Raw genomic sequence first — 66,315 nt, forward strand, 5'->3', positions numbered from 1 at the left:
ATAAGAGTACTGCCAACAACAATACATGCATGTAAGGACATCGCACGCGAATATACATCTATCTATGCATGTACTATGTACGTTTTTTTATGGGAAATGACCCAAGTCCTTGCCACCGCAACCACCACAACAACAAATCTGGCTTGAATAGTTGGTTTTAAAAATAGAATACAGTTGATTCTGCCTTATTAATTACAGTATTTTCATGTAAAACTCAAAGCATTGTCAGTTGCGGTTTAATTAAGAACCATCACTGCAGTCGTCTTATGGCTAATTTTACGCTCTATTTGTTTAGTTGGTATTCTGCTTTTTGACAGCAGATACCGTTTCCAGAAGCTGAATCAAACACAACCTAATCCGAATAATCCATATCTAATACAATTAATAATTGCCACATTAATCGAAAAAACAACCTTAATCGAAAAAATAAAAAAGCTACACCTGATTATCTAAAGACATAGATTAAACCATAGATCCATGTCTTATATAATTAATAAAAAAATAAATTCACAATAATAAATGGAATAAAAATAGCATTTTGATTTTCATGAGTTGTAATGAAAATACATGCATAAATAGTCCATGTAAAACATAATTACTAAAGGTAATAAATTTGAATAAATATGAAAAATTAATAGTGTTGTCTCCAAAAGAAATTGAAAAAGAAAATATATAAATAATTAGTCCATATAAATTATAATTAGTAAAAATATAAATTCATAGTTGTAAATTAGAAAAAGTAGTAGTTTGATTTCAAATGTTGAAAAAGAAGTAAATAAGAACATAGTGTAGCATAAGTTCAAAAAAGTTAGTGTTTCGTTCCCAATGGCTAGACCTATGGCACTAATCCTATCGACCAAAATTGTAACAGGCGAGTGATCTAAAGCTATCATATGATGTAGGAAAAAAAATAAAGAACCAATCACGTATAGATAAGTATAAGACGATTTATAGTGTAAAATTCAATCAACATTACAACAAGATTTTACCACAATTATAAAAATAGGAAACCAGAACGTGGTTTTAAATAGCAGGCTATAGTCGTGTTATAGCCGCTGGAGAAAGGTCGCCGCTATATCAGTGGGAGTTTCATTTGTATTTAATAGGTTACTATATAAGTATCTTTGATGATGTGGTAACGTTTTTAAGAAAAGAGAGAGAAGATGTGAGTTGCATGCTCTTGGCTTGGTTTCTAACTTTAGATGAGTCATATAATTAAATGTTTATGAAATAAAAGAATAAAACTATGGATTGAAATAGATTATTTCATACATGTTTTATTATATTCTACATTCTTAAAACCAACTATACAAAACTCTCCACCAAGAATCGCCTTAGAATTAATCTACAGTACATTGAACTTCTTTTTACAACTCACTTTTATTTCCCATAATACCCCACAGTCCCGCTTTTTTATTTCTCATAATACCTGACAGTCCTATCCATCTATTTTGTTTCTGCCCGTTCTGCCGTTCATCCGCTCATCCCTGCCGCTCTTTCCAATCTTTTTTGTTTTTTTTCGAGTACCTCCCTCCGTATCGTTAGTATCGTCCGTTTTCCCGCTTTCTCCACCCGTTTCTTTGCTCTGTTACCCTTTCACTGATATTTCCACCACCAAATTGTTGATGTAGTTTTAAAAACAAAACTTATTCTTATTAATTTAAACCTAGATCAGCGAATTAAACTATGAACTGAAACATTAAGCAATTTTTTGTCCAATTCAGTATAAATAAATGTATTTCTGTAATCCCGACGAAGGCTGCTATGTGAAAAATCAAGAGAGGTCTTCCGTCATAATCATTAGTGGATAGACCAGTCATTGACACATTGTCAACTAACTCTTTACCTAATCTAATCAAAGATTAGAATTATAGATTTTTATGGGTACTCAAAGGAAGTAATGGAACTTGATATTAACTGTAGCAACACATAAATAGTATGAAATGATATATTTACGTGTAAATGTTTTTGTGCTTTGCAATGGGAGAAAAAATATCAAGGTTGTATTTTAATTCACATGTCTAATACGGGATTGTTATATTATTACCAATATTAATGTACATTATGCATGTCATAGCCATCATAGCTCAATAATAATAGCTTTTTTGAATTTTATAAAGAGGATAAACCATAAATAGATATATACTGTTCCGTCGTCGTTTCATAAGTACGTGCACCCATACGGGCATGTTTGCAATATATAATATAATATTTATATCTATACATATAATATTAAGGAGTGATTTTTTTTATTCAGCTTTTTTACATCTTAAACTGCCCTCACGTTCTCTGTATTCCGTATGTGATCTAGATTCATGACCCGTACTCATACAAACTGGAATAACTCGTGCCGTGCGATAATATAAAGTACGGTTCCAAGATGTATTGAGTATATATATATATAATAATCTTGTAAATTAGTACAGATGTTATAGTAACTCAAAGTGGCCATAAAATAAATTATTTGGTAGCCAGCTACAGAGTAGTGTGTGCGTGTATATAGTGCTATTCTACACCTAATAGCCAAAACTGATAAAAAAATACTGAATACTACTGAACCGCGTTCAGTATCAGTCAGTACTACGCGCAAGTATCGTGAGATACTGAATACTACTAAAATACGATTACTGAATAGTACTGAATTTTGTTTATATCAATTTGGTGTAGAAGTATTATATATATATAACGCGCTATTATACACCCTAAGCTATATATATAACTACTACCCTGCAGCTGGCTACAAAATAACTTATTCTGTAATCACTTTGAGTTACGATAATTACTATGTTAATTTACGAGATTATAGTAACTTCTTACCATGTGGTTTACTATAACGTTATGGTAAATATCCCCATGTGTTATAGTAACCCAACTATCGTAAATATATATTGACATTATCGTAAATTAATATATAAAACTATTGTAAATAAAGGTGGCTACAGAATAACTTATTTTATAGCTGGCTACTCAATATATATATAAATTAAGACTGCAAAATAATGGCGTCAGAGGAGGATACGTACCATCACCTGTTGCTTGAGCAGGACCAAGCATCTTGGTGGCGCAGTGGTTGAACATGGTGCTGCAGGGTGGCGATGTCCCTAGTGGTGATGCCCCTGAGGAGGCCTTCGTCCCTAGTGGTGATGATAACTCGGGCGGCGGCGCCATTATTAATGATTGAGTTCAAGGCCTCCCACGGATGATTTTTAGACCACACATCATCCATCACCAGCAGGAGCTTGCCCGTCCGTGACGGGCTCTGCCCTGTGCGTCGGCGGAGCTCTTGAGCTTCTCCACGTCGTAGCTATCGGTGACGCTCAACCAGATCTTGACCTCGAACCCCGCTTGGATGTCGCCGTGGTTGAAGATGTTCTTAGCCAGGGTGGTCTTCCCCATGCCCCCAGCGCCCACGATCGACACCACCTTGATTTTTGCAGCTGCGGGCTCATCGTCGTCGGCCAGCAGCTCCTGCACCAGCGTTCTTGTGTCCCACTCGATCTGGTCCCCGACGACGACCGTTGATGACCTGCTGAGCGACGGCGTCGTCTTGCGGCTGGGAGGAGTGGAGGCCTCGCCGGGCTGACTACGCCGTACCAGCGGGTAGGAATCCAGCAGCTGTTTCTTCAGCCCCAACTCGACCATCTCCTTGCGGATCTCATCGAAGCTCTCATTGAGCTGCTTGAGGCGGATGCCCAGGCCGTGGGCGAAGCCGGGGTTTCGGAGGCAGAAGAGCAGCGGCTCAAGGAAACCCGGCGCCTTCTCCTCAATGATTGTCCAGCAGTCCGTGGCGCCTAGGTGTTGCTGCCGCCCCCGCTCCTCGTCCTCGGCATGCAGCTGGTACAGCTCCAGGATGTCGGTGGCCTCATACAGGGCGTCCTTGAGCTTGCGTACCCACCTCTTCATGGCCATGCTGGCATCATCGTCGATGCGCCGCCTCTCGGCGTCGGTTGCGTAGTCCTTAAAATACTCCGTGCTAGCCTCCAGCTTCTTGATCCCGCCAGTGACGCCCACCAGCACGCGCAACTCTTCCGCTGCCATGTCCTTCACCATCTGCTGCACGTAGGGCACCAAATGATCGAGCACCACCGCCATGGCTTAATTCCTCTCCTCCTACGTACGTACGTGTCGTCCTCCTCCTGCTCCTGCGAGTAGTGGTGGAAACAGTAAGCATCGATTACTATACTACTACATGCTCCAGTCTCCAACAAATAAGGCAAAGCACTACTATGACAGACGATGAGCATGCTCCAGTCTCGATCTATCCTACTGACACTATGGGAAACACGTGATTTGCCGAGTGCAAAAATCTTTATCGAGTGCCAAATTTCGGGCACTCGACAAAGACCTGCTTTGCCGAGCGTCGCACTTGGCAAAGTATGACACTCGGCAAAGAGGCCTTTGCCGAGTGCCTGGCACTCGGCAAAGGCAGACACTCGGCAAAGATTAGTAGGCTTAACGGCATCCAGCGGCTTCCTCTTTGCCGAGTGCCCCCCGTTTGGCACTTGGCAAAGAATTTATTTTGCCGAACTTGGCACTCGGCAAAATAATTTTTTTTTTTGGTTTTTTGCCACCAATTTTTTGAAGCTTTAGTACATTACCACAAACAACATGTTTAAATTTGGGACATTTTCATTGCCTTTTGGCATATTTCTATAGTTTATTTTGTTTTGTTGAATTTTTCCAGAAAATATAAGTTTGAACTGCAGGTGCATCGAATAATGGATTACATTCGTTCAAAAAATGTTATCCTTGTTTCTTAGTGTAAATTTAGGCTAAATCCAAGAACTATTTCGAAATTTCGATCAACTGTCTCGAAATTTAGCACGTTGATCGAAATTTTGAGACAGTTCCTGGATTTAGCCTAAATTTACACTAAGAAACAAGGATAATATTTTTTGAACGAACGTAATCCATTATTCGATGCACCTACAGTTCAAACTTACATTTTCTGGAAAAATTCAACAAAACAACATAAACTATAGAAATATGCCAAAATGCAATGAAAATGTCCCAAATTTAAACGTGTTGTTTGTGGTAGTGTACTAAAGCTTCAAAAAAAAAAAATTGGTGGCAAAAAACCAAAAAAAATTATTTTGCCGAGTGCCTAGGGTTGGCACTCGGCAAAGAGCTGCTGAATTTTTTTTAAAACTTCGCCGAGTGCCAGATCACGACACTCGGCGAAGAAAATTGACTTTGCCGAGTGCCGCCGATCTGGCACTCGGCAAAGCCGCCGTTTCCTTCAACCGCGCCCGGCCGACGCGCTCTCTGTCTCTCTCTCTCTCATTTCTCTCTCCCTCTCACCTCTCTCTCCCTCAGCCGCCGCCGCCGCACTGCGGCGCCCGTCCCGGCCACCGCGCCTCCCCGCGCGGGCCCCCACGGCCTCCGCCCCGGCCACCGCGCCTCCCCACCCCAGCCACCGCGCCTCCCCGCACGGGCCCCCGCGCCCTCCGCCCCGGCCACCGCGCCTCCCCGCCCCGGCCACCGCACCACTGCAGAAGAGAGGAGGAGGAGGCAGGGGAGAAGAGAGGAGAAGGGGAGAAGAGAGGAGGAGGGGAGAAGAGAGGAGGTGAAGGAAGGTGCCAGCCTAGGTCCGTCGACCCTCACACCGCTGCGGTCGTCCCCGCCATCGTCGCCGACCCTCGTCGCTACCATTCTCGTCGCGAAGGTATGCCCTACACCTGTAGTAGTTAGTAGTAGTACTTAGTAGTGTTAGTAGTAGTTAGTAGTGTTAGTAGTATTGTTAGTAGTAAGTAGTGATAGTAGTAGTGTTAGTAGTAGTAGTGTTAGTGTTGGTAGTAGTTGTAGTGGTAGTAGTACTTGTTGTACTACTTCGATACTTTCATCTGCATGGAAAGAGAACTAAAATACATGGCTCGTCTTGGTATATATATGTTTGTTGGCCTTCGTGCCTATATTTGGTATATATGTGGTTGTTGGCCATCGCGCCTATGTTTCTTGCAGGTTTTGGAAACCTCCCCGTGCAGGGGAGGTGCTGCCGAAATTTTCAATGGATTCTAACCTATTGCCCTTTTATGTAGGAGAAGGACCCGTGGGAGGGACTCGGCGACCCCGATCGTCTTCGTCGGCGCTGCTGGTCTGCCTGCACCACATCGCCTCGCCACTGCACTGACACACCACTGCCCCGCTAGCCTGACTCCACCACCACCCTAGGTATAACCCCCTCCTCCTTTGCATGCATGTTTTATATGGTCACGTAGCCCAGTTAGGCATCTCCCGTTCGAAAGAGATACGGTCGGAGGTATGCAGATCTTTGCATATCTGCGACCGTATCTCTTTCGGATTGTCCACGTATTTTGGACAGTCCACGGATGCGTAGATGAGGTTAGTTTCCATGGTTTGCTCCGGTCCGAGATAGACTTTCGCCATCACCTCCCTGTTGTTCTCTGGATACACACTCTCCCTTGCAGGACATGTATCAGGAGAACAGCGAGGAGGTGCTGCCGAAATTCTATCTCGGATAGGAGCGGAGCATTGAAATTGACCTCATCTACGCATCCGTGGGTGGGATTAGGACCTATCCTCACCTATTAGATGGTAGGAACGTCGTGCAGATGCAATTGCTGGTTATATTACTCGCTTACATATGTATATGCCAGAGGATGGAGAACCATGATTGGATGTACACGAGCCATGCAAGTATGACCCCAGAATGGATGACTAAGACTAATGCTTTCTTGGAGCATTCATTTGGCGAGGCTGCTAGAGGGTCGAGTCGGATGTCGTGTCCCTGCAGCAAATGTGACAACCGTGTAAGAAAGAATAGGAAGAATGTGGGGGAAGATCTTTGCAAGTATGGATTCACGCCAAACTATACCTGCTGGATCCACCATGGTGAAGCCGATTGTATTAGAGAGGAGGTGGTGAGACCACACCTCGAGGCTTTTGATGGAGATGCGGGGGTAGCAGACTGGATGGATGACTTTCAGGAGGCACGGTTCGGTGAAGGATTAGAGGACGAGCCAGAGGAATCCGCAAAGGCGTACTACGATATGCTGTCTTCGGCACAGAAGCCCCTTCAAGAAAAGACAATGGTTTCACAACTGGATGCTATTGGACGCCTAATGGCGTTCAAGTCGCAGTGTAGCATGAGTCGAGACAACTTTGATGGTATGTTGGCAGTTGTTGGATCCCTGCTTTCGAAGGGTCACATTCTGCCGAAGAACTTGTACGAGTCACAGAAACTTCTTCATGCCCTTAAGATGCCATATGAGCACATCCATGCTTGTCCGAATGGTTGCGTCCTATTTAGGAAAGATCATGAGAAAGCAACGCACTGTCCAAAGTGCAAATCCTCTAGGTATCTGGAGGTCGACACTAGTGATGGCAAGAAGGAACAGCTTGGTATCCCCGCGAAGGTCCTACGGTACCTTCCTGTCATACCGAGGATCCAACTGTTATACATGATAGAGGAGTCTGCGAAACAGATGACATGGCACAAACATGGCAAAAGATACAATGCTGACAAGATGGTACACCCATCGGATGCGATGCATGGACCCATTACGATGGCATACATCATGGTAAAGCAGAGGAGGCTCGGAATGTATGTGTAGCGCTGGCAACAGATGGGTTCAACCCCTATGGATTGCTGGCGGCCCCATACACTTGTTGGCCCATGTTCATGATCCCCCTCAATCTCCCCCCGGCGTCATGTTTCAACCCAAGAACGTATTCTTATCACTGATAATTCCTGGACACCCGGGGAACAAGATGGGTTTGTTCATGGAGCCTCTCATTGATGAATTGATCCTTGCTTGGGAAAAGGGGGTACTGACATACGACCGAGCTACAAAGAAGAACTTCACAATGCATGTATGGTACCACTACTCCCTGCATGACTTCCTGGCGTATGGCATATTCTGCGCATGGTGTGTTCACGGGAAGTTCCCATGCCCAATATGCAAGACAACTGTGAGGTTCACTTGGCTGAAGAGGGGTGGCAAGTTTTCTTCATTTGACCAACATCGTCAATTCCTCCCTCTTGACCATCCATTCAGACGAGACGTCAAGAACTTCAAGAAAGGGGTTCAAGTCACCGACCCTGCACCTCAGATGATGACTGGTGTCAAGGTCCGTGCTGAGATAGAGGCTCTGAAAGATGATAAAGAGAAGGGTTGTTTTATTGGATATGGTGAGGAACACCAGTGGACTCATAAATCAGGCTTGACTAGGCTCCCCTATTTCAATGACCTTCTTGTTCCACACAACATTGATGTAATGCACACAAAAAAGAATATCATCGAGGCACTTTTTGCAACACTCATGGACATTCCTAATAAGTCAAAGGACAATGTTAAGGCTAGACTGGACCTGGCAACGATGTGCGATAGGCCAAAGCAAGTGATGAAGCCTCCCGCGCCTGACAAGAAATGGAGAAGGACTTCGGTCGATTTCGTCTTGAAAAAGGACCAAAGGAAGGAAGTACTGTAGTGGATCCAGACGTTAATGTTCCCTGATGGGCATGCGGCGAATTTGAGTAGGGGAGTGAACTTATCCACTATGCGAGTCTTAGGGATGAAGAGTCATGACTACCACATATGGATTGAGCGGCTCCTTCCTACGATGACCCGGGGATACGTCCCTGAGCATGTGTGGCGCGTGCTGGCAGAGGCTGGCAGAGTTGAGCTATTTCTTTCACCAGCTTTATGCCAAGGAGTTATCTCGGGGCGTGATTGATGACTTGGAGAAAGTGGCACCTGTGTTGCTCTGCAAGTTGGAGAAGATCTTCCCACCTGGCTTCTTCCTGATGATGCAGCATCTGATTTTGCACCTACCATACGAGGCACGAATGGGGGGGCATGCAGGCCCGTTGGTGCTATACAATTGAGAGATGTCTAAAGATTCTTCGGAAAAGTGTAGAAATAAAGCCAAAATTGAGGCTTCTGTGGCAGAGGCATTCATTCTGGAGGAGGTGTCAAACTTCACAATAGCATACTATAAGGATGGCCTTCCCAGCGTGCACAATCGTCCCCCTCATTACAACGCGGACGAGAGTTCATCGAACCTCAGCCTTTTCAAAGGGCAACTCGGAAAGGCAAGCGCATCAGGCACCAAGACCTTGCGGCATGATGAGTGGCGCACTATCATGCTGTATGTGTTGTTGAACCTTGACAAAGTGAAGCCTTATGTGCAGTAAGTTCTCAATGAGCTTGTTACATACGCCCTTGTCACTATCCTCCATCTATCGAACCCCCTTATATCTTGTTTTTTCAGGGAATTTCTGAAAAAATACTGGAGAGGGAATAGGGCTCCTTCCCCTTAAGAAGAAGATAGTTTTCTCAAAGATGGTGTGCCCGATTTCATACCATCCAATTTACCTCGTTCAATCTTTGACATCCCACTTTGCTCCTACGAGCGAGTAATGTAACGATCTATCCGGCCTCACCTTGCAGGCCCACAAGGATGCGGAAATGGATGCTGAGTTGAAAGGGCTCGCCAAAGGCTTCGCCTACAAGGTCAAGTCATTCACTGTTTATGATGTGAATGGCTATCGCTTTCACACAAGAAACTACGAGCAGAGTCAGCCCAATCAGAAAACCACGAATACCGGAGTTCGTACGCCCGGCACCGATGAGCGCAACTACTACGGCATAGTAGAAGAAATATACGAGCTCAATTTTGAGTGTCGCAAAGCTCCTAATCAAGTCATATTCAAATGCCATTGGTTCGATCCTAATGTCACGAGAACAACCCTTGAGATTGGACAAGTCAAAATTTGATAGGATTCTGTCTATCAAAGAGAGGATGTCTATATTGTGGCTCAACATGCCATGCAAGTTTATTATCTCCCATGGGTGTGCCAAAAAGACCCCAATCTTATCGGTTGGTACCTTGTGCAGTTGGTATCGCCGCACGGTAAACTGCCTGTCCCAAACGATGAGGATTACAACTTTGACCCAAACACACGGGAGTTCTATCAACCAAAGGGGCTAGAAGGGAGGTTTGACATAGACATGTTTTCGCTGATGGGCATGGAAGTAGACAATGACATTGATCAGGACAATGGAGATGAGGACGACGGAGAAGAGGTGCAAAATGCTAAGGAGTTACAAATGCTTGAGCGATTACAGTTAGGCGATGACAATGATGACAACGATGGAGATGAGCCCGATTTACTTGACAATATTGATAGTGATGACGACTCCTATGATCCAGCCACTGCCAATCGTGAAGAATATTTCTAATTCATGTAATACTATATTATTATTATTATTGTAATTATGTTTCGTTCATTTTGCATCTCTTTATAAGTACTTGTAATTTAACTACGCTAATTGGTTTACTCTTTGAAATTGCAGGCACTCGACAAAATGCCGGGCAGAAGGCAGGCCCGTCGGGGGGTCAACTCCCTCTACATGAGGGAGCGCTCACCACCCCACGTTGAGGAGGACCCCTTGCCAGAGCCACCGATGAGGAGGACGAGGAGCGGCCACCCCCGCGGCCGTCCGAGGATGAGGGTGTAGCCGGCTGCCACCCTGTCGGTGGACGAGGACGACCAGGCAGTGGGCCTACACATAGGAGGGGGTGGCACTTCCTCTAACTCGTCGGACCACGTGGATGCGGCGATAGCGACACCAGGGGGTTCCACTAGCACTGCCTCTGGCTCTACCTCGTCGGGAGTCTACTTGCGCGGGCCCTCGCAGCTCCTGGTGCGACCGATCCCACTTCACCGACGCCTAGTGATTCGACCCAGCGGCGACAAGTAAGTATTAGTTCACTACTATTTCATATGACATGTTGAAAATCGAACTGGAGACTAACAATTCTTCTTAATGACTCTTGCAGCAACTAGGAAGTTGTGTCTAGAACGGGCCGGCACATCAATGGCACCCTGGGCCTTCTGATTCGGTAGCACTACCCTGGCATGGTCACCTACACCTCGGTGACTTCGCCGCCCTGGACGTGGGACCACTTCTATGCCGCTGAGGACAGCGAGTTTGGCACCGTTGCGGCGCGGATCAAGGCCGAGTTCTGGGTGAGTCTTCATCGCACTAAATTGGTCAATACTACGCATTCATTGGTCGTTCTTGAAATAATGAAATGATACATGATGTCTGTATGCAGGACTTCTTCAGGTGCGACGAAGGGTTTGAGGACCGAGCGGCGCGAGTGCAGGACAAGGTCTGTAGGTCTCGACTCTCGGACCTATACCATGAGACGCGGCTCCAGTGCATCATCAACTACAACGCCGACGTCCTTGGTCAGGTGGTGAGGAAGGCTGATGCCAGGACCAGGATGCTCACCAAGGAGCAGTACCTCTTGGTAAGTATGAAACATTAATACTGACTCCTTCCATGAAGAATAGGTAGGCTTTATTTCATCTTCTGACATATCAATAACTTGATGGCATGCAGCAATGTCCTGATTGGTGCGCCAGGCACCGCCTCTGCTGGGAGGCCATTGTGGACAGGTGGCTCTCGGAGGAGTGGGCTGAGAAGCACAACATCCGTTGGGACTGCCGCCTGCAGATGGGTGGGGCGCTACACCACCAAGGCAACCGGAGCCTCAGTACGTACGCCCAGACATGGGTAATCTTCTTTGTGTTTTTATCTTTATTTATTTATTCTAACGCTCAATTCTCATTACTTGTAATCATCTTTGTGTTTTCCTCGCAGTCCTAGGCGCACCAAGGCCAGGAATACAATGAGTTCATGGCGTACGCCCTGGCACACAAGGGCAAGGCGACGGCCCCGGAAGTCACCTACAACCCGGCGGACGGGCCCGAGGCGTACACCAGCGCGAGCGTCCACAACAAGCTTAGCGAGTACACCTCGGCGGCCCGCGAGCGCCATGGGGAGGACTATGATCTAGCCACCTAGCCCCTAGACACAGACCTCCTGATGAGGCTGGGAGGAGGGAAGCGGCACGGCCGGTACTGGATGGCGGACAGCACAGTCGACTCTGCCTCTGTTCCCAACCTCGCCGAGATTCGAGCAAGGAGCACGAGCTCCTCCCTCCCCATACGCTCTCGGCAGCAGAGCTCACAGCAGCAGATGGCGGAACTCCAGGTTAGTTCTGTTTTATTCGTCGTTCATTGCTTTTACACATCTAGCTTGCCTTTGCATTGTTTAAACATTGCGGGTGGAATGTTGTAGGCTGACTTGCGGAGGTTGGAGGCCCAGCAGGCGGCCTAGGCGGAGGCCCATCGGCTGGAGATGGAGGCTGTACAAGCCTAGAGGGTGGCCGAGACGCAGAGGCTGCAGGACATGTTCAGCTTCATGGCGAGCCTTCAGACCTTGCCAGGTGTGGTCGTGCCCCAGTCGCTGCTCGCTCCAGTTGTGGCTCCTCCTTCTCCTGTAGGGACTCCGGTGAGTATATATGGTTGTTTATTCCTTTAGCTTGTGCGGCCCTCCTATAGATACTCATGAATTCGCTTCTCCTTTGTGCAGCAACAGTCGGTGGGTTCGAACTCAACTCCTCAAGGTGGCCCTTCTCCACAGGTCGGGTGGACAACTAGCCCTCCTCAAGGTGGCAGTTTACACTCCGGGTGGGGAGACTGGCAGTAGGTACCGTTTATTTGTTTCTTTTCATATTGCATGGACTTGTGTTAGACTTAGCCTTATGTTGGACTACTGCTAGAGACATATATATATTGTGATGGATATTGTCATGGATGATGCGAATGTATGATGGATTATGGACAATGGATTTGTATGTGATGTATTATGGACGGTGGATGTGTATGTGATGGGTTATGGATGTGTATGTGATGGAATATGGATGTGTATGTGATATATCCTGTGCTGTGTGTTTATATATATGTGATTTCTTTATTTGCGTTGATGGAAAGCAAAAAACAAAAAAATAGCATTTTCCCCTCTTTGCCGAGTGCCACACTCGGCAAAGAAGGCTTTACCGAGTGCCGTGACCATGGCACTCGGCAAAGCTGAGAAGCAGAGATCCAATTTCCCAGCTTTGCCGAGTGCCAGAGCCATGACACTCGGCAAAGATTTTTTTTTTAAAAAAAAGAAAAAAATTCTTTGCCGAGTGCAAGAGTATGGCACTCGGCAAAGAATTTCCAAAAAAAAGAGAAAAAAATTCTTTGCCGAGTGCCGCTGAGGTGGCACTCGGTAAAGAGGCCGTCAGAGTTGATGTCGATTTTTTTTTCCGAGTGCTGACATGACACTCGGCAAAAGCTTTACTAAGTGCCCGATATGTGGCACTCGACAAAGAAACCTTTGCCGACTGCTCTTTGTCGAGTACGATACTCGACAAAGCCTTTACCGAATGTATTTCGGGCTTTACCGAGTGCCGCAGGCACTCGATAAATTGCCAGTTTCCAGTAGTGTGATTGAATTTTCAATGGAAGGAATAAGTGCTAACTAACCTCGGCTCAACCTGCCAGCCGGGCGCTCTTTCCTAGCTAGATCGAGAAGACAACTAGCACACTACCTACTGGTGGTGCGGTGCATGAGGAGATGAGATGGCCACAGGGCTGTGACGACCCAGGCCACCTTTATATACAACCAAGATGTGGAGGAGCTACTACTAATTACAACTTCTACTCAATCAGCCTGTTCGCTTGTTGGTTTGGAAAAATTGGTTCTATAGCATCGAAGGATCACAACATCCGGAAAATACCATCAAAAGTTTACCGTTACGTAAAATACCACTCAAAGTAATAATCCGTTATGGAATCTAGCATTCTGTTAACTCGTTGTTAACGGCATCTACCTCACGTCCACTCCACTTCACCTAGAGAGGACGATCCCACTCATCATCCTCTTCCCACCCTCTCGCCAATCCCTTAGCATGCTGGGGCCATCCTGGGACCATCTGTACGTCGATTTGTGGCAGAGACCCACCAGGAGCACACGCAACGCAAGTAGGACCGAGCACACGCAAGCAGGGAGAAGGAGCCGAGGGCGGCGTAGATAGAGGAAGGCGATGAGGAGCTCGGTCCGAGCTACTAGCTGCGGCAGCGACCATCGACTGGCTGCTGCTCGACCAACTGGCTGGCGAGGCCCTGCGGGAGCTGATGCACACGGTGCAAGGCACCATGTTCTGCCGCTCCACCGCCGAGCGCCTGAGCCGGAACTTCGAGCCGCTGCTGTCGCTCGTCCAGCGCCTCGGCCTGCACACCCAGCGCTTTGCGGGGGATCTCCGTGAGCTTGCGGCGCGGGTCAGGGAAGCGCTCGACCTGGCCCGCCATGCCGCCGCGTCCCCGCGCTTGAACGTCTACTGTGCCGCGCAGCTGTCGCGACGGATGGACGCAGCTGACTGCGGCATCGCGCGCTGGCCGAAGCGCCACGCCCCCGCGCATGTCGTCGATGGCGTGCGCAGGCTCTACGACAAGGACAACGCATGCATATGCCGCCTCGAGCACCGCATCGAGGAGATCACCGCCGCCATGCAGCCGGTGCCCCCGCCCTCTCCTCCCCGTCGCGCCGCCGCCGCCGCACAAGGGCGTGCCCATGCCGATGGAGGCACCGCTCGCCAAGGACGCCTTCACTGCTGTGCCAATGGTGGTGCCACCGCACAAGGGCATGGCTATGTCGGTGCCGATGCCGGTGTATGTGGACAGGAGTTCACAGCGTTATCTCCGAACGTGACGAAATGGTATTCTCTGGTAACGATTCATTCGTTCAGTGCTATTTCACGGACGGACAAACTTTTAATGATATTTTTCGGATATCGCAATCTTTTGGTGCTATAGAACTAATTTTCCCTATTGGTTTTAGCCAGGACTTATCAGCTATGGTACAATATTTTTCTCTCACACCAAACCAGCACCAGCCGGGCTTATCAGCCCAGAAACCAACCAGCGAACAAGCTGATTATCTAAAAAAACAATTATATCTTCTTCCTACACTTTTTATAAAAGCAAACATACTACTGACTTGCATTTATAAATAGTCTATATCACTTTATGCAAAGCTCATCTCATATTTGTTGCCATCGATTATTGCCATTTCGATTCATATCTGCCCATCTAGTGTCATCCTCTAGTACAGAAATGATTTTCCGTGGCGCCTGCCTTTTTTTTTACTGGCGTTTGGTATTAGAGTGTCTCCTGTGAAGGGCCCCATGTACAGGGATCCACCAGAGCGAGTTGAAGTTGGGAGAAGTATCTATATATTTTTAGCTTCATCCCACAGCAATCCCTTGTGAGAGTATATTCTAAGAAGCTTTACATATATATATGAAGCTGTTTGAAAATACTCCTTTGAATAAGCTGCTGCAGCGGTGCTGTTTCTGAACGTACTAGTTCTGAATTCATCCATACTAGCCATGGGTGTCCGTGCTTCGCTACGGGTGACTCTTTTTTTATATATTCTATTTAGATCTTTTTTTAATACGAACAGACCTGCCCCTCCGATTCTATCATTAAAGCCATTTGTATCTTTTATCAAAAAATTATTTATCATTTTTATGTACCTATGACAATTTGTAATGCATTTTGTTTTCTTAGTTTTAATGACCATATATAATTTTTATTTAGCTTAAATTTAGGAGAAATTTTTAGTTCATATTCATATTTAACAAAATATTTTTAAAACTTATTTTTCCTTGTTCCTCAAATTAATGGTCATGCATGACTATATGATAATTAGAGCCTTGCTTCAACTATATGAACAAAATTTATCAATAAGAGGACCCTAGAAGTTCTTATTTATAGTTCACTTATGATCAAGCAACAATGTTAGGATTTGCGGTATCCAACATCTCTAGATATTTAACACTACAACAAAGGCATGATGTCATGAGTATTAGATTAGGTTAATCAAGCATATCTAATTTGTTGTGTTGTTTTTTGCTTGTGGCATTTGTCCATGACCCGTAATTGTGCAATTAGCCATATTAATAATCACTAAAAAGTCGCAATTATGTTTATTCAAGGAGGCAACTGCATGCATGTCTTTTATTTGTTGTGATTGGCCACCTAATCTATTATATTTTTTGGTACCACGTGCACTGAGTATGGGACGTGAAAAATCAAGAGACTGAGCATGTCTACATATACCCATTTTGGTGGTAGTGTACCCAGTGGACATACATCTACTACGCCATACATACATGTACAACATGGCCCCACAATGGATAAGGCCATGCTGTCCTACCTCCCAAGGGTGCCCTGATGCACTTTCCCCTTTCTTGTATCCTAGTGATCGTTTCCAAACGTAGATTTGTTCTCTACATTCTGTCTAAAAGAGATTTTACTTTTTGCTTAACAACTTTGCCCAAACTTACCCCTTTCTAGAAAAATGAATTTTATTCCGGCCGTTGCAAAAATCATGCATTTAACGAATCTACAAAGGTAGCCTCTGTCTGGCACAAGCAACTTCTCAAAAGGCTCTAAAAACACAACTCAAGTAGCAACTAAGCACTAATTAAGCCCATTAGAAAATGGCCACCCATCTTTGGGGAAGACCTTCGTTATATTGCTGCACTCCTCTAGCATACGACATGCCCATTTCAAATCTCGGCCTGTGATTCTCCTTTTGGAGGGTGGACGAGTAGCTTGTCTCATAGGTAGCCCTGAAAATGACATATAAATAAAAAAGGGTGTCTTATTTAAAAAAAAATCCTCGGACACTACCAAATAGACCATATTACTCTATTCGCTCCCACACAAAATTGAGAGCACTTTAATTAAAATGAATGAATGGCGAATGAAGTAGATCAGTCTACATTGCCATATTGGTCCTTAGTTCAGTCCCAACCCATAAGCCATATACTGGCTTTCATAGCTACCACATAAGCAAGAAATTACCTAAAGAAACTATAGCTCACAGTGCATTGTTTGGTACGTGGGCACTTAATAAAATTCAACCAATCCATTCTTTTGTTTTCTCCTTTCCCAATATTCTCTCTCCTCCCTGTACCCATTTTCATCTCCCGATTTAGAAAGATCCAAGCTGCCTAGTCCTCTTCTCATCCGTAGCCTGACAGGGAGCAGCGGATGGCCACCAGCCAGTGGGCAGTGCATGTCAGCGGGTGGGTGGCGGGCCTGTCCAGGCGGCATGGCGGCGCAACATGAGTGGGCCAACACGTCGGCAGGGCTCGTGAGGACGGAAGGAGACAAGTGAGCGAAAGTGGGCAGTGTGGCTTGTGACGATGCTGCGCGAGCAGCGAGTGTTACAGTGGCAGTGTGAGGCGGGGCCTCACTGAGGCGAGCTCGGCCAAGCATGGCGGGCTAGCGGCGCGTGGCTCGCTCACCGAGACATGGCGGGGCTCGCCGGGAACACGGTGAGGCAGGATGTAGAGCCGGCCGGGCGGCGCTCATGAGGATGCCACAGGTGGCGCGGCCAAGCAGCACTAGCCATGGGGGGCAAGCGGCGATGCGAACCAAGTCGGGGTTGTAGAAACAAGTAGTTTCTCCCCAACGCGAAAGCTGCAGTTTCTTGGCTTCTTGGTTGCAGGGCAGAGGGCCGATGTGGTTCCTCACGGAAACCATTTTCTTCTACTTCCTCGTTAACTTCGCCGTACTCTTGGTAAAAGGGGGTCGGCAGTTGAGGTCGCAATATTTGGCACAAACGTTGCAAGTCAAGATGCTTCATTTCAGTACGAAGTTAACTCTGTGAACCCATTTCAGTACCAAAAGCGTGTGAAGAGAACATATTCATGTGAAGGAGGCCATGTTTATTTTCATGTCTAAACACAACCTTCCATGGGAAGCAAGGTACGCCAAAGAAGGCAAAGGAGGTGGATGGGTGCAGTGGAACAAAGGCATGGTCATGTTTTTATAGGCAAGAGGAGAATCCTGGAATTCACTGTTAGCAGGAACACGATAAATAAGAACTAGACATGGCCTAAAAAATCAAAGTACAAGAAATTAGTGTGACATGACTTGGTATTGCAGTACATGGCACTGTGTAGATTCATGAAAACGCATTGGACAAACACAACCTTCCATTTCTCTACTGTGTAGCGAAAGTGAAATATCATCCTGGCTTAATGAGACTGTCCTCCCGATTATTTCCACAGCTCCCAGTTCACTGAAAGCAACATCGTATTGTAATGTGACAACATATAGATATATGCAGTTATTATGAGAGTTACCATATGGATTCAGATCTTATTAGTCCACATTGTTCCATGATAGGCAAATAAATTGATCGTACCAACTAAACTCTCAGGAATAATGATCAATGTTCGAAAATACCAAAGATAATAATTGAATGCTTGATGAGTTTTTTCATGCTATAATGCTTCATTTATACAAAGAAAAGATCATAGGAGTGACAAATATAATACTCGCTCCATGTTCCTTGCAGCGATGCATCAATATTGCGAGAAGACAGAAAATTGTAGCATGAAGGGTCAATATCATGAACAGGTTTGGCATGCAATATGTTGCTATCTAGCATGGATGGATGCTCTTCCAGACAAAGATGACAAAAGGGCATCAGACCGGATGCATGCATGAAATGTCACAATCATACTCTCTTTCTCTCTCATGTATTACTATGTAGTGACGATGACTCTGAATAGCTCTACAGTTCTTTTTACCTGATCATGCATAGGCTCTACTCTGGTCATAGAAAATTGTTATTTGTGGTGCAATTAACTTCATCATACATATTAACTTATCAACGCCAATCAAGTACATGGCCAGGCTTTCAAATCTTTTTCTATGCTAGAATGTGTCATTTCTAGATAGAGCGCTATTTTTTTTTCCTCCTACTGATAAACAATGCTAGAGCGATAGTATTAGATATCACCACCAGACCCATATAATAAGCATCTAATTTTGCATGCATGTTTTAACCAATAGCGTTGATGTTTTCTACAAGAAGAAGCCATAAGGACAAGTTGCAGCAGAAGGGAGGCATGTATGGCATGGTGACCACTGCAGCATGCAAGCATGCATAGATTATCTAAACGATTGCATGAAGAAGAATCTAGGCTGCTGTGCAACTGTTCGGCAATCAAGCCACACAAATCATATCAGACGGCGCTGGTAGAACAAACTAACGTGGCAATGCTCAGAGGCCGCGGAGACGGCGCGGCCTCATACTTCTAATCTTTGACAGTTGGCTCTACTGATGGTGTGATTCTATATCGGGTGATTCACGTTATTTGGATATATTCTCTCAAACCCTTGACGGCATCAAAAAGGAAAAAAAACATATCCTTGACTGCTGGCTCTACCGACGGTGCATAATTGTTGATCAGTCTCTATATCGTGTGATTGAGAGAATACTCAACCGTTGCTTATTTTATTGGTACACGCTATGTTCAGACCCTACCTACTCCGTGGAGCGGAAGGACCAAACTCCAAACCTAAAACGCAGAAGCCACACTTGGTTTAATATTGATGAGGTAAGATAATAAGAGGTACACATGGCAAACAGGTCTTCTGATTCCTGTACCCGTGCTCCAGACGTCGTCGTTAATCAATTGGGTGAAGTCGTTCTTTCGTGCGGTGGCCCACGTACGTTAATTAGTTTCTAGTAGTTGCCGAGCGGACTGTGTATACATACTAGTAATAACGATATATATAAGTAATCGTCCCATGATTCTAAAGTTTATAGGATGATTGATCTTAATTATTGGTAACTGTTAATGGAACCAATTCACTACTGAAAATTGTCCCTCTCGCACACTCGACTGAAGCGACAACACGGAACCGCCGCGTCATCAACTATATGTATGTCAGGTTTATATGACGTGTGAACGACCACGTCATGCATGATTCCCGCCACTACAAAATTGATTTGTAGCAACAAAAGGCATTGGACAATCTTTCAGCCTAATCGGCTGGGGCTATTACTGCTGGCTGGTTTGATGTGAGAGAAAAATACTGTTCTGGCTGAAAATTTACGATCATTTACGACCAATCGAACAGGCCGTTTATTGTAACATCGGCTTCCGTGGTTATGAGCACAGGACAGTCCGACGGTATAGGGATGCAGAGTGTCGGACTGTTTGGTAAGTTGTTTTTGCCAGTGGAGACCTTCGAGCATCGGCTCGTGAGGGAACTCGTCGGGGCTAGCGCACTTAGGGTTACTCCAGCATCATCAAGCCAGCTAGGACGTCTTCAGACGTCATAGAGATGAAGGAAGAACAGCAGATTGAGGTTTGGAAGAGTTTAGGACAAAAAAGGGAGTTAAATGTAAAGGTGAAAAGATAAAAGTACAGTATTGGTTGATCAATTGGACAGTTGAATTGGCCGTTGCCCTTTATATTTATAGCTAGGGTGGGAGGTCTATCCCGGGGTAGAATCCGAATATATTATGAGAAACTGAACCGAAACAAACATGAGTCCCTCTCAGATCCGTTTTGAGTGCATGCACTGGACAGTCCAACGCTTCATGTGTGTATGCACCAGGCTGTCCAGTGTTTGTCTTTTTTTGGACAGTTGCCTGTTTCGATCATGAACAAAGTTATTACAATCATGTTGCTGACGTGAATTTTGATCACACACCAGCAAAGGCTAGATCACCCAGGCTGCACACGGCCGAGATACGCAACGGAGGGAGGTCCAAACGGCAATGCCGACCAGCAGGTCAGCAAGGCCGATTTGACACCCGTTCTTCACCTAAAAAACCCCACGAACGCCTCCTGGGAAGGCCCGTTGGGGAGACGCACAGCTGAGGTGTCCTAGGATCGGTAAGGTCACTTAGAATGCAGGCAAATCTAGTCCAGAGAATTGCTGGACAGAAAGGGGTTCAAAGAGCTTGAGGTAGAACATAAAAAGTAAATAGATTGGTTTTTTTGTCGATTGGATAGATCTATCTTTCAGTTGACCATGATCCTCTCGTATAAATAGAGAGGGGTGATCTTATCTCAGTAGGAAACCTATTCCACGTACAATTTACAAGTTTTCTATGAGATCGGAAGAGTTTTCAAAAGAAAATCTTGAAAAGCATCTCAGACCGCAAAAACCGTCTGAGACCGGTTCCAAAACTAGCCTGGGCCGGTTTCAACGGTGGCCTGTGGGCCACCTTAGAAAAACAGGCCTTTAGAGGATAATTATTTCATTACAGAGACATATGCATCTGAATTAGGATGGGATGTGATACTAAAACAAAAGCCGCATAAGTACTCGCCAAAGTTAGAAGAAAAAAAATATGTAGATACGCTTCAGGAAAATATAATTAAAAGCAATAAACAATATGAATAGAGAAATTTTAGTTGTTATTAATACAATAAATACTTTTAGATTATATCTAGGATTCAAAGAGTTCACAATAAGGACAGATTGTGAAGCTATATGCAGATATTACAATAAAGTCAATAGTAAGAAAAGCTCGACTAGTGTTGACAGCAGCGGGGCATGCAGAAAAGATCGATAAGCGCACGGATATCAGTTGTAGCTTTTCACTAAAAATATTCCATGATATCGAACTCATGAAAACATGTGAGTTTAACTAGGTCTAACTCAACCAAGGGTAGAAACAAGGTTAAGGATAAACATGAGCGTAGAGAGGACTACTAATGTTCTCTATTTCTAACTTGGATAAGTATGTATTCTACTGTTCACCTAGGGATATTACTAAAGAAATACACAAACAGAGTATGTATTTCCGTCGCAACCAGATCCTACCAAGTAAGATCTAAACTTATCAATAGTAAAAACAACAGCCATGAGCTCTTTTCAGTTGTTGCATAATTAAGCTGAGGTCCTGTTAGAGTTTTGCTAGCATAAGAAATTGCATGATTCTTATTTTCTTTTGTTTGACCCAAAACTATCCCCACATCATAATCACTAGCATCACACATAATTTCAAAAGGTAAAGACCAATAAGGGGGTTGAATGATTGGTGCAGAGATGAGTGCTTTCTTTAGGATTTCAAAAGATTTTAAGCATGCATCATTAAATCCGAAGGGAACATCTTTGGTCAAAAGGTGTGTAAGGGGTCTAGCAATGTGTGAAAAAGTCTTTTATGAAACGGCTATAAAACCCCGCATGACCAAGAAAACTATGAATCCCTTTACATTTATAGGAGGGGGTAGTTGTTCAATTACTTCAATTTTAGCTTGGTCTATCTCAATCCCCCGTTCGGACACCAAGTGTCCAAGCACTATGCCTTCTCTAACTATGAAATGATATTTTCCCAATTAAGGACTAAGTGCTTTTTTCACATCTTTGCAAAACCTTATCTAAATTTTCAAGACATCATCCCAAAGTTTTTCCATAAATAGAAAAATCATCCATGAAAACGTTCATGATTTCTTCAATCATATCAGAAAATATAGACATCATGTATATTTGAAAAGAAGCTGGAGCATTACACAATCCAAAAGACATTCTACGATAAGCATAAGTTCTATATGGACATGTAAAGGTGGTTTTGCTTTGGTCATCAGGATGGATTGGGATTTGATGATAACCTAAATACCCATCAAGGAACACAGAAGAAAGAAAGATTTGCCAGTCGCTCCAACATTTCATCAATGTAGGGCAACGAAAAGTGATATTTCTTTATTACCTTGTTATGTTTTTGGTAATCGATGCACATCCGCCAACCTGTGATGGTTCTTTGTGTGATTAATTCATTCTTTTTATTTTTTATAACATTCATGCCTCCCTTTTTAGGTACAACTTGCACCGGGCTAACCCACTCACTATCCACCTCGATTTGAGGCCGTTTGCCCTACCCCGCCCCCATCGCGCTCCGTCCGCTGGCTCCCAGGTCACCGCGCCCCATTCCTTGTGCCCGCATCGTGCTACCACCACTCCTCGTGCCCCCTAACTCTCCGAACAACATAAAAGATGTACAACATGAAACACTTAAATGCAACGTATATATGCAACAAATGAAATGTCTAAGACATACACTTGCAACATATGTGTGAAATATATACAATATCTAGATAAAACACTTGAAACTTGCTGCAACATGAAAACACTTACTGCAACATAAGACTAAAACAACTAAAATATTTGGAACATATTGTTGCAACATATGTGTGAAATATATGCAACATCCAGATCAGAACGCTTGCAATATACGTTTGGAATAGGTGAAACATTTTGAACAAACCTCTGAAACACTTACAACATGTCTCTGAAACACTTGCAACATATGCAACATGTGCAACATCCATATGAAGTAATTGCAACATATTTATGAAACTTCTGAAACACTTAAAACATATGCTTGCAACATGCACTTTCATCGCAACATCTCCCTGCTGAGGTCGCGCATCGTGGCGGGCATGGCATTGACAGCGGGCATGACCTTCTAATGGGGAACAACGGCATCGGCAGCACCCCAGCAGCACCTCGGCGCACGAGGAGGACGAGGCATAGTGCGCAGTAGCGAGGGCGGGGCGCGCAGCGAGATGGAGCGGGCACGGCGGGGGATGGAGCGCGGCGCGGTGATGGAGGGGGCGCGACGCGGGACGGAGCGCGGCGCTGGATGCAGAAGCCACGAGGAGCGAGATGGGGTGCGCGGCGGGGAAGATGGCAGCAATGAGCGCACGACGCAGCAGCACGCGATGGCCGAGAGCGACGGGGAGATGTTTTTGAGAGAGATATGGATCGGAGACGCAGAGAGTAAGCAAGTCTGTTGGACCGGTACACGCGCCCGGAAAGTGGTGTCCGGACGGACGGACGGACGGACGGACGGACGCCCGCTCCCGAAGATTACCGTAAAAGTTAACAATAATTAGCAAGTGCGTTGCTAAAGTGCACGAACATATATCTTCTTCTAGTCTAATATAAATAAAGGGAGAGTATAAAGTAAAGATGATTGAAAGACGGATCGATCCTCAATTATCAGATCCTGAAGGAGGCAAAATAAGATGCTAGGCCCTGTTCGTTTGTCTTTTCAACCGTACTTTTTCAGCGAAGCAATAGTGTTTTTCTCTCATAATAAATCAGCGAACAATATTTTTCATCTTATCTTTTTAGCTTATTTGACAATAACAAATGTGTCCATGAGCTAGCAAATTTATTGGGAACTGTTGACAACCACAAACATGTTTGGTAGCAAATTCGTTTTTTTTAGTGTCCTGTAGTCTATTTTGCCAAGATGCTACGTATAAGCTTTACCTTGCTATTGGTTGGTTGAAACTTGAGCAGAACCACATTTCCATAGAAAATGAAGTTTCAAAATCTGTCGTGCATACAGCTAGCTAACTGCACTGTTTGTCAAACTGCACATTGACAAAAGGAGCTTAATTCGGTTTTTGCGCTGACAATAACGTCGTTGCTTGGTTAGTAAAAGGCCGGCCGGCGTCAAATCAAAACTCAAAAGGTGTCATAATCTTACAGCTGCTTGCCATGCACCACGAGACGACGACGACGACGACGACCTACTCTTCCTATAGACTATAGTGTACACTACTCGTCTCCATGGCTCCATCTCCATGCTGCAGCTGAGGCATGCAAAAGTCTTCAGCATTTTCCCCAAACTTCGCCGCTGTTTCCCTCTTATTTGAAGCTACATTCTACCTGCCTAATTCAAGTTGCGACCAGCGCCTAACTAGCTAGCCAGTCAAAAACATTCTGGTGCGACCAACGCCTAACTAGCTAGCCAGTCAAAAACATTCTGGTGGATCATCGTTGTGGTAAAAAAAGAATGAAAAACTGAATTTGAGTTTTGTTCTAGAGAGACATGTCATGGATGTAACTTTAGACCGTACCTGTAACGTCACTAGCTATATTTATATGTACATAATGCGCACGGATGCTTTGAGGTCCATTTATATATCCGTCGAATCTCTGTGATCCTGTATCCTGCCTGCTTGCAGTAGCTCGACGGTTCTTATCCAAATTTCCGTAGAATTCGATTTGATTGGTAGAGCTATCTTACCTTACTCAACTTTGTTTATCATCATCATTTAGTAGGTTATGCAATCGATCCACGTAAGGCTTGTCAGCTTAATGTACAATGTGACAGCAGCGCCTAGCCAATCAGCCTTGTCAATGTGACTTGAACATTATAACATATTTATATTAGTAGTATACTTGTAATCACTCTATGTGACATGGTATCTCTCTTTCTCTCATATAAAAACACTTCAACCTTTTTTATGAAATTAGATGAATACAAACTTAATAACAAAATTATAGAACTTCATGCGAGCTGTGACTTTGTAGTAGTCAACTTTTCTATTTGGGCACTGCTAGCGCCCGGACGTCCAGACGCCCGGCCGTGGCTGTAGTCGGCTTCCCCTCCGTTTCGTGCGTCCATGCGTGGGTCCGCGCCGCCTAGTCGCCATTCGACCACACCTGTGCCCACGCGGGGCCGCACGTTGCCCACGCAGGGACCGCTCACGCTCTCTCCCGCTTCCCACGCTCATTCTATGTGCAACACCCCATCTATTTTTGAAACATCCAGATGCAACACTTGCAACATAAAAAAAAAAGATGAAACATTCAAAACATGCATCTGAAACACTTGCAAAAACAATTGAAAATCATTGCAAACATACGCAACATCTAGATAAAACACTTGCAACATATGTGTGAAACATATGCAACATCCAGATAAACATGCTTGCAACATACGTCTGAAAAAACAAACGAAACAATGAGGACAGACGCTTGCAACATCCGTGTACAACCATTATAACATATGCAACATCCCGATGTACTTTTGCAACATCCATGTGAAATAATTGAAACATACCTCTAGAACATTTGAACCATTTCAAATGCACACTTGTAACATGCATCATATCCAGGTGCGGCCTCCTCCGCCATTTGCATCGGGGTGCTGCAGCCGTAGCAGGAGGCGAGGCCGGAGGGCTTCCGCGCCAAGGCCCGACGCTTCTCCTTGCGCTGGCGGCACCTGTCGGCGCCGTCGGGAGGAGTAGGAGCAACGGCAGGAGCAGCAAGGCGAGCGCGCGCAGCAGCGGCAGGAGCTGCGGGCGCGGGCACAACGGCAGGAGTTGCGGGCGCGGGTACGCGGGAGTAGCGACAGGAGGAGCAGGGCGGGCGGCGGAGTGGGCTATGGATGAATTAACGGGATATTGCGGAGTGGGTGATGGATGAATTAACTGAATATATTAAACAAAGGTGGTGTCATGTGGCCCCACGCCCACGTCCAATACTCGAGTAAAGAGTCAAACGCTTGGATCAAAGAATTACCGTTTCTATTTGGAAGAGGGGCACAAAAAAAACTTTTGGCTTTCAAAAAAAAATCTTTGGTTAGCCGTACGCACTAAACATGAACTTCCAATACTGATTCTATTCCATACAGAAGTACGGTTTGATGAACTAGTATATTCTAATAATTTGTGTATATATCGTCTGATACCTGTTCAAACTCCCCCCCCACCCCCCTACAAAAAAAAAACAGTATGGAATCTGCCAAGCAGCACGAATAACATGTAATTTATAATATAATTAAGCACGAATCTTGGAGCAGATTTGCATGCTGCAGACAGGACTGGAGCATTGTGGTTTCTGGTTTGGACTTTTTCTGATCCCGCGTGTAATTTTCTACGTTGTGACATAGATGACAAATCTGGTCACCTGCGGACCGGCTACATTGATATGATACGTGTTGCAAGAGATAGCTACTCACGAACTAACCTGAATCAACAAAAAATCTTTGCAGATCAGCGACATTTCTTCATCGGTTTATAGCCATTGACGAAATGGAAAATCACATATGCTAGCTAGATCCTATATCCTTAATTATATTTATTCCTTTATATATTATTAGGTAAACATGAGAGAGGAAAGATGCACGTATTTCTTCTGTTCAATTTGTTAGTAGTTTTAGTACCCTACCGTACCTTGAGACTGAATGTCTGAATTAGTACTTCCTTGTAGACAGAAATAACCGTCGATGTTGGAACCTTTCACTGCCTTGAAATAAAACATGGTTGATAGGCAATAAACATTTTTTTATATTGTGATGATGTACCTTCTAAAACCTAATAAAGTTAAAATAACATGTAATTAATATAATTAAGCGGCATTATTTGGAATCTTCCCCATCCTTCTCAGATTCCCTTGAATTAGAAGGAAGCCATTGTGTCTAGAATAATGCCCAAACTAATTAAGTGAACAGGGTTTTACTAGTACTACTTTGGTTCCGTGCATGTGCGTGGCCAACAATTCTCCAATGCAAGGGGCTGGTTGGGCGTGTGAACAGTGACAGTGAGCCGTACCTAATGGCTTTAGCACATTCTTTGACCATGGCACCTGCAAACATACATTTCAATATTAATCATACAGTATCAGATACTTCTGGTGCATGCGTGGCATGCACTGCAGAAAGCTGACAGTGCTGATGAACTGATCTGAGGTGGTGGGGTTGCATGCATGTATATGTATGTGCCTGTCCTATTCACAACAACTTAACTTTGATTGATCATATAGATAAAAGCAGTTTAACTTGGAAGCAAAACATTCTGAGAATGGAGACTGTTGACTCTTTGTCATGCGTGTACGCGTTGTGGCGAACAAATGGAGCTAGATAGTTAGTTAACGAACTAACTAACCATGCATGACGACTTTATTAGATAAAGTATGGCATGGGTCATGGGGACATATCATATTTTATCCTACTATACGCGGTAAAGATCTACTGGCATATAGTGTCACTTTGTAAAGTTGAAAGAGACTTGATATACTTGTTGAGTAGGTCAGTAGTAGTGCCTAAGCCCAACAAAGTTGACCATATATAGCCCATGCATGTCTGCAGCTGCTAGCATCTATGACTATGACGACGTGGATGACCGGAATGGTGAGCATGCAGCCGGATAAACTCCATCGATCAGATCAGATGACATAATAAACAGTTGAAAAAGTGCTGATGATGAGAGACTCGAAGTCGATGACCAATTGATCACAAAAAACCAAATGACCGTGAACGTAACAGTGCGTGGATCCATGAGCCATGATGCATGCATGATTGCTCTTTTTTTTTGATAATATGCATGCATGATTGCTGGTGAGCACGTATATATACACAATGCAACATGTGTAGCAAAACTAGCAGAGACGTGGCAGAAAAAGCTTTGCTAGACGGTTGCTAAGTAAAGGGCACGTAGGTCGGCCGAGTCGTCGTAGCTTTACTCAAACCGTGTGTCGGCTTTCAGTTTGCGTCGATTTCGATACGTACTAGAGGTCCAAGTGTTCCCATTCACACTACTGGAGGCGGCCTCTTTGCCGAGTGGCTGTTGCATTCGGCAAAGGCAGCTTTGCACTCGGTAAAGTCTTTGCCGAGTGCAACACTCGGCAAAGAGCTTTCGTCGAATCCCCTTCCGATAAAGGCTGCTTTGTCGAGTGCCAAATTTCGGGCACTCGGCAAAGGCTTTACCGAGTGCCGTGTGGGCACTCGGCAAAGATTTGACACCGTCGGCCGACGGCCGACGCCGTCTATTTTTTTTTTAAAAAAACTCTTTGCCGAGTGCCACAGCTCCGGCACTCGGCAAAGAAATCTATTTTTTTAACCTCTTTGCCGAGTGCCACAGTGCCGGCACTCGGCAAAGGGTGTTTTTATTTTATTTTTTAAAATTTTCTTTGCCGAGTGCAATGGTCATTACACTCGGCAAAGTCACCTCTAAATTTCTTTTTTTTTCTTTTTTGCTTTTCCATTTAAACAACAATGCATATATATATAATAGAAACCACAATTCAACAACAATAAATTACAAACCATATTTATATATTACAAACAACCAAATTTGTCCGAAATCCACAATTTATTACAAACTACAAGTTCATAGTCCACAAGTTCACAAGTTCGATACATAGAAACTACTCAGCAAGCGGCTCACGGCGACTGCGCCCCAGCGTGCGATCCCGGCGACGGTCCGGGAGCGGATGGCCCGACTTGCGATGCCGGTGACCCTCCGACCTGGTTCGACGCCGCCCTCGATGTCCGCTGCACAAAAAAGAAGATATTGCACGTGAGTGACAAGATAAAAATGTAAGGAGTTTAAAGAAAAGTTGAAAATTTCGGCAGCACCTCCCCTGCACGGGGACGTTTCCAAAACCTGCAAGAAAAACGTCAGCACGAAGGCCGACAACCACATTTTCGACACGAAGGCCGACACATCAACTAACCCGGCACGAAGGCCCACACATCAACAAATCCGGCACGAAGGCCATCTCTAGGTTTGACACTAAGCATGAGCACAGAAAGTAAAACATACTCACCAGAGTAGACTGTTGTGGTGGCTGTGGTGCAAGCAGGTGTAGTGGGATCTGCCAACCTTGTTGCTCCCCAATTTGTTGCACGAACTTGAGCAAACCTTCTTGCTGGGCCTCAACAGCTTGTAGCCTCTGACGCTCGGCCTCCTGCTCGGCCCACTCAGCCGCCCGCTCAGCTTCCTAGGCCTCCTGCTGGGCCCGAAGTTGCTGCAGCTCGGCCTGCAACATTTTACCCCAATGTTTCAATATTGCAGAGCTAAGGAACGTAAAAGTCAAAGAACGACGAATGAAACTAGAATACTTTCCTGGAGTGCCGCCACCTTTGTCGGCCGTTGGCTTATGGGCATGCTAGAGCTCGTGCTTGCTGCTCGGAGGCGGTTCAGAGGAGGAGTAGAGCCCGTGTTGAGGACGCCGTCGCCAAGCCAGAACCGCCCATTATTCTTACCTTCCCCCACCCGCATCACGATCTCAGGATCAAGGCGCTCCTCGGTCCTCGGATCGTAGGCCGGCCCGTGGACTGACCTTGCCGCCTTCGTGTAAGAAGTGAGGCGGGTGTGGACGCTGGAGTTGGTGTATGCCTCTGGGCCCACATCCGGGTTGTACTCGATGTTGGACCTTGCCGGGCCCATATGGGCCAGAGCATACGCCGTGAGTTGGCCAATTGGCTGGCCACCGTGCGCCGCCGACTGCGAGAAAGACAACAACATGTGGTTAGAAATCATGTAGAATTGAGCGCGGCTAGATTAGACAAATGGTGCAGACTTACATATGTCTTTGCATACTTGCTGAGGCTGGCGCTGCCCTCATGGTGAGGGGCACCTGGCATCAGCGCTCGCTGGTTGCTTTTCTCCTAGTGCTCCTTCTGCCAGTCTGCGTCCAGCCATTTGTCCACTATAGCAGCCCAGCAATCGAGGTGGGTGGCGCACTAGCTTGGAATCACCTACAAGCCATCAGAAGATCAAATTAGGCATAGTTAATCTCAAAATAAATCAACATGAGATGTTTTCTATTTACCTATAGGTACTGCTCCCTTGTCAGAATCTCTGTCTGTCTCCTCGCCTATGTTTTATTGATTCTTCTCTTACGGTAGGTGGCGTTGTAGTCAACGTGCGCCTGGAGGCGGGCCTCGTAATACAAGTCCGAGACACGCCTTTTACAGGAAGCGTAAGCCACCTGATACGCCCTTGCCTCCTGGCCCGACTGGCATCTGAAGAAGTCCTACATAAAGACACGAGGTATCCATTATTTTATTTGAAGAATGTCCAATGAATGCAATGAATTGAGGCTTACCCACAACTCCGAAATCACCCGATCCACCAAGTTTCTGTGCGGAGCATCGGTGGCGACAAGGGCGCAGTGGTCGAATGAGGGTACCTCTGGGTCCTCATCCTCTGACATCCACACCAGGCCAGGGAAGTGTTCCCTGCATAGAAGTCCCAGGATCACATTGACATTGTGAGCCGGGACCCCCCTCCTCCACAAGCATCAAGTTCTTGCACAAGTGATCCCATTGACATTAGCTATTATTATGATTTTCAACATATCAAATGAAGAACATATGAAGTTACTTACTTATCCCCCTTGGGTTCAATCAGTGGGCGGCGTTCGGGTGCAATCGGTCGCTTCAGGAGCTGGCTGGGACCTCGCAAGTAGGGTTTCGAGGCTGAAGAGGAAGTCGAACCCCCTCCCCCCTCCTCGGACATGTGCGGAACCCCCTCCTCAGACGCGTGTGGAACGGCATCGTCGTACATCTATGGACCCACATCCTCGCCCACCGTGGGCAGAGGGACGTCGTCGTCCCTAGAAGTGCGCGAGGAGCCAAGGTCGTGGTCAGTCGATGGCTCCCGCCTGGGCCTACCCCTCAACCTCCTCTGCCTCTCTGACATCTCTGCCTCCGTGTCCTCAGCCGGTGGCGTGTCCCTCGGTCTCGAGTAAGTCGACTAACACCTCCTAGTGGGCCCCATCACCTGCAATTAAAAAGAATAAACCAGTATTAGTACAGATAAACGAGAAGTACTTAGCAAGGGATGCAAAATAAAGAAAATGTAATTACAAAATAACATAGTATTACATGTGTTTCTAATATTCTTCATGATCAGGATTATCTGGACGATAGGTATCGTCATCACTATCAAGAGCCTCCAAATCATCAACAGCCTCATCCTCATCGCTATCATTGTCAAGTACAAGTCCGTCAAGCATTTTCAAGTCTCTCGGATCATGCACCTCATCTGTAGCTTCCTCGTCAACAACCCATTCCTCGTCTACTTCAATTTCAATCTCTCTGGTTAAGTCTATCTCAAGCATCCCTGGTAGCCCCTCGTCTTGTTGATAGAACTCCCCATCATGCGTGGGTGGGTTCAAGTTGTAATCATCATCGTTTGGGGGAGGACATTTACCATGTGGTGATACCTTGTGCACAATATACCAACCCTGAAGACGTGGGTCGGTTTTGCAAGCATATGGACAATAATAAACTTGCCTAGCTTGTTGAGCCACAATATAGACATCATCTCCTAGATAGAAGGAATCCTGTCTAGTTTCGACTATCCCAAATTTAGGGGACTTTTTCGATACTGCAGGATCAAACCACTATCATTTGAATATGACTGGCTTAGGTGCTTTTTCACCATGGAATTCGAGCTCGTATATTTCTTCAACTGTGCCATAATAGTCCTCCTGCTCCTCACCGGGCATAACTACTCCGAGCGTAAATACTCCGGTATTGGTGGTCCTTGGATTGGGCCGACTCTTCTCGTAGCTTGTTGTGGGAAAGCAATATCCATTCATGTCATAAGTGTTAAATGACGAGACCTTATAGTCAAAGCCTCTGGCCACTTGTCGTAATTCGACACTTATAGACAAATCACTTTGGCACTACAAGCTCAAGCAGGAGAGAAATGAAATTAGGCAACTAGGAACGCCAAAATTGAAACGACCTAAGTTGGTCAGAAGGTACCTTTCTTTGGAACCATGTAATGAAATCAGGTGAACCATGTTGAAGAAGGGTCTCTTGTTCATGGTCAGAAGGTGGCCTTGAAAGATGCCAGTATTGATCAAAAAATTCCCTGCACCGACAAGCAACAAGGTTGTTGGATGCAGAAAATTTACGGAGTATGTAACAAGTTCGTTGAGAACTTACCCCTGATACTTGTTGACTTTGTCAAGGTTAGTCAACACGTAGAGCATGATCTTGTGCCACTCTTCATTGGTCACCCTCTTTTTGGCCGCTCCACTTGATCTCCCGCGTTGCCCTTTGAATAGGCTGAGGGTCGATTCATTTTTGTCCTCGTTGTAACGAGGGGGTGGGTTATGCATGCTAGGAAGCTTCTCACTATAGTACAATGTTGTGAAGTTTGACACCTCCTCACGAATGAATGCCTCTGCCATGGAAGCCTCAATCCTGCCTTTGTTTCCACATTTCTGGCGAACAGTCTTTAAACATCTCTCGATTGGATAGCACCAACGGTTCTGCACGGGCCTCCCCATTCATACCTCATTCGAGAGGTGCAAAATCAAATGCTGCATCGACAAGAAAAATCTAGGTGGAAAGATCTTCTCTAACTTACAGAGCAACTCGGGTGCCGTTTTTTCCAACTCCTCAACCACTTTCAGAGATATCTCCTTGGCACAAAGCTGGCGGAAGAAAAAGCTCAGCTCTGCCAGCACCTTCCAGACATGCTCAGGGACGTAGCCTCGAACCATCGACGGAAGAAGCCACTCAATCCATATGTGGAAGTCATGACTCTTCATCCCTAAGACTCGGCCAATATCTGGGTTCGCTCCCCTCCTCAGATTCGCTGCAAACTCATCAGGGAAACTTAACGTCTGCATCCATTGTATCACTTCTGTCCTGTGCTTCTTTTCCAAGACATAATCGGCCTTAGGCCTTTTTCATGGTTTGCCGTCTCTTAGAGGCAGCATCTGCAGCTTTGGTCTATCGCATAGTGTTGTCATGTCTACTCTGGCCTTAGGGTTGTCCTTTGTCTTGTTAGAAATGTCCATGAGTGTTGCCCAAAGTGGTTCGACGACATTCTTCTCAGTGTGCATTATATCTATGTTATGTGGAAAGAGAAGGTCATCAAAATAGGGAAGCCTCTCCAATCCCGACTTATGAGTCCACATATGTTCCACACCATAGCCCACAAAGCGATCTTTGTTTGGATTATCTTTCTTTGGATTAACTTTCTTTCTTTTACCCTTCTTTGGATTATCTTTCTATGCCGAGAGCACGAGAGCATATATCTGAGCATGAACCTAGGCACTAGTCATCTTCTGAGGTGTAGGGTCGATCACCGTGACACCTTTCGTGAAGTTCTTGGTGTCTCCTCTGAATGCATGGTCAAGAGGGAGGAACTGCCGATGCTTGTCGAACGACGAGAACTTCCCCCCCTTCTTCAACCAAATGAACTATAGAGCTACCTTGCATACTGGGCATGGAAACTTCCCGTGGACACACCAGCCGGCGAATATCCCATACGCTAGGAAGTCATGCATGGAGTACTGGTACCAAACATACATTCTAAAGTTCTTCTTTGTAGCTCGGTCGTAAGTCCATACGCTTTCATTCCAAGCCTTCATCAATTCATCATAAACAGGCTGCATATACACACCCATTTTGTTTCCCAGGTGTCCAAGAATTATCAACATCAAGAATATGTTTCGCCATTGAAGTAGGGCCCCGGGGGAGAGATTGAGGGGAACAGCGAACACGGGCCAACAAGTGTATGGGGCCGACATCATTCCATAAGGATTGAACCCATCCGTTGCCAGCGCAACACGTACATTACGAGCCTCTTCATCTTTGCCACAATGGTTGCCATTAAAGCTTTTCCATGCTTCACCATCTGCTGGATGTACCATCTTGTCAGGTTTGTATCGAACGCCATTCTTGTGCCATGTTATCTGTTTCGCGGACTCCTCGGACATGAATAGCCATTGGAGCCTTGGTATGATCAGAAGGTGTCTTAGGACTTTCATGGGGATGTCCTCATTCTGCTCCTTCTTTCCATCACCTTTGTCTACCTCCACATACCTAGAGGATTTACACTTTGGATAGTACTTTGCATCCTTGTGTTCTTCCCTAAATAGGACGCACCCCTTCGGACAACAATGTATCTGCTCATACGGCATCTCTAGTGCCCGAAGGAGTCTCGTTGACTCGTACAAGCTGCTCGGCAGATGATGACCCTCCGGAAGCAGCCCCCCAATAATTGCCATCATAGCATCAAAGCAGGCTCGAGTCATGTTGTGCTGGGACGTCAACCCCAGTAGGCGGCTAATGGCATCCAGTTGAGAAACCGTTGTCTTCTCATGTAGGACCTTCTATGCCGAATCCAACATGGCCAAGAACGCCTTAGCGCTTGGCTCTGACTCCTCCTCCTCATCCTCCTGCTCATCCTCTGTAGGCCTTTCAGCAAACGTCGCATCCTCATAGTCACCTAACCATCCTAGTACCCCACCATCACCGTCAAATGCCTCCAAGGGTCATCTCACGGCCTCCTCTCTAGGACGATAGGCTTCACCATGGGACACCCACCAGGTATAGTTTGGCATAAATCCATACTTGCAAAGATGCTGCACCATAACTTCCCTTGTTTTTTCTTTTCTTGTTTTCACATTGGTTGCAGGGACAGAACGTGTCTCTCGCTCCCTTAGCTGCCTTAAATGCATGGTCCAAGAATTTCTCGGTCTTATCTATCCATTCACGGGTGATTTGAGCCTGACTTGGGTGTCCCATATATATCCACTCACGGTTATCCATCCTCTAGCATATACACATAACGGAGTAATATAACCATCAGTTGCATCTGCACGGTGTGCCTACTATCTAATAGGTGAGGATAGGTCCTAATCCCACCCGCGGATGTGTGGATGAGGTTAGTTTCCATGCTCTACTCCGATCCGAGACAGAATTTCGGCAGCACCTCCCCGCTGTTCTCCCGATACATGTCCTAGAAGGGAGAGTGTGTATCCGGAGAACAACAGTGAGGTGGTGCCGAAACTCCGTCTCGGATCCGAGCAGAACATGGAAACTAACCCATCTGCGCATCTGCGGGCTGTCCAAAAAACGTGGACAATCTGAAACAGATACGGTCATAGATATGCAAAGATCCGCATACCTCCAACCGTATCTGTTTTGGACGGGAGACGCCTAACTGGGCTACACCGATATATGTACTACAACGGTAAGGAAGAGAGCTCAATTATACCTAGGGTGGCGGTGGAGACAGGCTAGCGGCATAGTGGCGAGTCGGTGCAGTGGCGAGTCGGTGTTGTGCAGGCAGGACCGCAACGCCGACAAAGACGATCAGGGTCGCCGAGGTGCTCCGGGTCCCCTTCGATAGGTCCTGCTCTGCAAAAGAAGAAAAACATCACTAAAAGTTGAAAATTTCGGTAGAACCTCCTCTGCATGGGGAGGTTTCCAAAACCTGCAAGAAAAACCGTCGGCACGATGGCCGACGTCCACATTTGGGGCACGATGGCCAACACAACCACAAACCTAGCACGAAGGCCGTCAACGATATAAACGGCGCGATGGCCAACAACCCTGTGGCTTTACCTTCTCCTCCGGCGAGGGCGGGGATGACGGCGTGGACGAACAGCGTGGACAACGTGGACGAATGACGTGGACGACGTGGACGAACGTGGACGAACGTTCGTCCCCTCCACCTCGGCTTCCTCCCCCTCTCCCCTTCTCCTCCTCCTTCTTCTTCCTCCTTCTTCTTCCTTTTTCTTCTCCTTCTTTCTCCTCCTTTTTCTTCCTTCTTCTTCCTTCTTCTTCTTCTTCTCCTTCTTCCTTCTCCTTTTTCTTCCTTCTTCTTCTTCCTTCTTCTTCCTTTTTCTTCATCCTTCTTCTTCCTCCTTCCTCCAGGGCCGTGGCGGGCTCGCCGGGGCCGCTACCTTGGGCCAGCACCGGGCAGGCGGGGTGCGGCCAGGCGCGCCGCTACGGGGCGCCGAGCAGCCGGGGCGGCCCCTGACATCGCAACTTGCTTGAAACCTTCTCAATTTTTTTACCATAGTCTCTACATGCGATAACACGACGCCCCGACAAGTTTCGTCATTTTCGGACTTCGTTCGGATTTTATATAATTTAAATACACTTTTCCCGTAGGTACCTCGTCATGTTACGTCAACAAGATGCTCGAAATTTCATGTGAGTTCCTGGATACGGCCTCAACATACACCAAATATCATGAATATCATTTTTTGAACAACCAAATTCGATTATTCCACGCACCTGCAGTTCAAATTTGAAATATTCCATAAAATTCAACTAAACAAAAAAACTAACGAAATATAGCAAAAAAAGTCAAAATTGTCACAAATTTGAACATGGAGTTTTAAATAATGTGGGAAGGCCTCACAAAAAATGGGTAAAAAAAACCAAATTTTTTTTTTGCCGAGTGCCGGCCGTGGCACTCGGCAAAGAATGGATCTTTACCGAGTGCAGAGCCTTGGCACTCGGCAAAGGCCCTCTTTGCCGAGTGCCAGGGCCGTCACTTGGCAAATTTTTTTTTAAATTTGACGGCGTGGGCGTGCTCGGCCATCAAGTGCCATTTTTTTTTTGCCGAGTGTCACTCTTTGCCGAGTGTTGCACTCGGTAAAGAGGGCTTTTGCCGAGTGCCGCCCTTCGCCGAGTGTCGGGCACTCTGTGGCACTCGGCAAAGCCACTCTTTGCCGAGTGCTAGACTTTGCCGAGTACCACCCGGTCCAGCATTCGGCAAAGAGTGGCTTCGCCGAGTGTCCGATTTTTGACACTCGACAAAGCTGACGGCACTCGACAAATCTGCGTTCTCCCGTAGTGTCACCAGAACCACAACTTCACTGACATGCATGCTGTCCTAGACTACAGTGCTGGTGCTGCTTTTACAAAGTCCGATCAGTAGTAGTCTTCTTCCAACGAACTCGCAGCCTGTTCGCTTGTTGGTTTCAGCCAGCCAACAGTATTTTTCTCTCACAATAAACCAGCACCAGCCAGTCCAAACCAGCTTAGAAACCAACCCGCGAACAGGCCGTCGATCTGCTGCCCTAGTAGTCGGTGTGTAACGCGTGATTCCTGCGCGGACAACACCTGCCTGCCTGCATGCCTTTATTTCGTCGATTGCTTTTCAACTCAAAGTCCAACAGATGAGCAGTAGCAGTAGGTGGTGATGATACATGCATATAATATATATATATATATATATATATATATATATATATATATATATATATATATATATATATATATATATATATATTAAAAAATCGTGATGTAATGCATGTAATCATGTTTGATGCATACGTGGTGCACGATATGAGACACATAAACCAGGTCCAGGTGTTTCTGCTATAAATACCGATCGACCTCCTCCAGGCAACCCCAGCTCCAGGCAAGGCAATAAGCAAATTAAAGGACGCTCTGCAGTCTGCATTCATCTTGTGCTTATTACCGCCAGACGACGACCATGGCCACCACTCGTGCCTGCCGCTGCAAGAAGGTGCGGCTACGTCGTGGCTTTCCTCTTTCTCCTCGCGCTCCACGGGCTTCTACACCTACTCGTGGCCCGGCGTCTTCGACGCCGTCAAGTCGGTGATGCAGGCCGCCATCGTCAGGGAGAAGCGCATGGGCGCCTCCATCCTCCGTCTCTTCTTCCACGATTGCTTCTTCCAAGTACATACTGTTAGATTGATCTCTAATCCTAAACTGGACCCAACGGCCCAGTTGGGCCTTTGATCCGCGTCCTGATCGGGAGCGCCCAGCCACTATGGCTAGAGGGCCCCTGTCACACTGCACAATAAATAGAGGTGGGGGCCGGCAGCTCTGGACACGAGGTTGCCTGAGCTGAGCTCCCCACCAAAATCCCTAATCCGATCTAGAGGACGCGCAGCCAGTGATGGGAAGCCACCAGCCACGCCGGCACCGGACTGCGTCACCGCCACCACTACACTATGCCGCCACCGGTCTTCACCGCCGGTCGCCACCGCCCATCACCGACACCGTCTTCACCGAACGTTGCTGCCCGTGCGCAGACTTCGTCGACGAACATGATGGCGGCTTCTAGATCATCCCCCTGCGGTGTCAGGTTCAACACGTTCTTCCTCTATCCTCTCTCTATCTCTGTCTCTCTGTCTAGAACGTGTTCTAGGTCTTTGATTCATCAAGTAAATGTTTAACACCCCGAATCTACTCCTAGGCGATCCTAAAAGTCTTAACAATGGTACCAGAGCTCGGTTTGCTAGGGGTAGATCTCGACAAGGGCTAGAAACGAATAGAAAAGGAAAGAATGAATTAGATCCTTTTGAATATGAGAAGACAGAAGGGGTTCCCTAACCCTAACCCTAACTGGGTGAAGGAAAGAACAAAAGAAGAGGGATTCGACCTAGGAGAGAATCAAAGTTGAACCCTAAACCCGTGAAGACCCTCTGGGGAAGAAGAACAGTGGGTCAGATTTCGAACCCTAACCCTAGATCTGAACCCTAATCCCCAACACCGGTTCGGATAAGAGAAGTAGAATCCAAATCCAAAAGAAGAAGGGGATGGGGAAGAAGAGGAAAGGGATCTACCTCGCCGTGCGCCGGGTTGACCCTTCGCCGGCGCGGGAGAAGAAGGACGAGCCGGGGGAGCTATTTTGCCCGGGCTCGGCCAAGGGGGCGCCACGGCCAGGCCGCTCGACGACAGCGTGCTCACCCACTAGGGAGCACGCACGCCGACGAGGGGGCCGGCGTCGGCGCCATGGCTCCCCGCTCCACCGCTTCGCTCGCTCGGTGCGCCGCACGGCTGAGAGAGAAAGGCAGAGGAGAAAGGGGAATGGGGCTAGGGTTTTCCGTCCGATGCGGCCGTGAGGGTTTTGATCCCGTGAAGCCTGCGCTCGACCGTCGGATGAGATCCGACGGCGAGGTTTCAACGGGCCGCTCTCGGCCTAGGCGGGCGAGCGCGTCGGGCTGCTTTGCCAGCCCAGGCCCAGGTTATGGCCTGGGTCAGCGCAGCGCACGCGCGCGTGAGTGAAAGGGCAGAGCTAGGCCAGGCCACTGTGCGAGCTCCGGCCCAAGATCATTTTTTTCTTTTTTATTTTCCAGTAATTGCTTATTTCTGGAAAATGAAAAATAGCTCAAAGAAAATAGAAAAAGTATTTTTTCCTATGGGTAAAATTCAAGAAATTGAGTATACGTTTTCCGATGCTGAAGAAATTATTTATTCTCCAGTTATTTTGAACTAACGTGATATTTAATTGGAGAAAAGAGATTTTGACATGATTATGATGTTGTTATTTTCTGACCAATGTTGTTAATAACAATATCGTAATTTTAATGATTTTATGCATTATTTTTACTTCTACCCAACGGTGATGTAGATTTAATGTATAAACAGTTGTATGTTTTAATTTTGACCAATATTGGAATCAAGGCATGCAACTATTGTTATTATTTATGTTCTCACTCTATATGAATTGTGTTTTCAGGCGGATACAACTTGATGGGTTATAAAAGAGATCCCCACTCTCAAAGGTGATAACTACATGGAGTGGAAGAAAAAGATTGACCTAGCCTTCATCTTGGCTGAGGTGGACTGTGTAGTCACCTCACCGTGTCCCACTGAGCCTGTGGCACCGATGAGGGAGATAAACAAGGCTGATGCCGCTTGGGCAACTAGAGAGAGGGATTTTGCATCCCAAAAGATGTCCTATGACCTTGAGCATAGAAAATGGGTCACTGCCAACAAGAAATGTTTGGCTGTGATAAAGAACACGATTGAGCCTGCAAATGTCGGCTCAATTCCAGAGTATGACACCATCACCGAGTACCTCGATAGAATAAAGAGTCAGTTCACTGGCTCTTCAAAGACATATGCTACCCAACTGATAAAGCAGCGGGTGACAGAGAGATACTCTAGAAATAGTGGCATAAGAGAGCACATACTAAGGATGAGCAATTTGGCATCTAAGCTAAAACCAATGAATCTGGCTCTCAAGGAAGAGTTCCTCATCCATCTGATTTTTGCTTCGTTGCCTAAGAAATTTGACACTTTTGTTGTCAACTACAACATACAGCCCGAGGAGTGGGACTTAGAGAGGCTCATGGCTATGTGTGTGCAAGAGGAGGAGAGAATGAAAACTGCCAATGGTGGCACTATCAATTATGTGAAAGACAACAAGAAAAAGAATAATAATGCTAACTCCTCCTCAAAGCCAAAGGGAAAGAGTCCCAGCTGCATCAGCCTCAGCAGAACAAGTTCACAGTAGAGAAAGACCAGTGTCTCTACTATAAGAAGATGGGACATTATAAGAAAGATTAGATTGTCCCGATTACTTAAAGATGATCATGGCAAAGAAAGATGAGAACATTATTATGTTCATAAATGAATCCTTGTATGTACAGTATTCGAAATATACTAGGTGGATTAACTCAGGTGCAACTGTTCATGTTGCTAATTCTTTACAGGGATTCTGTTCGACGAGGACTACGCAAAGAAGCGAAAGACACGTTAAAGTTGCAAATGGAGTCCAAGCAGATGTCGAAGCCGTTGGCAATCTTTCTCTAGAGCTTGCTGATGGCTTCACACTTTTACTTAGAGATGTACTTTATGTTCCCTCTTTACAGAGAAACTTGATTATTGTTTCATGTTTGGACAATGATGGATATGATTACCATTTTACAAATGGCAAATGTAAGATAACATTTAATAATGCATGTGTTGGTCTTGCTATCTTACAAAATGAGCTTTATTTGTTATCACTACGTGATGATGTGAATGTTGTATGCGATGATGGGAACGTTGCATGCGACAATGAGAATGTATCCTCGTCTACGGATGTAAATAAAAAACGAAAGAGAGCTCACGATATGTCGTCTAAATTATGGCACTGTCGTTTAGGCCATATTTCGAGGGGGAGAATAGAAAGACTAGTTAAGAATGATATTCTTCCTCTATTAGAGTTCTTAGATTTAGAACAATGCAGAGAATACATAAAAGGAAATTATGTAAAGAAAATTAAGAAAGATGCCAAACGAAGTGCCGAAATTTTACAGATTATTCACACAGACATCTATGGTCCGTTTCCTATAAAGAGTGTGGATGGTTATGATTCCTTCATAACATTCACAGATGATTACTCCTGTTATGGCTACATTTATCCAATTAAAGAAAGAACAAAAGCATTGGATAAATTTAAGATATTTAAGGCAGAAGTTGAAAACCAACACAATTTAAAGATTAAGATAGTCAGATCCGACCATGGGGGAGAGTACTATGGTCGGCATACCCCATAAGGCTAAGTTCCTGGACCTTTTGCAAGGTTCTTACAGGAGAATGGCATAGTAGCCCAGTATTCTATATCGGGCGAACCTCAGCAGAATGGAGTAGCTGAAAGACGTAATCGTACCCTGATGGATATGGTGCGTAGTATGATAAGTTACTCCACCTTACCATTGAGCCTGTGGATGGAGGCATTAAAAACCACCATTCATATTCTCAATAGAGTACCAAGTAAATCGGTGCCCAAAATACCATATGAGTTGTTGACAGGATGAGAACCCTCACTAAACCACTTACATGTGTGGGGGAGTCCTGCTGAGGCTAAAGTATTTAACCCAAACATTAGGAAGCTAGATCACAAAATAGTAAGTTGCCATTTTATTGGCTACACAGAAAAGTCAAAAGGTTTTTGTTTCTACTATCTAGACAGACATACAAAGTTTGTGGAAACGAGACACGCTGTCTTCCTAGAGGATGAAATGATGAGGGGGAGCATGGTAGCTCGAGAAATTGACCTTGAAGAGAAGCGGGTGTATGCGCCCACTCCGATAATTCATGAGCCATTTTTCTTACTACATGTTGTCGCTGCACCGACAGTGCAAGATACTATGGTGTCACCACATGTTGTTATTCCACCTATGGCAACAATGAATAACGATGAGAAACCTGTTCTTCAGGATCCTGTAGAACCTATTACCACACATGAGGAGGAGCAACAACAGCCTCAAATAGAAGATGTCCCAAATGTGGAGGCCCCTAGAAGGTCTCAAAGAGTTAGAGAATTAGCTATTCCTGCTGACTATGAAGTATACAACACTGAGGAATTTCAAATGGAGGATGATCCCACCTTATTTGAAGAAGCCATGAGAAATGATCATTCATCAAAAAGGCTTGAGGCCATGGAAGATGAAATGAAATCCATGAATGCCAATAAAGTTTGAGACTTGGAAATAATTCCTAAAGGAGCCAAAACAGTAGGCTGTAAATGGGTCTATAAAACAAAACTTGACTCTCAAGAGAATATAGAGAGATATAAAGCGCGACTTGTAGCAAAAGGCTTTACGCAAAGAGAAGGGATTGATTATAATGAGACATTTTCTCTAGTCTCATGTAAGGATTCCTTTAGAATCATAATGGTATTAGTGGCACGTTACGATTTAGAATTACACCAGATGGATGTAAAGACGACATTTCTCAACGGAGACTTCGAGGAAAATGTTTACATGGCACAACCGAAAGGTTTTGTCATGAAAGAAAAAGAACGAATGGGATGCCGCCTAAAGAAATCCATTTATGGATTAAAACAAGCTTCAAGACAGTGGTACTTGAAGTTTGATAAGACAATAAGGAATTTTAGGTTTAAAGAGAATGTAGAGGACAATTGTGTCTATGCGAAGTTTAAGAATGGAAAGTTTATCTTCCTTGTCCTGTATGTGGATGATATCTTACTTGCTAGTAGTGATGTCAGTCTACTACTGGAGACAAAGAAGTTTTTGTCCTCAAAATTTGATATGAAAGATCTTGGTGAAGCCTTGTTCGTTCTAGGGATCGAGATTCACCGAGATAGAAATAAAGGGGTATTAGGACTATCACAAAAGGCATACATAGAAAAGAACTTAAGGAAATTTAGTATGCACAAATGTAGTCCATCACCTACTCCTATAGTCATGGGCGGCAGATATAGGGGTTTTCAATGCCCCAGAAACCAATATGAGATCGATCAAATGAAAGCGGTTCCATATGCTTCAGCTGTCGAAAGCTTGCAATATGCTCAAGTATGTACGCGCCCAGACTTGACATTTGTTACCGGTTACTTGGCAGATTCCAGAGCAACCCTGGAACAGAACACTGAAAATTAGTAAAGAAAGTCTTGCGTTATTTGCAAGGAACGAAAAGCCTCATGATGACGTATAGAAGATCTGATTCACTCTATATAGTGGGATATTCATATTCTGATTATGCGGGAGATGATAGAAAATCCACGTCTGGATATGTATTCACTCTCACAGGGGGAGCTATTTCATGGAAAATCTCAAAGCAAACCGTCACTACATCGTCCACAATGTATGCCGAGTTTGTAGCGTGTTATGAGACAACGTGGCAGGTGAACTGGCTAAAGAAGTTCATACCCGGTTTGAAGGTGGTTGACGACATCTATAGACCACTTAAGTTATACTGCGATAATAATCCGGCAGTACAGTATGCTCACAACAATAAGTCAAGTGGTGCTGCCAAACACATTGACATAAAGTATTATGTCATGAAAGATAAAGTCCGGGATCATGTCATAAGTCTTGAGCATATAAGTACCGAAAAGATGCTCGCGGATCCGCTTACAAAAGGCTTATCACCCAACGTGTTCAGAGAACATGTAGTCGGCATGGGTTTAAGGGAAAGCCTATAATTCCTGAACAAAAGAAGGCCCAAAGTTAAGTATCTATTTCAAAACAAAGTGGTGTGTTGTAGCTGTTAAATCTATCAGCAATTGACAGTGACGATGAAATATGCTCTATGCGCTAATCTGTAATGGAACGAATAAAAGTAAATGATATGAAATTGAAAGATGGTAGGAGATCAAGGGAGAGATTGTTAGATTGATCTCTAATCCAAACTGGGCCCAACAGCCCAGTTGGGCCTTTAATCCGCGCCCTGATCGGGGACGTCCAGCCCACCATGGCTGGAGGGCCCTATCACACTGTGCAATAAATAGAGGTGGGGGCGGCGCCTCTGGACACGAGGTTCGCCTCAGCTGAGCTCCCCACCGAAATCCCTAATCCGATCTAGAGGGCGCACAGCTAGTAACGGAAAGCCACCAGCCGCGCCGCCACCGGACTGCGTTACCGCCACCACTACACTGCGCCGCCACCAGTCTTCACCGCCGGTCGCCACCGTCCATCACCGACACCGTCTTCACCGAACGTCGCTGCCCGTGCGCAGACTTCATCGATGAACGTGATGACGGCTTGTGGATCATCCCCTGCGGTGTCAGGTTCGACACGTTCTTTCTCTGTCCTCTCTCTATCTCTGTCTCCCTATCTAGAACATGTTCTAGGTCTTTAATTCATCCAGTAAATATTTAACACCCCGGATCTATTCCTAGACGATCCTCAAAGTTTTAACACATACGTCGTGCTCTGATGATATACCATCATCGGTTGCCAAGCTCATCACGTACTCAAAATTAGATCACCATGATGCATGCGTGCATGTACAGGGCTGCGACGCGTCGCTGCTGCTGGACGACACGGCCAGTTTCCAGGGCGAGAAGATGGCGACGCCCAACAACGGATCCGTCAGAAGCTTCGAGGTCATCGACGCCGCCAGGTCTGCCGTGGAGAAGGTGTGCCCCGGCGTCGTCTCCTGGGCCGACATCCTCGCCATCGCCGCCAGGGACAGCGTCGTCATCCTGGGCGGGCCGAGCTGGGACGTCAAGGTCGGGCGAAGGGACTCCACGACGGCGAGCTTCAGCGGCGCCAACAACAACATCCCGCCGCCGACGTCGGGGCTCGTCAACCTCACCTCGCTCTTCGCCGCGCAGGGACTCTCCCAAAAGGACATGGTCGCCTTCTCGGGTACGTCGTTGCACTTGTATTAGTTCATTACTACCTCCCAACTGCATGCGAGTAGTAAAATTTCTAAAAACCGTTAACTCTCTTATTATTACTTTTTACCATCTTCTCTAAATAACAAACTTGTAGTAACTAATACTTAGACATGTTGAAAACTACTTAGACATGTCCCAAAATGAACAACTGTAGAAGGAAGGAGAATAAAGCGACACTCCACACAAGCTTTAGACCTTTGGTACCTTGACTTGATAAATAAACAGCTGGTAGACACTTACCTTTACCAACAGAATTGACACTGAAAGCTCAATTTTTGACTTAACCTTCTTCACATAATTAACATACATATGACATGCATATATGCACGTGATGTTAGTTGGTAAAAAAAATAGGCATCGAGATTTAATTGAGTGGCAAAACGTTGGTAAAGGTGACTGTGACACCCGAAGGTTGTCGGTATGAGTTTGCAGAAGAAACTAATACAAATGTGCGTGCAAAAGCTTTACTTTATGTTTTTGCATGTTATAAACCTGGCGATGATAATGCCAACTTCAACCAAGTCTCTGTGTCTAGTTGAAAGATCAGTTTGCATCAGATCGATATCTTAATTAATCAGATGGAATACGAAAAGCAATAAGCATATATACATCGATATAAAGTCGATCGGTCGACATCTTTCCCAGCTAGATTGCAATTAACTACAACTACAGCCACACATAATGTTCCTTTTGTGTCGCTTCATAACTAGAATCGGATACTCTTTTTCTTTCTTACAGATTTATTACACAAGGTTAATAACCACTTGTTTATTTAAAATTTAAAATGTTTTTATGCTCTAATTTATTTTAGTAAAGTCACCAATCTCCTTGTTAAAAAAAATAAATAAATTGGTCAATCAGTCAATTCTTCTCTATATACTTTTCAATACTACTTGATTAATATTAATAATAATGTGTCATTATTTTATTTCCTTCTGTCTTTGTTCATTCATTTGCCTCTCATAATTTTGCCAGGTGCTCACACCATTGGGCTAGCACGTTGCACCAACTTCAGAGCCCACATATATAATGACACCGACATTGACGCTGCCTTTGCAAAAACAATGCAATCAGGCTGCCCAAGCACCTCAGGTGCAGGTGACAACAACTTGGCACCATTGGACGTTCAAACCCCTACCGTCTTCGACAACAACTACTACAAGAACCTTCTTAGCAAGAAGGGGCTTCTACATTCTGACCAAGAGCTCTTCAATGGCGGAGCCACCGACGCACTGGCCCAATCTTATGTTGGTAGCCAGAGCACGTTTTTCGCAGATTTTGTGACGGGTATGATCAAGATGGGTGACATTACACCATTGATGGGCTCCAACGGCCAGATAAGGAAGAACTGCAGAAGAGTTAATTAGTTCATTAAGATGATGAACTGGAATAAACTATCTTTGAGGCTTGTTCTTCAGTGTTATGCATGTTCAGTGACTTGTTGTAGCTTTATATTTTTTTTAACAATTGTGAAATCATTGTGTTGTGTTTGATGTGTTTGCATATCGTTTTTTTTAAATGATGAATGTATCACTTCTTGTTTATGTCATCTTTTTGTCCAATATATTTTGCATGAGAAAAGGACACACTGGTAAAGAACAGAGCTTTACTCCCGGTGGAGAACCCCCTCTAGTCCCGGTTCCCCACCCGGGAGCAAGCATCCGGGACTAAAGGGGGTCCTTTAGTCCCGGGTCAGGAACCGGGACTAAAGGGGGACCATTAGTCCCGGTGGGTAACACCAACTGGGACTAAAGGTGCCTTCTGACATTCCACGATGGCCGACACCCTTTAGTCCCGGTTGGTAATACGAACCGAGATTAATGTTTTTTTTCTTTTTTCTTTTCTTTTCAATTTTTTGTTTTCTTTTCAAAATAGGTTTTCAAAGTCATATTGTACGCTGCTAATTATACATTTATACGCGCGTATAGTATGTTTCGGTTCAAGCACAATGAACGTATTAAATTACACAATTCAAGCATATATATATATATATATATATATATATATATATATTTACATGCATGCATGCATATGTGTATTTTACATTATATTATTTCATGTGCATATATTACAAAAGATTGCATTACAGTTGTTGTGATATAACAAGTTTCCTCTCATCCTCTATCTTGGCTTCAATGGTAGTGTTGGGTCGAAGTAGAACTCGCCCTTGGAATCGATGACCTGCTCATTAAAAAATCCGGCTATAGACTCTTGAATTGCTTTGATTTGGTCTTGTCGTATGACCTTTTCCTCCAACCATCGAGCCTACAGGTTTGAATTAAAGGAAAATAAATTAATATATGTACAAAAAAGATATATATATATATATAAAGACATAGTAACACAATCAATAATAATAATTAAATGAATATATAGTTTATTTTTAATGTACTTTGAGTCTCTCTGTAGGAGTTCTTTGGGAGACCACCTTGATAAACTTACAAACATAGTAACCACAGTAGTTGTGTTCCTGCCTCAGACACCACTTTACGAGAAAAAGATTTGTCATCCAATCTGGTGATCTGGTGAAAGCTATATGTTTAATTAATAAAGATGATGCGATTCAGGGAACTTACTTTCAAAGGGATTACATTCAGTGGCGCTTTGCATTTTTCCATGTGTTGCTTCTCAATAAAGGTTTTCCAAACACTGCCCAATAAAAAATTTGCCACATCATCAGATATAATTAATCATCATGTTTGTGTGTATATATAGTTGCTAGAGATACCGAAATTACCTCTGGATAATATCTATCATATCTTGGTAGTCTTGTTGTGGTTTTCTCATCGAGTCATAGATTATCAAGTGACTTTTCATCAGATCGATGTCCATCAATATCCAGTGATTGTTGCATGTGTTTATAGGATATAACGCATAACACTCATTAATTAACACTCACTTAAAGTTGTAGGGAAAGAGTATATCCTTCTTGTGGCGTTGGTTCACTAAGAAGTTCATGAGGTTATTCTCTGACTCAGACTTCCAATTAGTCTTTAGAGTAACTGGGTCTTTGAATACTATATGGGGATCAACAAAACCAATTTCATTGCAGCCTTCCTTTCTGAGCTCTGTCATTGTAAATCTGCATATATATAGTACTTGTTAGGATAATTTATATGCATATACACACATATGATGAGTTTAATAATAGATCGAAAGAATTATTACTTACAGGCAATAGCAGCTAATGATAACTTTGTCCAGAGAGGTCAGGTGGCATAGTTGATGAAATTCTACAAAGTCAACATACATAACATCATCACCACGGAACCAATGTTCGTCTCTAATTCTGACACCAACGCAGAAGTCTCCACCGGTAGACGCCTGTATGTACTAATTATTTAGCAGGTACATTTGCATCCCCAGATCAGATAAGGCTTGAGGGTTGTATAGACTCTGGCCTAGTACAAATTTTTTCTTCCAAATATCAACTTCCGCCGCACTCTCAATGTTTCCATCACCAAACATCTGGTAAAGGTCGAGACCAGTCTCATCAATAAATTCACCAAGGTGATCCAAATCAACAACCGGAGGTATATTTGCCTGATGCATTAATCCTAAATTCGAACCATATTCATTACCAACAACTAGCGGGGGGACTGATTGGTGCGATTGTTGTCCGAGTTGTGTAACTCATTTCCCTATCCGCTTCTTTTTCTGTGCCGCCTCAATTGACTTGGTGAGAGTGCGGTCATAGTCCGTTAACGTTGATTTGGACGGCTTACAAGATTCTCGCTGTTGTTGCTAGTAAGAAGCCACCTTTTTTCTTAGAATATCTGGAGCTACGAAGAAGTACAGTTTCTCCGGGTTTCTCCTTGCTTCTTGATTCTTTTTAAGTTTGTCATAGAATCTGGACATATCTTTTTTATATGCATCAGTTACTTCTTCCTTCTGTTCAGATATTATTTTGGGAATAGCCCTTGGTTTCACAGTGGCTTTCTTTGCCGGCGGGGACTAGTTCTTCGTTTGTGGGGCTGGCCTCTTGGTACTTGGCTTCTTGGTAGGCGGGGGCGGGGGAGGCGTTGGAGACCTCCTTAGAGGTGGTGGCAGCGGTGTTGGAGACCTCCTTGGAGGTGGCGGCTGCGGCGTTAGAGACCTCCTTGGAGATGGTGTGGATGCAGCCTCGCCTTCCAACACATTATCATCGTACAGAGCACTATGATGATCTGGCGATTGAACAATTGGATTTAGGTTGGGGGAGGATTTGCTACAAAAAAAGGAATGACATATTATTATGAGCAGATTGTTAATTATTTAAGCCAATATAAATTAATGATGTAGTGTTTTCATCCGCACCTATGGTGAGGTAGTTCAGGAGGTGGAGGAGGCGACATCCCGGGAATGATGATGTAGCGCTTGCGCCATAGAATGAATGTCTTCTCTGCTTCTCCTAGAGTCTTCTCGCCATCACCTCTAGGAATGTCAAGAGGCAAATCACTAAAACCTTTTTCAGCTTTATCTACCGAGATGGTAGCATATCCTTCTTGGATTATATTCCCATGAATCCTTGGTGTCTTGGTTCGGTCGATAGGATTAACAAGACCGATAGCCACCTTGATTGTGGAATTCCCCTTTGGAATGTGTAGCTCACACGATGTAAAAGGTTCAGTGACGTCATCCACAGGGAAGCGCAGTCCTGTGTCCCCTTGATTTGGTATCTCTGTGGAAGCGCCGCTGCTTTTCAACTAAACAAATTGGCTAATGTTGATTCCTGGCTCTGATGTCTGCTTGCTTGCACTCACTGCTATTTGCACTTGCCTTCTGATTTCCTCCTGCATTCTCGCTTCAAGGTTTTTTTCCCGCTCCTGTGCTTCACGCACCGCTTCCTCCAACCTCTAGAGCCGCTGTGCCTCTTCTTCCTTCTTTCTCTGGCGGCTTCTGTAGCAAGGTCTATCCTGAGGGAATCCATGCTCCCACGAGACACTTCCTTTGCCTCTAGTTCGGCCACCGTGTTCAATAGTCCCGATGGCGTATGTCAGTTCATCCTTCTCTCTGTTGGGCCTAAATGCACCACTAGCAGTAGCTCTCTGAGCATAAAACAATCTTTCTGCTGCTTCTTGCAGTCTTGCGCCATAAATGCACTTCCCTGTCTCCTGGTCTAGTGTTCCCCCATGAGCGAAAAACCAATTCTTTGCACGCTCTCCCCACTCGAGTGATTATGGTGTGATACCCTTGGCAAGAAGGTTGGCTTCTATTTTGTTTCACTTCTTCATGGCAGTTGGGTAGCCACCTGATCCCAAGTTATGGTGGTATGTCTTCTATTGGGCATTACGTTGGTTCTTTATCACCCGACTCACACCCTCTTCCGACGTCTTGTACTGTACAAACTCATCCCAATAGGGCCTCTGCTTTGAGATTGGGCCTGGGACAGTAAAATCTGGTGCTATGTTCTTCTTGACATACGTCGTGTATAAGTGTTTCTTCCAAGTCTAAAACTAGGTGACCATCTTCTTCATTGCTCAATCCCTAACTTGCTCCTTCAATTCATCACCATCTATTATATCACCATAACCATCTGTTTGGAGCGTGAAATGTTCCAAGACATCATTCCAAATTAACATCTTGTCACGATCGGAGACAAAACTGATATGAGGAGCATTGGTCTTCTTCTTCCATTCGTGGGTACTGATCGGGAGCCGGTCCCGTACAAGGTAACCACAGTGGTGCATGAATTTCATTTTATTTGCCCCCCCCCCCGGTTCGCCTGTATCCACATTGAACTCCGAGATGATGAAGCGGCCCTCTAATGGCTTTTTGGGACCTCGAACATTTTTACTCTTCATTGTAGTTGTTGATGTCGATCCAGAGGGCTACAAAACATAAACATTATTTTTAATGTCAAGAGCACACATAAGACATATGATAATATATATAGCTAATAATAAAAAATATATACTTGGCCAATATGTTGTTGCTCATTTTGTTCAAGAGCTAAGTACTGACTCCCATCATCTACATCCTCTTGCACGTTATTGTTAGCACCATCATCGCCGGCAACTTGAGTGCCAGTGTTGATCAAATTCATCATCAACTCCTCCTCATCCATGTTTCTCGGGTCGGCCATCTAGCTTCAAAAAACAAAACCAATATATAGTACGTCAAATCTTTGCTTACATGCATAAAATCTACGAACAATATGCATTATTAAATCTTGCCCCTCGGTCACGGACGCAATTCGCCACACTAGGGCGAACTGCGTCGGTACTAGGGCAAATTAGGGCTATACATAAACGGCCGAGGGCGAATTGCATCAGTGACTAGGGCGAATTAGGGCTATACATAACGATAACGATAATACGAATGTTGATCGACTAGGCCGCGAGAGAGGGCGGTGTGACAAGAGTGGCGGTGCTCCACTCCGTCGTATATATGTTTGTACACATGGGTGAATGAGGGCGGCGGTGCTCCGCCGTATACATAGAAACGCATGGGTGAACGAGGGCGGCGGTGCTCCGTGATGTATATATACATGCATATGAATACAAATGATGTATATATACGTGTCGGCACGGGGGCCGGTGTGCTGACGACGACGACGTGAGGCGGGCCGGCGTGCTGACGACGACGACGTGAGGCGGGCCGGCGTGCTGACGACGACGACGTGAGGCGGGCCGGGGCAGTGTCGGTGCGTGATGTTGTGATCCAATGTACCATGTGAACCATGTAGTCATTCATCATATCAGAAAATTCTATGCTGATAATGTAAGTATAAGTCATTATGAAATGTACGTATATGTGTCTTATTGCTAATATAACCATTACTATTTCTGAAATGATAAGAATTTATTGTCTTCTTCTACAGGCACAGTACTTCATCTCTGATGCTATGATATAAAGTTTGAAGATAGTCTTCACAAAAAAATATGTAATGTTCATATTACTTTAGCAACATTAATATATTATATCTGTATTCAAAGTTCACAAATGAAGAAACATTGAAGTTTTTCTTCATTTTTATATGATATTTGCGTATATAAAATCTAGGACATTTGTAATTTACTTTAAAACATCTATATTCGGTATCACAGCAAAATATAACATTTTTTGAAGTTTTCCACCGTCTGAGAATGTACAGAGAGACGAACTGATCACCTCGGCAGTGGAGGGCCTCGGACGCGCGCGGAGGAGGGCACGGTGGAGGGCCACGGGCGCGCGCGGAGGAGGGCCACGGGCGCGCGCGGTGGAGGCCGCACGAGGAAGAAGAGGGCAGTGGTGTCACGGAAGGCGAACGGACGGTGGCGCGAGGAAGAAGAGGGCGGCGGCGTTCGACGAGGAAGAAGAGGAGCGGATCGATCTGCGCCAGGCGCTGGCAGTTATATACCAGGGAGATTTACTTCCGGTGCCAGCCACCAGCCGGGAGTAAAGGTCCTTTACTCCCGGTGCGTATTACCAACCGGGAGTAAAGGGTTTTTTGGCAGGCCACGAAACTGCAGCCCACCTTTACTCCCAGGTGGGCTTCCCACCCGGGAGTAAAGGTGGCCTGCAGTTTTGTTTCCCGCCTGTTTTGAGCAAACTTTTTTAATAGAAATATGGATTTTTCTTGTTAAATACATAGTAAATTAAATAAAAGGCTTAAAATTATTTTGTTAAAAATATGGATTTTCTTTTTCTTTATTGCACATAGAAAAAATCTATAACCTAACTTTTTTTTATTTTTTGTTATAATTGTAAAACATAATGTAACTAATATTTATTATTTTGTTAATGCAAAAATGTAGTGTTTAATTAAAATTATTAAAACTATTGGTTTTGGACAGGAAATTTATTTTCACATTATTTTAACGTTAATATTTTAATTTTTCATCACTCAATATCCTAATTTTACTTTTCGAGAGAGAAATCCCACCAAATCAAACATTGATTTAATTTGAAACACGACATAATAAACATCTGAATTCACAATTATTACATAATATCTCAAACACACACTACATTAAATCACTATATCATCAAGTGGGCACAGCAGTGAACTTCTTCTTTATGTATGTCTCTTGGTTATGATCGCGTCGTAACCATGGAGTGTCCTCATCATTTACCAAGATGCTAGGGTCTTTGTTCACTTTGAAGGGCGGAATTCGATCATACTTTTCATAATCTTCTGACATGTCCAACTTGTCCTCAATTCCCACGATGACTCTTTTCCCTGAAAGAACTATGTGGCGCTTTGACTCTTTGGTTGAGTCATTATCGTTTTTCCCTCTTTTTGGTTTGGTAGACATATCATTGACATAGAACACCTGATTCACATCCTTGGTAAGGACGAATGGTTCGTCTTTGTACCTAATATTACTAAGGTCTACTGTTGTCATTCCATACTCGTTGTCTACTGTTACCCCTCCTCCGGTCACCTTGACCCATTGGCACTTGAACAATGGGATCTTCAAAGTAGGTGCATATTCTAGTTCCCATATTTCATCTATGCGGCCATAATATGTCTGCTTATTCTCATTCAGGTCTGTGGCATCTATACGACACCACTGTTTTAGTTGGTACTCCTTTTATCTTGGGCTACTGTGTAGAATATGTTCCCATTTATCTCGTACCCTTTATATGTTACGATATGCCATGATGGTTGCATAGCCAATAAATATAGTTGTTCATGGATGCTCTCATCACCTTGACATTTTTTTCGCAACCAACGAAAGTTTCCATGTGCTTACGCGTAATCCAAGCTTCTGTCTTCCCTCGAAACTCGGATCGTAAGAGATCCTTGTGTGTTTCAATATACGGATCTACCAAAGAGGAGTTCTATAGAACTGTGTAGTGCGCTTTATTGAAATAATTATCCTCCATACCAATATATGTTTTCCTCCCTAGTGTCCCCTTTCCACTTAGTCTCCCCTCATGTCTCGATTCAGGAACATCAATCGAGTCAAGGTCGGGAATAAAGTCAACATAGAACTCAATGACCTCTTCTGTTCCATAGCCCTTGGTGATGCTTCCTTCTAGATGAGCACGGTTGTGAACATATTTCTTCAGGACTCCCATAAATCTCTCTAAGGGGAACATGTTGTGTAGGAACACAGGACCGAGAATGAAAATCTCCTTGACTAGGTGAACTAGGAGGTGCGTCATGATATCAAAGAAGGAAGGAGGGAACACCAACTCAAAGTTGACGAGACATTGAACCACATCATTCTGTAGTTTAGCTAGATCAGTTGGATCAATTGCCTTCTGAGAAATTGCATTGAGGAATGCACATAGCTTCATAGTGGCTAGACGTACATTTGGAGGTAGAATTCCTTTTAATGCAACTGGAAGTAATTGCGTCATGAGAACATGACAGTCATGGGACTTTAAGTTACATAATTTCTTCTCTGGCACATTTATAATACCCTTTATATTCGAGGAGAATCCAGATGGTACCTTGATGTTGTTTAAGCATTCAAACATGATTTCCTTCTCCTCTTTGCTTAGAGTGTAGCTGGCAGGACATAAGTAATGGCGTCCATCATCTGTTTCTCTGGATGCAGGTTGTCTCTTTCTCTCAAACAACGCAGGTCCTGTCATGCTTCAAATGTGTCCTTAGGCTTTCCATACACACCCATGAAGCCTAGCAGGTTCACACAAAGATTCTTCGTCAGGTGCATCACGTCGATTGAGCTGTGGACCTCTAGGACTTGCCAATAGGGTAGGTCCCAAAATATGGACTTCTTCTTCCACATGGGTGCGTGACCGTTAGCGTCGTTCGGAACAGGTTGGCTGCCATGTCCTTTTCCAAAGACGACTTTCACATCATTGACCATATCGAGTACATCCTCACCGGTTCGGTTGCGAGGCTTGGTCAGGTGGTCTGCCTTCCCTTTAAAATGCTTGCCTTTCTTTCTTACGGGGTGATTTGCAGGAAGAAATCGATGATGGCCAAGGTACACGACCTTTCGACATTTTTTCAAGAATACACCTCTAATATCACTGAAGCAGTGTGTGCATGCATTATATCCCTTGTTTGACTATCCTGAAAGATTACTTAGAGCAGGCCAATCATTGATTGTTACGAACAACAATGCTCGCAGATCAAAGTGTTCCTGTTTGTACTCATCCCACACACGTACACCTTCTTTATTCCACAAAATGAGAAGTTTGTCAATAAGTGGTCTCAGGTACACATCGATGTCATTGCCAGGTTGCTTCGGGCCTTGGATGAGCACAGGCATTATAATGAACTTTCGCTTCATGCATAACCAAGGAGGAAGGTTGTAGATACTTAGAGTAGCAGGCCAAGTGCTATGACTACTGTTCTGCTCTCCAAAAGGATTGATACCATCTATACTTAAAGCAAACCTTAAGTTTCTTGCGTTATTTGCAAACTCTGGGAATTCTCTGTCGATTGCTCTCCACTGGGACCCATCAGCAGGGTGTCTCAACATATTGTCTACCTTACGGTCTTCTTTGTGCCATCACAATAATTTTGCATGTTCTTTGTTTTTGAACAGACGTTGCAAGCGTGGTATTATAGGAGCATACTACATAACCTTGGTAGGGATTTTCTTCCACGGACGTTCGCCCTCAATATCACCAAGGTCATCTCGCCTGATCTTATACCATGATGCAAGGCATACCAGGCATGCATCCAATTTCTCGTACTCTTTGCCACGGTACAGCATGCAGTCATTAGGACATGCATGTATCTTCTCGATTTCTAGCCCCATAGGATAGACAACTTGTTTTGCTTCGTAGGTAGTGGCGGGCAATTCATTGTCCTTTGGAAGCATCTTCTTTTGGATTTTTAGTAACTCTCCAAATCCCTTGTCAGATACACCATTCTTTGCCTTCCATTGCAGCAATTCTAGTGTGGTTCCCAACTTTTTCTGCCCTGTATCACAAGTTGGGTACAACAATTTGTTGTGATCTTCTAGCATCTGCTCGAACTTGATCTTCTCCTTTTCACTTTCACATTCTCTTTGTGTGTCACGAATGACCTGACAAAGATCATCAACAGGCTCATCTTCTGTGGCTACCTCTTCTTCAGCTTCTCCCATTGCAGTATCATTGAAGCACGTACCATCGGGAATAATATCATTGTCGTCCCATTGTTCTTCTTCACCTTCTTCCATTACAACATCGGTTTCTCCGTGCTTCGTCCAACAAATATAGTTTGGCATGAAACCCGACTTGAACACGTGTGAATGAAGAGTCCTTGAGCAAGGATATTCCACCGTATTCTTACATATGGCACATGGGCAGCACATGAAACCGTCGTGTTTGTTTGCCTCGGCCGCACGTAACAAAGAATGCACGCCGTCAATGAACTCTTGGGAGCGGCGATCAGCATTGTACATCCAATGCCGGCTCATCTGCATTACATGACATAAATACCATATTAAAACCTAGATCATAATTAATTATTTATACAACATGTGTGCCACCACAAAAGGTACAAATTTATGAAAGCATCGCTACAATGTAGACAATCCCAACTACAACTAAAAGAACTAAAGCTAAAATACATTTTAGGAGCACAAGGATTTCACGACCAATCTCAACTAAAACAGACAGATCCCCTGATTGTGCAATATCTTTGGGCTTCTTCGGCTAGATCACTGCCTCATTAGCCGCCGTATCTGCCTGTTGTGCAAGATATTTTTGCACGAGTTCAACATACTCTTCCTCCCAGTAGAAGCCTGAACATCGTCCACTGCCATCCCACTGAAATTAAAACAAAAAATTAGAACTTTAATCACAACCATCATGAAAATAGGTATAAACTAACCATAATCATTAAATACGATAAAATAACTCACATTGTAATCCGGACACTTGTAGAAGATACGATCATTGTTGGGACCCTCCTTCACTCGGTACTCCATCACAATCTTCGTCTCATCACGACACTTGCCGCATGGAATGAGAGGGAGGCCCGGCCTAAGTCGCTTTGGAAACCCATGAGAGGCCGAGGACCCGGAAGCAGTTGCCATCTACTCTCTATACTCATTTTTTAATACACTATAAATTTCTCATTTTATAAACAAATAAAATTAAGAAACTATAAAATTATCTATATCTCTAAACAATGATATTTTTAATGGTCATTGTGTTCTCGTCTTTTACTGCGGCAGGTAAGTAATTCACATGATATTTCCACAAATTAACAGAAGAATGGGAGTGTACACACAAAACAATCGATTATCATTTATATTTATATATATATACTACATTTGGGTACAGTGATTGACAGACTACTGCGATGATATCGGGACGTGTGAATAAATAACCATCAGTACTAGTTGACCTTGCTTACGTGATCATCTCGACGAGCATTTCTCCATCGGACGGCACCGTACTTGGCCACAGAAGAGCTCTGATTCTACGAGGAAGGGAACACGGTCTTCCACGACCGTTGCCGCTCTCCCTCGTAGAATCAAAGCTCTTCCTTGACGTCCGTTACCGCTCGGCAGAGAAAATGCTCACCGAAATGAATACGGTCCGCTAGTTCAACTAGCTACTTTAACCTTCCTTCATGTAAATATGCAAGCTTGAAGTGATTTTGAGCTCAAATTGCTTACAAATGAAAAAACCACAATAAAGAACCGTATATATATAGTGAACAAAATGGGATAAGACAATGATGAAACATGAGAGTATGAAGTTGGTAACCTTTAGAACCGAAGAATCGACGGAGGAATTGAAGAAATCGATGGAGAAATCGAAGAATGGATGGAGAAAGAGTAAGAACACTGCTAAAATTTGAACTTAAGCTCTCGGGCGGGCTCGGGAGGAAGAAGACGGCCAGCAGGATTTATAGCTCAAAAACATGTTTTAATAAATAACCATCCGTACTAGTTGACCTTGCTTACGTGATCATCTCGGCGAGCATTTCTCCACCGGATGGCACCGTACTTGGTCAAGGAAGAGCTCCGATTCTATGAGGAAGGGAACACGGTCTTCCATGACCGTTGCCGCTCTCCCTCGTAGAATCAAAGTTCCTCCTTGATGTCCGTTACCGCTCGGCAGAGAACATGCTCGCCGAGCTGAACACGGTCCGCATGTTCAACTAGTACGGATTTTCTATAATTTTCTAACTATTTTCTAAGTTTTTCATTTCATAAAAAGTTAAAATAAAATGTTTAGTCGCGGAGTCCATAGAAATGACCATATTTTGACCTAGCAACGCATTGTCAATTGTCATTGCGTTGCATTGCACCCTGGACCGGACTTCGAACAATAAAATACTATGGTCGATCGATGTCATTCTTTGTCGTACAGTCGCACGGCCATGACCGACGGACCCGTTCAACCACCAAATCTGTCAGGCCCGGCTGTTCGGGCGTATCGTCAAAAGAGAACGGATTTGCTTTCTATTGCACGGCCTTGCATTGCATCTGTCATACCAGTCAGAGGCACTAGTCCCTATACTCATTTTTTAATACACTATAAATTTCTCATTTTATAAACAAATAAAATTAAAAAAACTCTAAAATTCTCTATATCTCTAAACAATGAAGTGTGCTATGCATGCTACAAATGAACGGTGAATACTAGTTTTTAATAGCTACTTTAACCTTCCTTCATGTAAATATGCAAGCTTGAAGTGATTTTGAGCTCAAATTGCTTACAAATGAAAAAAACCACAATAAAGAACCATATATATAGTGAACAAAATGAGATAAGACAATGGCAAAAAATGAGAGTATGAGATTTGTAACCTTTACAACTGAAGAATCGACGGAGGAATCGAAGAAATCGACGGGGGAATCGAAGAATGGATGAAGGAACAATGGAGGGAGGAAGCAAGAACACTAGCTAGTGCAGTGAGCTTCAAAATGTGCTGAGCTCGGGCTCGGGGAGAAAGAAGGAGACGGCCGATATATAAAGGGGGGACCTTTAGTCCCGGTTGGTGGCTCCAACCGGGACTAAAGGTCCCTCCCAACGGCTCCTGCGCCAGACAGAGGTGGCAGAGATCTTTAGTCCCGGTTGGATCCATAAACCGAGAGTAAAAGTATACCTTTAGTCCCGGTTGGTGGCTCCAACCGGGACTAAAGGTCTCTGCCACCTCTGTCTGGTGCAGGAGCCATTGGGAGAGACCTTTAGTCCCGGTTGGAGCCACCAACCGGGACTAAAGGTATCTCTAGTCCCGGGTGCAAAAAAATGCCGGGACTAGAGTCCATTTTGGTCAAGGATCAAATGTCTGTTCTCTACTAGTGACAATATGTACTAGCGTGAAGTATGCAACAAGTAAATATATATGGACAGTTAGAAGATGTCTCCAGAGATTGGGCAGATTCAGCCACATTGATTTGATACTCTACAGCATGGAGAATCACCTGATAAGGCATGCATTGGCCATGCGAAGCTACGGTTTTCCTCAAAATAACCAACAAGCACACACACACACTCTATATATATATATATATATATATATATATATATATATATATATATATATATATATATATATATATATATATATATATATATATATATATATATATAGAGAGAGAGTGTGCGTGTGTGTTGGTTAAGAGATAAACCTTGAGTGGCCCTCTAATAAGTTCTTGAGATAGTTCTAAAAAAAGTTCCTGAGATGGCTTGATAGACGTGCTTCACCAATTTCTGACCAAAAACTTCTAACCTCCAGTGCTGTGCAATTGATCTTTCTTCTATACTTAATTTGCACATAGAACATGCTTCCTCTTTCCCGTTTCATAAATGAAAAAGGCACAAGCTCATGCCCGTTCGTTCAAAAAATAAAAATAAAAAACATGCTTGCTCTAAACGATGTCATAACATTATTAACCTGATATTTGTTTGGCCTTCTACCGTTTCAATAAGGGTAATGCTGGCGCACGGACGTCCGTTCGTACGTCTGACAAGGCCACCCTGATGCATGACCCGCCCATCCGTGCACCCCCGCCCCCATCCCCATCCATTCGCCTTGTCTCCGCAGGCGCACCACGCCCCCATCCCCATCTATTCGCCCCACCCCCACAGGCGCACCCCCGCCCCGTCGAGCCCCCACCGCTGGTCCCCAGCGCCGCACACCACGTCCGCCGGCCACCGGCTTGCCACACCCTATTCCCCGACATCCCCTAACTCTCCGAATAGCACGAAACACATGCAACGTGAAACACTTAATGCAATATACGTCTGAAAAAGATGAAACATCTGGAATACACACTTGCAACATATGTGTGAAAACATATGCAACATCTAGATAGATCACTTGCAACTTGCAACGTGAAAACACTTGCTGCAGTAGAATTGTCGCAACATATGTGTGAAAATATATGCAACATCCAGATCAAAACGCTTGCAACATACATCTGGAAACAGATGAAACAGCTTGAACAAACGCTTGTAACATGCCTCTGAAACACTTGCAACCTGTGCAACATCCCCCAATCTACATATAAAACAATTGCAACATGCCTCTGAAATATTTGAAATAATTAAAACATACATTTGCAACATAGGGGGAGAGGGGCCTAGGCTGGTCGATTCTGGCCGATAGGGTGGGAGCCGACGGCGAGCGGCTACACGCGAGCTCCACCCAACACCAGCATCAGCACCAGCAGCGCGCGTGAGCACCACCACCACTAGTGCCACCGGCACCAGGCTTGGCTCGTCGACGACGGTGGGGAATGGGGGGCGGGGAGCGCCATGGCCGTCGGGGTAGGGTGAGAGAGGGCGCCGTGCCGGGGTGGGGGAGAGCCGCCCACTCCCCTGCAACACCTCCGCGCCACCTCCATGGATCTCGCCGGAGGCAAGTGGATCTCGCTCGTGCTCCATAGATCGTCTCACTGGGGTGGGGGAGAGGGCCGTCGGATCTGCGGGCATTGGGGCTCCTGGTGAGGACGCCGGGCGTTGGTGCGCTGCGGCAGGGGATGAGGAGCGCGGAAGGGGTAAGGATGGGGAGGAGGAAGCGAAGGGATATGTTTTTTAATATATATGCGGGCGGGAGCAAGCGGCAGGGGTGAAAAGGTTGTCCGACGTTTGTGCGGTCCATCGGACGCACAACACGTAACATTTCCGTTTCAATAAAGTTTCCTAACATATATAAATACTCTCCCTAGTCACAGATAAGTGGCGGTTGCCTAAAGTCAATTATTTCAAACTTTAACTAATACTTTTGTTATGATAATTAATATATCTATTAAAATATAATACATATTTTTATGAAAACTTTCAAACATTCAAACCCAAACACAAAAACGGTAACTTAGAGATGTCAAAGTTAGACTCATAATTGACTTCAAATAATTGCAAAGCGTCACTTATTGTGACTAGAGAAAGTACTTGATTGGTTAAATCCCCAAGCAAGCGCTAATCAAGATCCAACTTACTGCAAGCTTGTTTGTCTAAACATATACAACTTACTCTATATCTCCATCCTGAATAAATCAATTTTTAAAGTTGTCTTAAGTCATTTATTTAACTTTCGATTGAATTTAAAGAATAGAGCATCAAGATTTATGACACAAAACTCATATCATTAGATACACCAGAAAATATATTTTTATAATATGTTCATTTGGTGTCATAAATATTTGTGCTCCTTTTTTTATAAATTTGGTTAAACATCAATAAGCCTGACCTAAGATAACTATAGAAATTGATTTATTCTGGGTGAGGATGGAATATAAGTATATGCTCCTTAGGTTGCAAGGCGTCGGTGGCTTAGCTGAAACAAATTAATATAAAGCTAGAGCCTACTAGACAGCTTTAGTTGTGCCTAACTATAAGATCCGATCTGCAGTCTCTTGACAAGAATGCATGATTGGATCTCTCACCATTTGCCTACTTGAGGTGCTATTCATCTTTTTTCTTCGTTTGCTTAGTATTCTAATGGTGTTATTAATTCGTCCAATAAAAAACTAGAACCAATTAATTAAATTGAGGTCAGAAAAGTGCAGCTGCATGCGCCATACTGTAGTGTGATCGGTACAAGAAGATGAACAACGCAGTTGCTGCTTGCGACTGGATGTGGAACAACATGATTGGACTTATTCTGCTGCCACGTCGGTTTCAACTACAAAGACTATACTTTGATTCAAATTTCTGATCAACTTACATATATAGCAATTGCTAATTTGCTATCTTTGCTCTCTTTTGTTCTCGATTATCTTTATGTGATTCAATTGATTTTTGAGGAATCGACTAGCATCTTGATACTAGTAGTGATAGTTTATCAACTTGGATTACTAAAAAATACATATTATTGCTGGCACTGTCACTGTCGGTGGCTTTGAAATCGGCAGTGATAATGTATCACACTACTGATTTAAAGGTATAGACGACAGTGAGTCTAACCAGCAATGGTAGATAAGTTTTCACTTATGATTATTTGTAACAACTATTTTCAACCATATAGCCTGTGACTATATAGCTTGGTAGCAAATACCCTTGTAGGTCTGATGAGCATATATATATATATTTGGTCTCCAATCCGCCGAACACCCAACAATTGCGGTAGACTAAAGTCGCCACTTTCGGCACTTAGCATTGAATTCATTTGACAGTAACACTATATAAAGCGCCTCTATAATTACATAACTACTTCAGTCATCATCAGTCACAAGATTCATAACCTATACTGTCCGCTCTTCGTCGTATCTGGAGTAACGCCTGCAAGTTTTCTTTACCATATATCATCTCTTTCATTAGTTTGTCGTAATAGAGATGTGTTCGCTCAGAAGATAAAAATGGGACAGGTGAAGTTTGAGTTCAACCTAAAAACTAAAAAAAAAAAAGGAGAGGTGAAACTGCATATGCGCTAGTAATATTCAGCGGCTGGCCACGCCCAAAGGTGTGTGTCAAATTCAAGCAGCTGTATTTTTATGGGCGCAAACCACACACGACGACCGCCGCCGGTCCTTTTTTTTTATGGAACTGGAGGGGCTAAAAGCCCTTACAGGAAATTTATTCAAAAAGAAGCCAAACAACAAACACTACTAAAAAATAATTTGTGGCAACGCCTCTCTTTCTTTGGAGGGGCGGCTCTATATTGAGCCGCCCTATAAATTGTTGTCAAATGAGCCGCCCTTACAAATAGATTTATAGGGGCGGCTAGTGATATCAGCCGCCCCTACAAATGGACCGATTTGTAAGGGTGGCTCTATATCCAGCCGCCCCTACAAATCGAATTTGTAGGGGCGGCTTAATATTAAACCGCCCCTACAAATAGACGCCGATTATTAAAAATTAAGCACTAAAATTCAAATTTTGTAAACAACCTCGGATGAAGAAACAACCAAAATGAAAGTTGTAGATCTCGAAAAGTTATAAAACTTTGTAGTTGACAACTTTTTAATTTGAAATCGTCTTTTTAAGGAAAACTACGTTTGAATTTCCAAAAAATTGAAATTTGAATTTTTTAAACGACAAACAGTAAAAATTGAAAGTTGTAGATCTTGAAAAGTTATGAAACTTTGTAGTTGATAACTTTTTCATTTGAAATCATCTTGTTATGGAAAACTATGTTTGAATTTCTCAAATTTGAAATTCAAATTTTATAAGTGACCTCGGATGGAGAAACTACCAAAATAAAAGTTGTAGATCTCGAAAAGTTATAAAACTTTGTAGTTCACAACTTTTTCATTTGAATTAGTTTAGGGCCTCAAACAATCAATTTATGCTCAGTTTTGTATAATACGTGGGGAACCGAAATGGATTGTAGACACAAGTGAACGTGAAGTGTATTGGTAGAGGAGTTTGCGCGCAAGGGAGAGGTTGCGGGTTCGAATCCTGCAAAAATCATGAAAAAATGCTACTCCGATAGAGTGGGTGGTGTGGCTACTGGTGGGGACCTCCCTCGGATTAAAAAAAATTGCTATTTTCCCCCCTTTTTTCGTGATTTCTGGAAATTGATTTGTAGGGGCGGCTGATAACACCAGCCGCCCCTACAAATCGATTTGTAGGAACGGTCTGGGAACCGCCTCTATAAATACATGATTTGTAGAGACCCTTTCGTAGGGGTGACTGGGCAAACCGCCCCTATATAGCCTGTGGAGCCGCCCCTAGGAATCATATTCTACGTAGTGAAAGTAGCCCGCCAGTCCAATTTTCCAGCAGTGTGTGGTAAGGTAATATATCATTTGCATGCAATGGGGTCTTCAGCGAAAGTTTGGACCCAAGACAAACTAGTCAAAAAGATTTTCAGATGTAGTCACAGATTACTTGAATTTTGCACACATGTGAACACTATCTAGAACCTGGAATCATAATGACATAATCTGTAGAGGTGGATAGATGACGCCTTTAATTTTACCCTACTGAATTAGGGTCAAACATACACATCCACCTTCTCTTGTGTGGCTTGTGTATATATATGACACTCCTAAATGGGACCTAGATCAGTTGACTCGCTCGTCTAGCTATTAGCTAGTGTTGGCCCCTTAGCCATATATGCATCTTTTTTTCATTCCAGTTCGACGGCTACACAAATAAATAAATTCACATAGCCCTACTTATAATTAATTTATTCATTATTTATTTACGACATTGACATATAGTGGATAATTAGCTTGCTGCCCGTTTAGTTCCTTCAATCAGATAGAAGTAGATGAATGGATCAGTCAGAGGTTAGCTTCTGCTAGTTAGTAGTCTAGTGCTAGGCATGCGAGATGGGATGTTTGTTTTTCCTCTGCCCTGTGTTGTTATTTTCTTTTTCTTTTTTTGAATGAATGCCCTGTTTTGTTATTGACTTTGTTGGTTGATTCTTCTCTGCTGCTACAAGCCAACAATGGAGTCATCATTTGGTGAGAAAAGGTCATCATCTCCTTGTCCTTGGGTTCGGTATCTCTCCAATCTGATACAATTCTCTGATGCTAGTGTTTCGCTGTTTTCTCCAGTCCATCTTAATGAAGGTGCTCCTGCTATCTCTTGTCAAAGAAACAGCTCCTTGGTAGGCTCGTGTTTTCTCATGTATAGTTGTTCGGGGGCGACCCACCTACTTTATTTAATGCTCTTAGAAGTGCCTAAATTGAACTTCTACTGTAAATTAAGTTTATGTAGGGCAAGCAATAGGCATCATACGCCATACTAGCTACTTTTCCCGTTCTAAATTATAGTTCATTTTAGATTTGTCTTGAGTAAAACCTCTGCAATATAACTTTGTTTATAGAAAAAATAAAGCATCAATTTATAACAACTTATAGATGTTAATCTAGTTTTATTTATAGAAAATAGCTCAATATTCATATCACTTTGAACTTGCTTGGCCATCCCGTGCATATATGTCAACTGTCCATTGCTTTTTAGCTGGCAACATGCTTTGCATTTGACAAAGCAAACACAAGTAATTAGCCACACCAAACCCACTCAGCCTAAATTGATCGATATCTGCCTACGTAGCAGCTCCATCCATCCCATGTTCTTTTCTTGCACATTTTCTTTCTCTTGACGTAGATAGCAGCCGACAGTGGTATGTTCATCAGCAATCTTAGCTTGCAGAGACTCTTCCTTCCCGTGTAATGCATCGCGATAACAGAAGGATCGGAGAAGGGTAGTAAGCTGGTCACCTGCTGCAATGACATGTGTGTTGCGGTCTGATGCCTACCCACGAACTAATTGATGATCAACACCAAATCTCTGCAGATCAGCGACATTTCGTCTGTTTAACAATATAATTTCGCCTGATGAGAAAATGGAAATGAAAGCATGTCCACTCAAAGCCTTTCAGCTAAAATAATTATGAGAGAATGTGCATTCAACTTTTTTGGTCTATAGCTAGGTTGGTATCATCCAACATAACACTTTGAAAAAATGTCACATCCCTTTCAAGTTTCAACTATTCTAGTACCATGTGCAGGCAAAGCATGCAGCTACAATTATGATTCACAAAAGCATCTTAGCGTGAAACTGAGCTGCCTCCTTCCGGCACAAACATAACAGATTAACAACTTTGGAATTGTCAAAGCCTTAGACACAGTTTTACCACCGCACCTATCAACATTACATATCGTCATACTTGTCACGGTCCTCAGATGACTACTAATTTTTGTTATAGTGTATAATTTATAAAGTGTAAAGAATTATACTATTATGAAAATAGTCTCCATATAGTTTTAAAACGTCCCAACTGAACACATGCATAGTAATTTATCATGAACTTCTAATCGTTGTCTGCATGCAACTCAAAATGAAATGAATCATTTGCTAATCGTACAATGCTAGCTAATGGTGTGTGGGTTGTTGTTAGACGGTGTGTGAACTGCATGCTTCCCATATGTAATTAAAAAAATTTAGGGATTTATTTAATTATTGCGAAATTGCCATGCTAAAAACACACACTAGTAGAGAAATGACTTTTGATCCACTTCGAAATTTGGCTTTAGTCCCGGTATTTTTCGTGCCCGGGACTAGAGAAACCTTTAGTACCGGTTGGTAGCTCTAACCGGGAGTAAAGGTCCTGCCCAACGGCTACTGTGGCAGCCTTTTGTTGCAGGGGACCTTTAGTCCCGGTTGGAGCTACCAACCGGAACTAAATGTTAACTTTTACTCCCG

The 66,315-nt window shown here is 44.2% G+C and overlaps 2 protein-coding genes and 1 pseudogene across 2 annotated transcripts; 1 reads left to right on the top strand and 2 right to left on the bottom strand.

The window, feature by feature from the left end:
• Positions 1 to 3,225: 3,225 nt before the first annotated feature.
• LOC136479245 (putative disease resistance protein At1g50180) lies at positions 3,226 to 4,092 on the bottom strand. The gene has a single exon (XM_066477174.1). The coding sequence runs from the start codon at positions 4,090 to 4,092 to the stop codon at positions 3,226 to 3,228; it is 867 nt and encodes a 288-aa protein (XP_066333271.1).
• A 21,460-nt stretch (positions 4,093 to 25,552) lies between these two features.
• LOC136479246 (uncharacterized) lies at positions 25,553 to 29,858 on the bottom strand (annotated as a pseudogene).
• A 7,752-nt stretch (positions 29,859 to 37,610) lies between these two features.
• Positions 37,611 to 46,241, top strand: LOC136481366 (peroxidase 4-like). Its single transcript, XM_066478722.1, has 3 exons — positions 37,611 to 37,688; positions 44,485 to 44,842; positions 45,850 to 46,241. Exons 1-3 carry the CDS (start codon positions 37,611 to 37,613, stop codon positions 46,239 to 46,241), a joined length of 828 nt encoding a protein of 275 aa, XP_066334819.1.
• Positions 46,242 to 66,315: the final 20,074 nt, after the last annotated feature.

This window comes from Miscanthus floridulus, chromosome 9 (genome assembly GCF_019320115.1).
Source record: "Miscanthus floridulus cultivar M001 chromosome 9, ASM1932011v1, whole genome shotgun sequence".
Lineage (NCBI taxonomy): Eukaryota > Viridiplantae > Streptophyta > Magnoliopsida > Poales > Poaceae > Miscanthus > Miscanthus floridulus.

Coding starts and splice junctions, on each gene's coding strand:
- LOC136479245 (XM_066477174.1), bottom strand. CDS start 4,092: ATGGCGGTGGTGCTCGATCATTTGGTGCCCTACGTGCAGCAGATGGTG.
- LOC136481366 (XM_066478722.1), top strand. CDS start 37,611: ATGCAGGCCGCCATCGTCAGGGAGAAGCGCATGGGCGCCTCCATCCTC. Junction 37,689..44,484: donor TCCACGATTGCTTCTTCCAA/GTACATACTGTT, acceptor GTGCATGTACAG/GGCTGCGACGCGTCGCTGCT. Junction 44,843..45,849: donor GGACATGGTCGCCTTCTCGG/GTACGTCGTTGC, acceptor TAATTTTGCCAG/GTGCTCACACCATTGGGCTA.